Source organism: Ranitomeya imitator, chromosome 1 (genome assembly GCF_032444005.1).
Source record: "Ranitomeya imitator isolate aRanImi1 chromosome 1, aRanImi1.pri, whole genome shotgun sequence".
NCBI lineage: Eukaryota > Metazoa > Chordata > Amphibia > Anura > Dendrobatidae > Ranitomeya > Ranitomeya imitator.
Genome location: NC_091282.1, coordinates 646,112,079 through 646,184,167, shown reverse-complemented (window position 1 = coordinate 646,184,167; position 72,089 = coordinate 646,112,079). Strand labels below are relative to the sequence as shown.

The 72,089-nt window shown below is 42.6% G+C and overlaps 1 protein-coding gene across 1 annotated transcript; it reads right to left on the bottom strand.

Annotated features, from left to right (window-relative positions):
* Positions 1 to 13,496: 13,496 nt before the first annotated feature.
* INSRR (insulin receptor related receptor) lies at positions 13,497 to 60,671 on the bottom strand. The gene is made up of 22 exons (XM_069728228.1): positions 60,441 to 60,671; positions 55,323 to 55,865; positions 44,083 to 44,395; positions 43,521 to 43,663; positions 43,160 to 43,304; positions 42,699 to 42,913; positions 42,360 to 42,483; positions 39,682 to 39,920; positions 36,616 to 36,783; positions 30,968 to 31,148; positions 29,716 to 29,757; positions 27,266 to 27,540; positions 26,871 to 27,007; positions 26,163 to 26,331; positions 25,146 to 25,254; positions 17,326 to 17,396; positions 16,285 to 16,514; positions 16,013 to 16,123; positions 15,723 to 15,882; positions 15,078 to 15,207; positions 14,682 to 14,816; positions 13,497 to 14,211 (listed from the first exon to the last, which is right to left on the bottom strand). Exons 1-22 carry the CDS (start codon positions 60,532 to 60,534, stop codon positions 13,866 to 13,868), a joined length of 4,080 nt encoding a protein of 1,359 aa, XP_069584329.1. The 5' UTR covers positions 60,535 to 60,671; the 3' UTR covers positions 13,497 to 13,865.
* Between the last annotated feature and the right edge of the window lie 11,418 nt (positions 60,672 to 72,089).

Genomic DNA, 72,089 nt, shown 5'->3' with positions numbered 1-72,089 from the left:
CAATCTGCCCCATGGTCTCCAGTATTGCCCCAGTATGTCCAGCATTCTGCCCCATGGTCTCCAGTATTGCCCCAGTGTGTCCAGCATTCTGCCCCATGGTCTCCAGTATTGCCCCAGTGTGTCCAGCATTCTGCCCCATGGTCTCCAGTATTGCCCCAGTGTGTCCAGCATTCTGCCCCATGGTCTCCAGTATTGCCCCAGTGTGACCAGCAATCTGCCCCATAGTCTCCTGTATTGCCCCAGTGTGTCCAGCAATCTGCCCCATGGTCTCCTGTATTGCCCCAGTGTGTCCAGCAATCTGCCCCATGGTCTCCTGTATTGCCCCAGTGTGTCCAGCAATCTGCCCCATAGTCTCCTGTATTGCCCCAGTGTGTCCAGCAATCTGCCCCATGGTCTCCTGTATTGCCCCAGTGTGTCCAGCATTCTGCCCCATGGTCTCCAGTACTGCCCCAGTGTGTCCAGCAATCTGCCCCATGGTCTCCAGTATTGCCCCAGTGTGTCCAGCATTGCCCCAGCCCCAGACAGTCAGACATAAAGAAAAAAAAAAAAAAAGTAAAATCCTCACCTCTCCCGTTCCTAGCGTAGGTCCGGTGCAGTAGTCAGCGTCTCTCCGGCTCTGCGACGCTCAGGACAGAGAGGCAGAGCGGCGCGCACAGTAGTGACGTCATCGCGCCCTCTGCTCTGAGACGTCGCAGAGTCAGAGGACGCTGCAGCTGCCGGCGCCGCAGGAACCAGGAGAGGTGAGTATAGAGCGGGGGGCGGGACCCGGGGGTGGGGGGAGCTGGCCCTGGTCGTGGCGGCGGACGGCGCCGCCCGAAGATTTAAAGGGGCGTCTTTTTTTTTTTTTATCTTCTTCTCCTGCAGCGCCGGCCGCCCCCAGCATTGTGCCGCCCGGGGCGGACCGCCCCCCCCGCACCCCCCTTCCTACGCCACTGGAAAGAAGCTTCTCCCAGGCAAGACAAAGACCAGAAAGAAACTATAAGGCTATGTTCACACCTTGCGTCGGGTCCCTGCGGGTTCTCCCGCATCGGATTTGATAAATCTGCAGGGCAAAACAACTGCGGTTCTCCCTGCAGATTTATCGCGGTTTGTTCCGCGTTTTCCGCTGCGGGTTTCCGCCTATACTATTGATGCTGCATATGCAGCAATATGCAGCATCAATAGTAATGTTAAAAATAATAAAAATTGGTTATACTCACCCTCTGATGTCCGGATCTCCTGGGCGCTGCACCCGGCGGTCCGGTTCCTAAGATGCTGTGGGAGAAGGACCCTTCGTGACGTCACGGTCATGTGACCGCGACGTCACCGCAGGTCCTGGTCGCACAGCAACTCTGACCGGATGGCCGCGTGCAGCGCCCAGGAGCTCCGGACATCAGAGGGTGAGTATAACCAGATTTTTTATTTTTTAACCCCAAATATGGTTCCCAGGGCCTGGAGGAGAGTCTCCTCTCCTCCACCCCGGGTACCACCCGCACATTATCCGCTTACTTCCCGCAACGTGGGCACAGCCCCATGCGGGAAGTAAGCGGTTCAATGTATTCCTATGGGTGCAGAATCGCAGCGATTCTGCACAAAGAAGTGACATGCTGCGGGTTGTAAACCGCTGCGTTCCCGCGCGGTTTTTCCCGCAGCATGTGCACAGCGGTTTGCGGTTTCCATAGGGTTTACATGTTACTGTAAACGCTATGGAAACTGCTGCGGACCCGCAGCATCAAAATCGCGGCGGTTCCGCGGTAAAAACCGCTAAGTGTGAATATAGCCTAGGGAAGCAGAACCATATACCATTCTACCCTCGAACTTCGATAACACTATTGTGTGTCTCATAAGCAACAGAGAACTAGTCTGAACTGGTGCATAACCAAAAACAACTTACATAGCAAATATGTATTACACATTCCCTTGCTTTAGTACAATTGAGTGCTGGCATTTATCTATTTGCTATGTAAGTTGTTTTTGGTGATGCACCATTTCAGACTAGTTCTCTGTTCAGTAAGTTTACCATTACTTGCTATGTACTATTTTTTCTGACTTGAACACCCTGCCCTTCACCATGCTATGATTTTAATTACATCCAAACACATTTGGTTCCGACCTTCCTATAAATGCAGGCTTTACCATGATATTAGCCAGAGGTAAGTGTTCACACTAGGCAGTCAGGTCAGGGACCCATCTGATCCATGAGATTACCTTGACGTTGGTGAATGGGCTCACATTTTTTGGCCAAATTTTGTGCTAAGCATCTCATGTGTTTTTTTCATAGATTGCACAAGCTATTATGCTATACATTTCATGTATTACACATTCCCTTGCATTAGTACAATTGAGTACAGCCATTCATCTATTTGCTATGTAAGTTGTTTTTGGTTATGCACCAGTTCAGACTAGTTCTCTGTTCAGTAAGGTTACCATTAATAGCTAATTTTAATAACCAGGAGAGGGAAAGCTGACAGCTGAGGGCAGATGATAATATTCTGGGAACGAGCCAAGAGCCATAGAATCATAGAATGGTAGAGTTGGAAGGGACCTCCTGGGTCATCTGGTCCAATCCCCTGCCCAAATCATCCCAAACCGATGTCTGTCCAACCTCTGTTTGAAAACTTCCATGGAAGGAGAACACACCACCTCTCGTGCCAGCCTGTTCTACTCATTGATCACCTTAACTGTCAAAAAGTTTTTTCTAATATCTAATCTGTGTCTCCTCCCATTCAGTTTCATCCTATTGCTTCTAGTCTTTCCTTGAGCAAATGAGAATAAAGATGATCCTTATACAATGTGACAGCCATTGAGATATTTGTAGGCAGCCATTAAGTCTCCTCTCAGTCTTCTTTTTTGCAAGCTAAACATTCCCAAATCATGTAACCGTTCCTCATAGGCCATGGTTTGCAGAACGGTCACTCTTCTCTCAACTTGCTCCAGTTTGTTGATGTCTTTTTTAAAATGTGGAGCCCAAAACTGGACACAGTATTCCAGATGATGTCTGACCAAAGAGGAGTAGAGGGCAATAACTACTTTGCATGATCTAGACTGTATGCTTCTGTTAATACATCCCAGAATTGCATTTGCTCTTTTTACTGCTGCATCACACGGTTGACTCATGTTCAGTTTAGGATCAATTCGTATACCAAAGTCTTTTTCACATGTGCGGTTGCTAAGCCCTATTCCTCTCATTCTGTATATACCTTTTTCATTTTTATTGCCCAGGTTTAGTACTTTGCATTTTTCCTTGTTAAAAACCATTCTGTTAGTTGCTGCCCACTACTCCAGTTTATTTATATCTTTTTGAATCCTCTTCTCTAGTATTAGCTATCCCTCCTAGCTTTGTGTCATCAGCAAATTTAATCAGTGTACCCTCAGTTCCTTCATCTAAATCATTGATAAAGATGTTGAACAATACAGGGCCCAGGACAGAACCCTGTGGTACACCATTTGAGACATTCTTCCAACAGCCATTTACAACCACTCTTTGGGTCCGATCACTAAGCCAGTTATGAATCCATCTAACAGTTGCCTTGCCCATTCCATAGTCATTTTTTCAATAATGACATGAGATACTTTGTCAAATGCTTTGCTGAAGTCAAGATATAGTATATCTACAGCATTTCCCTGATCCACCCAGTCAGTGATTCTGTCATAGAAGGAAATTAAGTTAGTCTGTCATGACTTATTAGTTACAAACCCATGCTGACTCTGGTTAATCACTTCAGTCTTATCCAGGTAATTAAATACATGTTGTTTAATAATTTGTTCAAGGATCTTTCCTGGTATGGAAGTCAAATTCACCGGCCTATAGTTCCCTGTGTCCACTTTCTATCCCCTTTTTGAAGATAGGAACAACATTTGCTCTTCTCCAGTCTTCTGGGACTTCTCCTGTTCTCCAAGAATTTTCACAGATTGTGGAGAGTGGCTCAAAAATTTCTTCTGCTATCTCCATCAGTACTCTGGGGTGTAATTCATCTGGACCTGGAGACTTGAATTCATTTATGTTAGCTAAGTGTTTCCCATCTTTCTGTTTATAGATATCCTGGATTCTTCTATTCCTTTAATAGGACAGTGAAGATCAGTTGATGTTATATTTCCTTTTTGAGAGAAAACAGAACAAAGTTCGGCCTTCTCAACATCCTTTCTTACCATTTCATCATTTTCATCCTGTAAAAATCCTATAGCATCTTTGACTTTTCTTTTACTTTTGACATATCCCCAAAATCCTTTTTTATTGCTTTTGACATCTCTTGCAAGCCTTAATTCATTGTCAGCTTTAGATAATCTGATTCGTGCCCTGCAGGTTCTGCAGACAGCATTATATTCTTCTTTAGATAGCCCTCCCTCTTTCCATTTTATAAACATTTTTTTCTTCCTTTTTATTATGTGTTTAACCTTCGTCAGGCTGCATAATTTTACAACGTTAACAGGCTGCAGCGGTACAATTGTACCTTCATATATATTTTATTGAAATTTGGCCAATATATTCTGGACCAAAGCTGCAGAGATGTCACGAAATTTCAGCCCTCTACGGCTTTTCGAAAAAAAAAAGTTATTGCAATTTTAAAACGGAAGTTACAATTATACCTACTCAGCCGGACAAAGGTTAATCCATCCTGGTTTCCTTAAATGCTTCATAGTATTCCCTCTTTTTGTAATTGTTAATGATTGTGCTTTGATAATTTCATTTTTCAAGATTTCCCAACCTTCCAGGACATTTTTGTCCTTGAGGATATCCAGCCATTGGATCCCTCCGATCCTCCTTCGGAGTCCCTTAAAATCTGCCTTTGTGAAATCTAACCTTGAAGTCGGAGTCTTCACAGGTCTTCCTCCTCTAGTTATCCAAAATTCTAGAATAGCATGGTCGCCACCTCCTTGGGTCCCAGCCACTCTTACCTCCTCAACCATTTCCTCCCTGTTATAAGCATTAGATCCAAGGTAGCAGATCCCCTTGTTTTCTCCCCTACCTTTTGGAAGATAAAGTGGTCAGCAAGAGAGGATAAGAATTTGCTTGACCTGTTAGTTTTGCCTGAGAGAGATTCCCAACAAATGTCTGGATAGTTGAAATCTCCCATGACCACTATGTCATATTTTTTGGAGAACTTGGATATTTGATGCATAAAGAGTTCATCCATATCTTCAGCTTGCACAGGCGGCCGGTAGTAAGTGCCTACAATGGTGTCCTTTCCGTTCTCTCCTTGTATTCTTACCCAAATAGTTTCCACAGAACTCCCAGTCTCTGAAGCTTCAACCTCTTGCAGATATACCCTTTTCTAACATAAAATGCAACACCTTCTCCTTGTTTATCAAGTCTGTTTCTTGCAAATAAGTTGTATCCTTCTAGCCTTGTATTCCAATCATGCGTATCGTCACACCAAATTTCAGTGATTCCAACATCATATTTCTTCTACTGTGTTAGTAGTTCCAATTCTCCTTGCTTGTTGCCCATGCTTTGTGCATTTGTATAGAAACATTTTAGTTTGCGATTGGTTTCTCTTCCTCCAATATTTTTATCATTAAGATTTTTTTGTCTTTTTTCTTTCCACCTCTAGTAGCAGAGTTCTCAATAGTATTTGTCAGGTTTATGGCTTTTTCTGGCCTTTTGCTTTCCTTCCCACATTGATCTAGGATAAAGCTCTCCTGATGAGTGTAGCAAGGCAACTTTCAAATACATGTTTTCCAGTCTTCGTAAGGTGCACCCCATCTCTAGCAAGCAGTCCATCGTATAGGCAATTCACTCAGTGATCCAGAAATCCAAATCCTTGCTGATGGCACCATCAACGTAGCCAGTTGTTCATCTGCAGAATCATATTCCACCTCCTTGTTCCATTGCCATCCACTGGGAGGATGGAAGAGAAGCCCACCTGTGCTCCTAGTTCTTTCACTTTCTTACCTAAGTTTTCAAAGTCACTGCAGATGGTTTCCAGGTCCTTTCTTGCAGTGTCATTTGTCCCCGAATGTATTAGCAGGAATGGGTGGTCGTCTGTAGGTCTTAAGAGTCCTCCTGATAACCTGTCAAACACAGCTTTAAATTTTGCACCTGGATGACAGCACATTTCTCTTGAGGTTAAATCCGGTCTGCAGATAGTAGCCTCAGTTCCTCTCAACAGGGAATCCCCATAACAATAACTCTCCGTTTCTTCTTCACAACATTTTTCTTTCTCCATGTAGGAGGACACTGAGGGCGTACAAGGTTGTTCTTTGTGGGTAAAGTCTTATCTTGATGTATTTATTAATTGTTCTCCTAAGTGAGAGCCTGGTACTCGTTCCTGAGTAGGATGGGTGCTGACTTCCTACCGATCCTCCTGTTTCTCTGTCACATGCTTCCATTTCTCTGTTTCTTCAGGTTGCCAAAGACTCGCAGGCTATTAATATCAGCTCACAGCAGTTTGCTTAGCTTTTACTGGCTAGTTTACAGGGAAACCCCAGAAATTTTTTTTACATGGGTCCATCTATAAAATCGAACCAGCAAAGGTTGTGCAGACAGCTGCGGGCTGATATTAATAGCCTGGGAAGAGGCCATGGATATTGGCTTCCCCCAGGTAAAAACATCAGGTCTCAGCCATCCCAGAAATGGCTCATCTTATAGCAGTGGCAAGTGGGCATCATATTTGTGGGGTTGATGTCACCTATGTATTGTCAGGTGACATCAAGCCCACAGCTTAGTAAGGGAGAGGCGTCTATTAGACACCTATCCATTAATAATCCTATAGTTACATGGTAAATAAAGATACAGCCAGAATAAAGTTCTTTATTTGAAATAATCACACAGATTCCTATATTGAATCTAAATTTACCATACTTACTGAATGTCTAATCCCCGACGCCCTCGTCTCCTGCAAACAATCAAAATAATAAACATAATACTATCCTGTCCGACATTGTCCATTTAATACCGAGTGTCCTACTGCAATCTCACGTGTAGAACAGTTACATCGGGAGATGTGACCGCTCTACCCGGCCACCGACGATACACTGCGGGAGCAATCACCTCCTGTCAGTGTATCACTGAGCTGCCAGGTGCGGTGCTCTCACTTAGGCTACGTTCACATTAGCGTTGTGCGGTGCTGCGTCGGGCGCAGCCAAGGTGACGCATGCGTCATGCGCCCCTACATTTAACATGGGGGGCACATGGACATGCATTGTCTTGCATTTTGTGACGCATGCGTCATTTTGGCGCAAGCATCAGGGCGCAGAGGACGCTGCATAAATGCATTTTTTTCTGCGCCAAAAATCATGCAAAAATGAACGCATGCGTTGTGTCGCCGACGCAGCACCGCACAACGTAAATGTGAACTTAGCCTTACGGCACTACCGCTGTGCGAGAGCACCGGAGCTGATCAGCTGATGAACTCTGGTGAACACTCACGGCGGCTCAGTGATGCACTGCGGGAGCCATCACCTCCTGTCAGTGTATCGCCGGCAGCCGGGTGAGATCGATGTGGAACACTCGGTATTAAATGGACTACGGCTGAAAGGTGAGTATATGTTGGTTTATTATTTTTGATTGTTTGCAGGAGACGCGGGTATCAGGGATTAGGTGTTCAGCGAGTATGTATTGTGTATGTGAATATGTAAGGTTTTGATTTTTTTTCTTTTACAATTGAACACAGGCGCTGGATGATGAGACTATTCCCCCATCATCAGCTCATGCTGTTTCTGTTATATGTGTCAACACATAGCCGGATGGTAGTAGTAGTCCCATCAGACGACGCCGGGGTACACACGTCACAGGGGTACACAGACAGACACACGCACATATTCCCCGCCCACACACTTTCTCCTGACATTTCCCTTTGACAAATCGCAGCATTTTTGGCAGCAAATCTGCAGCAAATACGCAAATCTTTGCATACCTGTGTTTTTGCTGCAGATTTGACTGACTCAATTGAAGTCAATGAGTCAAAAACGCTGGAGAAGCGCAAAAAGAATTCACATGCTGCAGAAAATAAAACACTGCAAATACGGATGGAAATTTACGGCTCATGTGCACAACACTTAAGGATTGTCATTGAATTACCCTGTTTTAGTATTCCATTGCTTTTTTGGAGCATTTCCACTCATAAAAAAGAGCCATGAAAACGCATCGTGTGCACATTGGCAAATTAGTCTTCAGCACCCAGCACCAGCACGAACAGGTGCCGTTACTTGTCACAATGATGACACACAGATGTCACCTGTGTGTCATCCGTGTGCACGTGTGCGGTACATTTAGTGGCCCATGCTGCTGTTAAAAAAACAGGCAAGTCAGCGTCAAAAAATCAGAAGCACTATTTATTAATACCCCCAGGGAGGTCCAGGATGGCTTGGTATCTCAGTTTGGATTCACTAGGAAGGAACACTTCTTAACCTACCTTGGGATCAATCTCACGCCTCACAAATCATCCCTTTTTAAATGGAACTATTCCCCTTTAATCCGAAATTTTCAGGTTGATATAGCCAGATGGTCTTCTAGATGGTCTAATCTAAGCGCTGACACTCTCCCCATAATAGGGCATTCATAGGTGGACTGATGTCGATTTAGCAGCTACACCCTCAACAGAATGAACCTTCCTATGATTTAGAAGAACTTCCCTGTCTATTTGGTGTCCCCTGGATCTACGCCCCTCACAATTTTGTACAAAAACATTTGCTTAGATTACCGGATTGCCTGAGTGATGATCTCAATGTTAAAAAAAAAAAATCGCCTTCTAAATAGTAGCCACTGACTGTTCTGTTGACAGTACTGGTGCTCCTTACCCTGATGTTCTTACCCTTTGTACGCAATGTATTTGTATCTTTATATGTCTTGTCTAGTCCCTGTCAAGTTGAGCCTTCCATTTAGCAATTGTTATATCTTTTAATAATTCACCTTTTTCTTCTGTATGGAAGATTGTTTATGTCATGTTAAAAAATTTCAAATAAACATATTCGATGTGAATATTTTTCTGCCCAATGATGACAGAAGTATTCTAGGAGTGATACCTTTATTGGCTAATCAGAAAATAATATGTTTGCAAGCTTTCAGAGCACAGTGGCTCCTTCTTCAGGCAAGATTTCCAAGATTAGGTAATCTAGCCTGAAGAAGGAGCCACTGTGCTCTGAAAGCTTGTAAACATTATTTTCTGGTTAGCCAATAAAGGTATCACTCCTAAAATACTTCTGTCATCATTGGGCAGAAAAATATTCACATCGATTTTTCTGGCCAACACGGTCCCACATTACAATTTGTTATTGTACATCAAAATAAACATATTGAAACTAAAAAACAGACAGGTCAGAATGTTTTGCCCACAGACACAGTCCATGGAAACACACTGACATGTCCACAGACCCATTCTCTGGCATTGGTCTGTGTGTGTGTGTGTGTGTGTGTGTGTGTGTGTGTGTGTGTGTGAGTGAGTGTCTCCAGTACATGTGAAAACTCACCACACGAACCAGAAACACTGACGTTTTAAAGAGCCCTCAGTGGGTCGCTGGCTGCCCTTGAGAGCAGTCACATCAGTGATTGCACTCAAAGTCATCAGGATCGTCGTGGGGCATTATGGATTATATGTTCACTTTGGACGGGTGAGGAATATTGTTGTTTATTATTTTAATTCATTTACAGGAGACATTGGCTTCAGGGCACTGGGCAATGATGTGATTATGGTTTAATTTAGAATCAATAAAAGGAGTCTGTGTCATGTGTTCAAATAAAGGACTTTATTCTGTGTGTGTTTTTTTTTTTATACAATATCACTATGGGATTAATAATAGGGGTGTCTTATAGATGCCTCTCCATTATACCACTGGGCTTGATGGCACCTGACAATACATAAGTGCCATCAACCCCCCTCCCCCCAACTATCACCCCACTTGCCACTGCACCAGGGCAAGTTGGAAAAGTGACGCTAAGTGCCAGATTTGGTGCATCTTATGGATGCACCATTTCTGGTGTGGCTGAGAGCTGATGTTTTTTGTCTGGGATGGGGCCAACATGTGGCGTTCGGCGGGCACATCAAAACGCTGCACGGGGATGCAACCGCATACAAAGCATGACAACGCATGTCCCTACGTACACAATGTTAAAGATCGGTACGCAGGATGTATGCGGATCTATAGTTAAGAAGTACGCAGCCCTATGCTGCGTATACAAACCCTAGTGTGAACCTAGCCTTATTAAAAGTTATTTTTTAATTTTTTCACCATTACCTTGCTGCATATGGTGCATGGAGTTGAGCTTACTCCTCGCCTTTTGTTTGCCAAATGTGTTATATAGCCAGAATCTCCTATCAGTATAAACCAGAGCTACCTCCTATCGCTGCTGTTCAACACCATGAAAAACTCCAAAAGAAAGTGGAATTGGGGCCAAATTGTAGAAGATCACTATAATGTGTTAAATGTCCAACCGCATAATTTACATAGACAAATCCATAAATTGTTTTAATAACACAAAAAGTTAAAAAATAAACAGTTCTGGAAAGAACAAATTTTGGAGATTTACATGACAAACGCGATACTGTTACACATGCAGAACAATGAGCTACACTGTGTGGAGAGCAGGACTGTGTAGAGTCAGGAGGGTTCAGAGCCGCAGCTAGTGCTAGACTCATGATCCCACATCACATCACTTTCATGTCAGACCCCCTACAGATTCATAAACAGTGTGGGGTCTAGGGGTCTTCACTATAACCAACTGGAAAGGACAGGGTCCAACTGATATTTTAAGCATTTCTGCGTTCAATTGTTTGACTAAAAGAATCCTGCAGGCAAAATGGATAAGTGTTACATCTAGGCCTTGACCTCAGGCAGCATAGCTTGACCAGGATCCTCCCTAATGCCACATTCATACACCAGTGTGTCATGGTCAGAGCATAGTCTGTCTGCAGGTCTAATGGCCAGAACATAACAGTCTCAGCCATATACGAGGCTGTCGGGAGACCCGTGGACAGTCCATGCATCATGGTCAATGCTCAGACAGTGACATACAGTTGTGCGAATGTGTGATTAGTCATGAGACATCCCCCTCAGGGCCTGCACTAGTCCAAAGTGTGTTTCTTCAAAACATTACTCTTGAGTAGAGATGGAAGAATTGATTAGTAGGACTCTGATCCTCTGGACAGCTGGCCTATGAATCTCCTTACCTCCCGACATTCGCCTATTCCTTTTATTAGCCGGGCTGGCACTACGCCATGTGTCTGAATTACACCATAATGATGACGTTTCCTCAACCCAGCAAATCAAAGAAGAAGCTGGGAATGTCGGTAGGCAAGGAGATTTGTAGTCCTCCTGTCCAGCAGCCACAAAGTACTGGAAATAGATTCTGCAATCTCTTCTTTTCTAAGACATTGGTCCCAGCATCATCATGTTCTGCCAAATTTAAGGTCTGAGGGGGATGATGCTGACCCAGTCATGCTCAGCCGCTTTAGGCCCAGGCTTAGATATACCAATATATTTCAGTAATTTGACATATTGCTGATCCAAAGTGTTAGGATAGAAAGGGCCAGTGCTAGATTGCCCCTTGTAGTAGAGGAAGGGTAGCATGACACGTTTAGGTCTCCCCTTTGTAATTGCTACTGGATGCGGCTCCTGTCTTTATGATATGGAGCAAAGTCAATTTTAAAGGCAAGACGTAGGAATACAAAGAGTAAAATACTAATACAAACCATCAATAGTCTTGAAAAAGCTGTATGTTGAGCCTCTTTGGGCATATCATCGCTACTTTACTGGCTTGTATTATGATTAAAGTGCACAAAAAAACCTTCCACTTAGAGAGTGAAGAGGGCAAAGGGGGTTTCAAGAGTCTCCATCTTCTGGTAACAGTTGAAATCTCCTCAATAAGACAACTGGCTAATTTTTGATTATCCAAAACAATAGCCTAAAAATAAGGCACTTCCAAATTTCAACAAATATCAAACAATAGAACCACAGCGGAAGCTTAGATGCCAATAAAAAACTAAATTTTATTAATAGTACAAATTAAAAATTCTATTAGAGTCCAATTACAGTCAGTGGAGATACATGAGACAGAATTATACTGTCTGCTGAGGAAAATACATATAATACCTAATATAAATCATATGATCCCAAATAAATACATATAAAACCCACAAAAATCAATAAGGCATGAGTGTTACACAGTACATCTATATATAAAGGCCATAAGTGTGCCATAAAAGGAGAAATGCCTAAGGGATATGAGCTGGATTAATATGCCTACGAGAGCAATGGCTGCTGACAAATGTCACGGATACCAAGGGTTAAATCAAATGTATGTTGGCAGACAAAGCTAGCCTAACACATAAGGTATATAAACCTAAAAGATCCCTGAATGATACGGCTGTATCTATTCACATAGTAGCCAAAAAGTGCATGCTGTGCATGCAGCCCATATCCCCTTAGGCATTTCTTTTTCTATGGCACACTTATGGTCCTTATAATATAGATGTACTGTGTAACACTCATGCCTTATTGACTCCTGTGGATATATATTTGCACTTTAGCACAGCATACACTTTTTGGCTACTATGTGAATAGATACAGTCGTATCACTCAGGGATCTTTTAGGTTTATATACCTTATGTGTTAGGCTAGCTTTGTCTGCCAACATACATTTGATTTAACCCTTGGTATCCGTGACATTTGTCAGCAGCCATTGCTCTCGTAGGCATATTAATCCAGCTCATATCCCTTAGGCATTTCTCCTTTTATGGCACACTTATGGCCTTTATATATAGATATACTGTGTAACACTCATGCCTTGTTGATTCTTGTGGGTTTTATATGTATTTATTTGGGATCATATGATTTATATTAGGTATTATATGTATTTTCCTCAGCAGACAGTATAATTCTGTCTCATGTATCTCCACTGACTGTAATTGGACTCTAATAGAATTTTTAATTGTACTATTAATAAAATTTAGTTTTTTATTGGCATCTAAGCTTCCGCTGTGGTTCTATTGTTTGATATTGGCTAATTTTTGAGTTTGAAGGAAGCTCCATTAGTTTTTAAACTATTAGAAAAAAAAGTGGAAAGATTAAAAAAAAAAAAAAATCATGAGGGTCCCATGAGGGTCTCTTGATGGTCCATGAGATATATGTAAATGGTGGACCTGTGTGTAGAAAGCCTCAAGAACACCAGGCATCCTCATACTGTGAAGCCAAAAGCTCTTGGTGTGCCTCAAATTTGGGATAAATTTGACTTCAGACTAGATGCTTATTAGGATATCAGAAAAACCCTTAGGTTAACAAATCTTTACATTTTCAGCACTTAAAATAACATTTCTGTAAAATCATCCAACAAATACTTGTTAGGACATCAAGCTGCCTAAAGTGCCATTTCAAGAAGGTGGCCATCACCTTAGTCTTTGACATCCTTTCTAAACAAATTTGTAAAAACCATGCGCTAAAGTGACTGCATAATCAATCATCACACAAAAATCTTAAACTGTGTAATACAAAAATAGGGCATAAATAAAATGTGGGACATCCCTGAGATGCAACTAGAAAACACTGAGATGTGGTGGGGAGGAGAGATCAGACCAGATTCGGGACCAGGTGGACAAAACGTCGATCCTTTATCATCTAGAACTTTACAATAACATTTTTCAAGGTCTATTTTACATAAAAAGCATCTTCTGCCCAACCAAAGTCCACGAGATCACACCAATAAGTCTATAACAGTGGAATTGGCTGTACAAACACCGGGTAAAGACTCTGCTCGACCTTCAGAATCAGAAGAGGACTCTTCCCATGATTAAAAATGGATGTAATTTGAGTAATCAAATTCCATCTCTTGACTACATTGTTGACAGTTAGAAGACTGTCGAGATAATTGCACATCAGTCCAGGCATTTTTTTTTCAGTACTCCGGTAGAGTCTCACATGGGAATTTTGTAATGACCCTCAAAACTTTGAGACTTTCAGTGCTTTGCATTCCCATTCATGTGATAAATGTTCTTTTTGGCACTAGGACTTTTTTTGGCGTTTATGGCACTTAATGCATGGTCCTTCTCAACTTTGTACAAAGAAGCAAAGTTGGAGAATGAGGAGGCTGATGGTGGAGTGTTTTCTAAAAGGGTTTTCTGTGTCTGCTCTTGCTCAAGGTCGGACACTTCATTGGATTCCTTACGTTTGTGGTGGGTGTTGTAAAAAAAGGAGAGCTGCTGGAAACTGGGCTGTAACTCGTCTTTAATACTCTCCAAAATCTGAATGAACGATGGACGATTTTTTGGATTTTTTTGCCAGCACCAACGCATCAAGTCATGCCTGGAAAGAAAGCAAATATTAAACAAGACATATAAATTGTCCACAGAAAAAGAATAGTTGGCTTTAAAGGTCTATGTTAATTTTTTAAAAATTAGGAACAGGACACTTGACCAAGTAGAACAAGGAAAAAGAAGACTGACAGCACTCACTTATTGGGGCGCCAGGTCCACATCCAGGGAACCTTCCTGGATTGTCCACATAGTCCAAAGAAAAACAGAAGACCAGCGCTCCATCCGGGTGTATTGTTCCAAAGTGCAAACTTTATTGAGCCATGTAGCAGCAACGTTTCGACCCAGAGGTCTTTATCAAGCATGATAAAGACCTCTGGGTCGAAACGTTGCTGCTACATGGCTCAATAAAGTTTGCACTTTGGAACAATACACCCGGATGGAGCGCTGGTCTTCTGTTTTTCTTTGGACTCGACCAAGTAGAGTCTTCCTTTGCACAGGGAAGATCCCAAGAACACTTACAGTCGATCAGGACAATTCTCAGGTTTCTCCAAGATTCCGTTGTCCATGACATAGTGAAGGACCTGCTCATTGGCCATGCCTTGGTATGGCTGCTCTGCTAGGGTGGCGATTTCCCAAAGGACCACCCCAAAAGACCTGTAGAAAAAAAAAAAAAAGATCAAAGTGGTGTACCTCTTCTCAGAATGAGCTTAGAACCCAATATTCAGCAGCTTGGGCTAATAAATTCAACCATTATTGATCATGAAATATAGTTTTCAGCATTTTTAATACTTTATTTTCTCGAAAAATTATATATTTGATATATTCCATGTGAAATACAATAAAAAATACAAAGAATTATTTTAAAATATGGACAGTTTTTTTAGTGAGACAACTCATAAGCCAAAGGGGACATACCAGACGTCTGAGTACGGGGTAAAGATTCCATCTTTAAGAGATTCTGGTGACATCCATCGGACAGGAAGAAGGGACTTTCCGCCTTTTCGATAGTAGTCAGTTTCATAAATATCTCGGGTCATGCCAAAATCTGGATTGAAAGAGAAATATTATGTCTACCAAAGACAAATGTATAGTTACTGCTAATCGATAGTGGGCAAATGACCAACTGAGGGGTTTAGGACCTGACGACTATAAAGACTGAGTGCACACAGAACTATCCATATAACGGCTAGGATCCACAAAAAGCATTGTGCTAAAACAGTCAACGATTGGATATGGTCCTCTTGATAAAGAAGACCCAGCTCTGTTTGGTCCAAACATCCATGTTATAGGCTGGTGAGAACTTATTCCAGAAAGTCCAATACAGAGCAAATGGTCCATGGTAACAAAGCTTTCAACCATATTGGTTGTCCCAGTCTATTCCTTTTTTTTTGGCCCATTCTTTAAGCTCTACATCTACTGTATATCTACATATATCTCTTTCCATTGGTAATGATTCCCCCTTTATCAGTTTTGAATGACCATTAGCACAGTAGTACGAGTATAATGAGTCCAAAAAGTGTAACTTTCCTTTGGGCTTTTTTTGTAAAATCAATAACATACCTCCAATTTTTACAGTAAGGTCCTCCGAAACCATGCAGTTACGGGCTGCCAAATCTCGATGTACAAATTTTTTGGCATTCAAATAAGCCATACCATCAGCAATTTCACCTGCCATCTGAATCATTTCCTTTAATGATGGAGGAGTGGCGTTAACATTATTCTGTAAGGCAGAAAAATACTGGGATTATTTTCGAGAGAGGCAAGCGGGGCTTAACAGAGGAAAGCAGGGGCAGCAACAGGGGGCAAGAAAGGTAAAAGGGGGGCAAGAGAGAAGTGAGAGGCATCCGTACCTCATCATCTGCTCTAAGAGAACGTAGATAACTTTTTAGATCTCCTCTGGTCATGAGCTCCATAATAACCAATGCTGGTTGTCCTTGTGACACAACCCCTAGTAGACGAACCTGCCAATTAGAACATGTTTATAGAAAATACATTTAAAGGCTTGTAACAGGTCTTTAAAAACCGAATAGAAGACAGACCTTGTGTTAAATTTTTGGAAAAATCAAATGCGAGAACCAGACACAATCGTATTATGAATGCCCTGCTACAGAGCATCACTTACCACATGATGACAGATGAATGCTTTCATAACAGATGCCTCATTCAAGAAATCAATCCTCTCTCTCATGGTGGCCAACTCATTGACGGTCTTCAATGCCACTCTGGTCACAGTTTCTTCCTTTGCAATATTTCTGGCCTCTCCTTCATACACCATACCAAATGAGCCTTGGCCAAGCTCTTTAATGATGGTAATTTTCTCTCTTGGAAACTCCCACTCATCGGGAATGTACACTGTAATATAGAAATATTAAAATTGCTTTGAGGTCCACATAATTTTGCAGTGACAATAGTATGAGTGTGATGACAGCTTGGCCTTCATGAAGACTCTAGTGAGGACCTTGGTTTTCCCTACAGACCTGGTCTACTGGGTGCCCAAAAGTGTAAAGATCTTGCTCATCAAGCTTCTAGATAGCCTTACTATGTACATGGTCAACCATCAAAATATTGCTTTAATTGTTGTATTATTCCACCTGATTTCCATAAAGGCTTACTTGAAGCCCTGACCACCAAGTCCCAAAAACCTCCATTAAGACTTGGTCCATTGTCCATCCTTCACTGTACTGAAACTTGAAGATTGTTAGATCTTCTAAATAAAAGGAATTCACTATCATCTTTGATGCTGTGTGGTTATGATACTTCAGGTTAATGAAGAAGTCTTCATGGCAATACACATTCAATAGCTGTTGACCAAAAGTGTATTTGACAACAACTTTCCTTTCTGATCTTATTTTTGCTGAGCATACATGTCTTAAGTGTGAAGTAAGCCATTGTCTATGGTATAGCTTATATTCCTTGACGACAAAGGATGAGCCATGCTTAAAATTAACATGTCCAATCCTTTCTGTACCTTATTCTCCAATAGAGGTGCCAAAAATGAAACATCTGCCGAACTTGGCAATTACTTTAGTTGAATGTGTATGGCTGCTTTTAGCCCAGGGAACATTCTTGAACCATTATGAATACTCAAACAACTGAAAATTTCAATTTATGATATCTACACAGTCTCTCAAAAGTAAAAAAAAATTCCTAGCCATGTACTCACTTTCTGAAGCACTGAAATACTCTGGATTAACAGAGGCGTACAGCGCTCCGATGGGGTAGCCGTCATTCTTTCTAAAAAATGAAAGCAAAAAGAACCAAGTTACATCCCTCCACCTTTTATATGCAGCTTTTGCTTTCATTTCAAAATGCAACTCTTTTTCCTTCTAAAATAACCAACAGAACCAATTGTCATAAATATGGGGCCCATCTATCAGTTTGCATTTGTGTCCATCACAGAACCGAAACACAAAGGTGTATTCCTTTATTAGTTATCAAGCCCTGTCGTCCCTGCCCCATCATCATTAACTCGCTGTGATTTCTGGAAAGACCTTGGAGGTAGAACTAATAATAATTAATAATAATTTTATTTATATAGCGCCAACATATTCCGCAGAGCTTTACAAATTATAGAGGGGATTTCTACAGACAATAGACATTACAGCATAACAGAAATCACAGTTCAAAATAGATACCAAGAGGAGTGAGGGCCCTGCTCGCAAGCTTACAAACTATGAGGAAAAGGGGAGACACGAGAGGTGGATGGTAACAATTGCTTTAGTTATTCGGACCAGCCATAGTGTAAGGCTCGGGTGTTCATGTAAAGCTGAACCAGTTAACTGCCTAAGTATGTAACAGTACAGACACAGAGGGCTATTAACTGCATAAAGTGTATGAGAATATGATACGAGGAACCTGATTATGTTTGTTTTGTTTTTTTTGTTTGCTTTTTTTTAATGATAGGTCACACAGGGATCATTAGGTTAATGTGTTGAGGCGGTAGGCCAATCTGAACAAATGAGTTTTTAGGGCACGCTTAAAACTGTGAGGATTGGGGATTAATCGTATTAACCTAGGTAGTACATTCCAAAGAATCGGCGCAGCACGTGTAAAGTCTTGGAGACGGGAGTGGGAGGTTCTGATTATTGAGGATGCTAACCTGAGGTAATTAGCGGAGCGGACGGCACGGGTAGGGTGGTAGACTGAGACCAGAGAGGAGATGTAGGGTGGCGCTGAGCCATGGAGTGCTTTGTGGATGAGGATAGTAGTTTTGTACTGGATTCTGGAGAGGATGGTAGCCAGTGTAATGACTGGCACAAGGTAGAGGCATTGGTGTAACGGTTGGTGAGGAATATGATCCTGGCTGCAGCATTCAGCACAGATTGGAGCAGGGAGAGTTTGGCAAGAGGGAGGCCGATTAGTAGAGCGTTACAGTAGTCCAGACGAGAATTAATAATTGAAACAGTAAGAGTTTTTGCAGAGTCAAAAGTAAGAAAAGGGCGAATTCTAGAAATGTTTTTGAGGTGCAGATAAGAAGAGCGAGCCAGTGATCGGATGTGGGGGGGGGGGGGTTGAATGAAAGCTCGGAATCAAGGATGACCCCAAGGCAGCGGGCATGTTGCTTTGGAGTAATGGTGGAACCGCACACGGAGATGGCAATGTCAGGCAAAGGTAGGTTAGTAGAGGGAGAAAACACGAGGAGTTCAGTTTTTGACAGGTTCAGTTTCAGATAGAGGGAGGACATGATGTTAGAGAGACAGCGGAAATACAATCACTGGTGTTTTCTAAAAAGGTCGGCGTGATAACAGGAGAAGAGGTGTATAATTGGGTGTCGTCAGCATAGAGATGGTACTGGAAACCAAATCTACTGATTGTTTGTCCAATAGGGGCAGTATACAAAGAGAAGAGGAGGGGGCCTAGGACTGATCCTTGAGGAACCCCAACAGTAAGGGGAAGGTGAGAGGAGGAGGAACCAGCAAAACATACAGTGAAGGATCGGTCAGAGAGATAGGAGGAGAACCAGGAGAGAACGGTGTCCTTGAGACCGATGGAGCGGAGCATAGTGAGGAGGAGCTGATGATCCACAGTGTTGAATGCTGCGGAGAGATCAAAGAGAATTAGCATGGAGTAATGACCATTGGATTTAGCTGTTAGTAGGTCATTAGAGACTTTAGTGAGAGCAGTTTCAGTAGAGTGTAAAGAGCGGAAGCCAGATTGAAGAGGGTCGAGAAGAGAGTTATCTGAGAGATAGCGGGTAAGACGGGAGTGGACCAGGCGTTCGAGGAGTATAGAGATGAAGGGAAGATTAGAGACAGGTCTATAGCTAGCGGCACAGTTTTGGTCGAGGAATGGTTTTTTAAGTAATGGATGCATGATGGCATGCTTAAATGAGGAGGGAAAAATACCGGAAGTGAGAGAAAGGTTGAAAGTCTTTGTTAGGTGAGAGGTGACAGCCGGGGAAAGGGACTTGAGGACATGTGACGGAATGGGGTCACTGGTGCAAGTGGTCGGGCGAGAAGATGCAAGGAGCCTGATTACTTCTTCTTCTGTAACTGGTTCAAAGTCAGAGAGTGAACTAGATGCAGTGGGGGAGGGAGGACAGTGCATAGTATGAAGAGATTGGCAGATAATTTCCTGTCGAACGTGGTCAATTTTTTCTTTGAAGTAATTGGCCAGATCGTCAGCGCGGAGATCTGTGGTTGGGGCCTGCACTCTTGGGTTGAGTAGGGACTGGAAAGTGTCAAAGAGATGTTTAGGGTTATTTGACAGTGAGGTGATGAGGGTGTTGAAATAGGTTTGTTTGGAGAGGTGAAGGGCAGAATTGTATGTCTTTAGCATGAACTTATAATGGATGAAATCTTCGGGTAGATTGGATTTTCTCCACAGACGTTCGGCGCACCTGGAGCACCGCTGCAGGAAACGTGTTTGCAGTGTGTGCCACGGTTGTCGCCGTCTGTGCCGAGCTGTTCTATATATAGGAGGTGCAGTTTCATCCAGGGCACTTTGCAGGGTTTCATTGTAATGCTTCAGAGCAGAATCAGGACATGAGATGGAGGAGATTGGGGCCAATGAGGACTGCAAGTTCTTCATAAGTTTCTGGGTGTTAATGGCCTGTATGTTTCTATAAGTGTGGAAAGTTGAGGTGACCTGAGCGGGATGGCAGTTCTCGATAGAGAATGAAAGAAGGTTGTGGTCAGAGAGCGGGAGAGGAGAGTTTGTGAAATCATCCACTGAGCAAAGCCGGGAGAAGACCAAGTCAAGGGAGTTTCCATCTTCATGTGTTGGAGAGTTAGTATGCTGCGAGAGGCCGCAAGAGGAGGTTAGAGATAAAAGGTGAGAAGCAGATGGGGAGAGGGGAGAAGCAATGGGGATGTTGAAATCACCCATGATAAGGGAGGGGGTGTCACAGGAGAGAAAGTGTGGAAGCCAGGTGGCAAAGTGATCCAGGAACTGATGAGAGGGGCCGGGAGGCTGATACACCACCGCCACTCGCATAGAGAAGGGGACGTAGAGTCTGACAGCATGGACCTCAAAGGAAGGGAATACAAGTGAGGGTACTTGGGGGATAATTTAAAAGTTACATTTGGGTGAAAGGAGCAGACCAATGCCTCCACCTGCTCTGTTGTCTGATCTTGGGGTATGAGAAAAGTGTAGTCCACCATATGAAAGAGAAGCAGCAGCGGTGGTGTCTGACTGCTGGATCCAGGTTTCAGTAAGGGCCAGGAGATTAAGACAGTTAGAAAGGAAGAAGTCATGAATGAAGGAGAGTTTATTACATACAGAGCGAGAATTCCAAAGGGCACAATTGAAGGATACAGAAGGCATGCATGGAATATTATAAGGTTAGAGGGGTTTCTGAGTGTAGCAGTTGGGAGGATTGACTGGCTATAACATGGGGGTCCGGGGTTGGGAGAGATGTCTCCAGCAACTAGGAGGAGGATAGAAAGAGTGAGCAGATGGTTAAGTGATTTGTGAGAGCGTCTCTTGTGTTGGATGGTGGGACTGAATGGATCTGTGCTGTTAAGCAATGTGAACAGAGCATGAGTGCTATACATAGGAGATGGGAGGACAGAGGAGCCGATATGGATGGAGTGTAAAGAGTTTATGCAAGGGTGGTGAATGTGAGTGAATGCGGCAGTCAGGATATAGAATATACAAATACATATGATGAGTATTTGCTCTGTTTCAAATGAATAGTGAATATATTTAGTGAATATATTTATATGAACTTCGTTAATATATGGTATTTCTAAAAAATAAAAAGGTGGAAAAACAGAAAAAAGTGGGCTTGTTTTAATAGTCACAAGTAGATCCAATATCTGGGAGATAAACTTTCCACGACTTCCCGTACTTTGATTTATGGCATTGATGAAACATATTTACTGTATCTAATATCCACAAGGCAGACCTGTGATCAGCAGTTCCTGCAGAAATCAGACAAGAGTCACTGGATACAGCAGGTTTCTACTAGATTTTACTGAAAGCAAATAAAAATAAAGAAAGAATTTCTATCCTTTTTTTTCCTCAATCTGGCAGATAACTCGCTGGTATTTTCAGAGAAAATAATCCGATCTCAAGAATAAACATCCCCTGTTTATTGTTTGTGAGGAACGTAGAGGTAGATGTCAGAATGAGTCCGAACAGTCACGTACTCACTAACGTTTCTTTAGATGTTCCTCAAATAGATAGTCTTCCTTGAGACTTTTTGGACTGTGCAATATTTTGCCTCTCGTGAACAATTTTTGACAATGAATTTTGAGCAGATCTCTAGGACTTTGATTTGTGGTGGTTCCTTGCTTCCACTCACTTTTTGTAGTTTAAGAAACCCATGGAGAACTGAAAGTTAACACTTTATGGTGGGAAGAATATATGACTGGAGTTTCTGGAGATGTTCCATCTATAGTTATCAGTCTTTGAGACGTTTGAAAGCTCTGCTCATCGCTTTTGTCAAAAAAGTAAAACAAGAAGTTAAATGCAATTGGCTACAGGTGACAAATAGAACTCAAGCAGTCTCAAGCAAGTTTCTTCAGATATTGCTGCTATAGATATTCTACGTCGAGCCCTTTTTAAAGTTCTGCTCATCGCCTTTGGACTTCTGTCTTTTTCTTTTTTGCTTTTTTGGTTCAAGTTTTTTACAAAAACAATAAGTAGAATTTCAAATAGTCTCAAGTATAGTATCAGGTGTAGTTGTAGGAGCATGATTACCTGATGGTGAGCTGTCTAGATGTGGCATGTACCCTGACACACTTTTCGGACCTCGTCTTTCAAAGGTAACCATGCTCCTACCTACACCTTATACTACGGGTTATTGATTTTGCTTACGTGTGCAGTACTAAATGACATGCGACATGCTCCTACCATAATACTTGCATGATATCTTTCAGTCAATCTCCTCCATTTTTGGCATATACTTTCTCCTGTGATTCACTTCTCTACATGCCTTCAGCACTTTGCACTTTTTTTAATTTTTTTATTTTTTTAACACCAATGGTACATGTCCTTAACTTAATGACTCTGGGCTATTTACTCTTGATACACCTTGTGTAGTTTTGCTACTGACCCTATTCTCTAGCAAGGCTTGTCCATTTGGACACATATATTTGCCTTTACTGCTAACTTTCCATTATTAGCCTATATCTTGGTGTAACACTCTGCATGACATTTTGTTGTATATGCCTCTCTGGTTTATTGCCGTTTTATTCTCAATCCAATTGCTTTATTTTTTTTTTTTTCTGACTCCTCTTGACCTATATTCGGTTTCTTCTCTGTCGGTTTTTAGGTTTCAGGTTTCTTGTCGCATTAGAAACCTATGGTGATCTGAAATTTGACACTTATTGGTGGGACCAATTTGATGTTTCTTGAGATGTTCCTAAGATAGAGATCAGTCTTGCTTGAGACTATTTGAAATTCTACTTATCGCTTTTCTAAAAAACTTAAACCAAAAAGCAAAAAAAAAATAAGACAACTGACCAAAGGTGATGAGTAGAACTTAAAAAAAGGGCTCGACGTAGAGTGATATCTATAGAAGCAATATCTGAAGAAACTTGCTTGAGACTGTTTGAGACTTTTGGAAGCTCTGCTCATCGCTTTTGTCAAAGTAAAACCAGAAGTTAAATACAATTGGCTACCGGTGGCAAATAGAACTCAAAGACTGATATCTATAGATGGAACATCTCCAGAAACTCCAGTCATATATTGGTCCCACCATAAAGTGTCAACTTTCAGTTCTCCATGGGTTTCTAAAACTACAAAAAGTGTGCGGAACCAACGCAAATCTTTTTTGACTCCTCTTGACCTGTATTCGGTTTCTTCTCTGTTGGTATTATTGTACTTATCAGAATGGTCTGCCATTCCATTGTGTGAACATATATATTATTACTATCACTTATTACATGTTGATACTGTATATATGTATTGGTTTGGTTCAGCATGTCTGAACTACAAGAAACATGTAAAATCATAAGAACCACCACAAAACGCAGTCGTAGCATTTTGTTCAAAATTCATTGTCAAAAATTGAATGAACAGTGAAATGGGGCTTTTGGACTTTAATTTGAGGTAGTTCCTTGATTGGTAGGCACTGTACTGTTTAAGGAGGGTGCCTCTCCTCACTTCCATAAGGTTAGCTATTGGTGGGCAGTGTTTAAACTGTAGAGCCAATGAAAGGGGGGTAAATAATACTACAGCCCCTTCCTGGGGAATATAAATTGGCACTACATCTTCCTCTCCTCCTCTGTTTGGGTCCAGGAGGTGCTTGTACCTCCCTCCCACCCTGTTTAATGGTTTTCTGTTCATGTTGAATTTTGTTTATTTTCTAGAATTCAAGTCACAGCGGTAAAGAAAGAAAGGATACATAGGTACGGCTCGTCGGCTGACTTGCCTGTGAATATGTAACAGGGCATTGCGTGGCGAGCGTGGTTTAATTAAATTGAAGTGCCTTTCTAATGGCCGAATTAAAATAGTTTAATAAAGCTGTGACCGACCTTCACCCATCACTTGCTGCTAATTGTATTATTCCTTATGTATTAGTAGTGGGTTGGAGGGCATGCTGGTTGGATATTGTTGGGTCGCCGCAGTCCCTACATGTTTTATGTTTTTTGGAGATCTGAAATATGACACTCATTGTTAGGACCAATATTACTAAAGTTTCTTGAGATGTTAAACTGACACCTATAGCCAGAACTTGAGACCTTTGAAGCCCTACTCATTGCCTCATTTGACTCTTGGACAAGGCTCTTGGACAGTGTTTCTCAACTCCAGTCATCAAGACCCCACAACAGGTCATGTTTTCAGGATTTCCTTAGTATTGCATAGGCGATGGAATTAATGCTTGAGCAGGTGATGAAATTATCATCTGTGCAATACTAAGGAAATCTTGAAAACATGACCTGTTATGGGGTCTTGAGGACTGGAGTTGAGAAACACTGCTCTAGGACCTCAATTTGTGGTGGTTATTGGATTCTACATGGTTTTTTGTAGTGTTAGTTTTTGATGTGTTGTAATTTGTAAAGCTTGTGATTATTGAAGTAGAAACCGCTTCTTATTTGGGGTTTTTAGGAGAAACGTTTTTCCTTTCCTGAAGCAATAATAGATAAGTTTTTTTTATCATGTAACATTTTTTTCACAGTTCATTTTGGAGCAAATTTAATAAAGAGTCATTTCATAGAAGGGATGTGCATTTTTTTTCCCACCTGGTGTTTTTGAAAACCTCTTTAGGAATAAAATCTAAAAAAAAAAACCTCATGAAGAGCAAATTGGATTTCCTATTTGCAGATTTGAAGAGTTTTCTAAACAGAAGCAGGTTTGGGGAAGGATTTTGAAGAAAATCCACAAAAAAAACGAAAAACAAACAAACAAAAAAAACAACAACTTGACACTTCTTACACAGGTATCGAAGAAATAAATGAGTTGATGATTTACAAATGAGGCCTGCTGGGTGTCTCATTGAGTTTGGTCAATGATGTAAGTAAATGGGGTGATGAAGTTGCAGGACAAAAATACCCAGACAATCAAAGAAAAGCAATAACGCAAAAGTCAACCTACCCTTTCCTATTGTAGAAGAAGATGAACAGGGCCAAGCAGGCGATGATGAGCAACAGTAATATCGGCAGCACTTTGAGGATCAGGTAAAAGTTCTCAGACTGCGTCTCTTCTGCAGTAAGCAAATCATCCACACATTAAAAGGTTAATCCCAGATTTTTTTTCTAGAATTTTGTAGTATGGCTCCTGACCAAGTAAAGCAGCTATGTATTACAGAAATGGAGTATATCATATGGTTTATGCCAAATAAACTATCTTCAGCTCGATATAGGAGACTCTTAAAGGGTTGTCTCTTGGAAGATATTTATGGCATATTCATGAGGGTTTCGCCTCTGAAAGTGGCCTATCTAGCAAATGTAGAGAAAATCAAATTTGTACCATTATGTCCTTTAGTTGGCAAGTGCATAGAGGGTGGTCACAGCATTGGCAAGTGCTCCAGCTCTCGACTTTAAACTCACCGCACATGCACGATCTCACAGACAACACAATGGTGCAGAAGTTCATCAGGGCCAAGTAGGCAAAGTTAAGCAGAGTTTTACGTCAGGAACTTGGCAGTTCATTTACAGATTGGAACAAACTTAATGTTGTCAAAAATTTATAAATAGATTTGCAGTTGCACAGAGGTTTTGTTTCGTTTTTTTAAACCTATTCGGAGCTTTAGTAGATATAAGCCATCTGACAGACTCTCTTTATGACTAACAAGTAGGGTGCATGCATTCTAAATATTCTACATATACATGTGTCAATTCGTAAAAAAATTAATAAAGGATTTGCTCTCTGGGGTGCTTCTGTGCACACAGCCATGGGCGAGTGTCATTTTGTTCTGAAAAGATCTTTATATAGTGAGGAACATTTGTTATTTCCGTCAGCTTTTCAACCTATTCCAGTTTTATTCTAAGTATCAACCCACATCTCCTTTATGACCTTGACTTAGTACTGTCAATTTTATCAAAATCTTTTCTAAACATTAAATTTTACTATTTTCAGTGCAATTTTCTATAGATATCAAAGTTGTCTCACTTGGGCCAGGCACAAAGAAAACGATGGGCTCTGTCCATGATCCATTGCCTGCCAAAGACGTGACTCTGATGCGGGCGGAATAGTTCCCATGTTGGACCAGAGTGAGGTGGACACCTTTATATTTTTGGAATCTCTGGCGGGAGACACACACCACTGTTGAGGGTCCTTCCTGCAAGAGATATTTGGACATTAAAACTTGAAAATTAACCAATTTTAGTTGATCGGATATTTCCAGTTTTATGCATTTGACATTTTCATTTTGTTTGCTAGTCTTCAAGTCCTTGGCATACCAATAGGGTGCAACATTTGGAAGGGGCTAGAGATGAGGAGATCGATTTGTGGGACTCCGGTCAAGCATCCAGGTCAATGGTACCTGGCGGATAGACAGGAGGCCTGCAAATCTCTTACCTTCTGGCATCCATGGTGCGGCTTTAGACCAGCCAGGGCTGGCACAACGTCATCTGTGTATCACGTCATTCAGATGACAATGTCCCAGTCCTGACAAATCAAATGCAATGTCAGAGATGCAGGAAGGTAAGAGATTAGTGGTCCTCCAGTCCAGCTGCCATGTACCTTTGACCTCAACATTGGCCCGAAGTCTCACAAATCGATTCCCTCATCTCTAGCCCCTTCAAAATGTGGCACCCAATTTATATCTCTCTGGAAAAAATGTAAACAATCGATCCTCTTCCAGTTGTAGACTCTTACCTCATGCTCCCGCTTGTACTTGATTTCATACTTTAAGATTAAACCATTAGGATTCTCTGGCTCTTCCCATTTCATGAGGATGGCATTCTGTCCAGTGGACATCCAGGTAATGTTACCTGCTATATTATCGGCGTGTGCTAAAAGGAAAAAAAATATATAATAATAAAATAAATAAATAAATAAATAAATAAATAAATAATAATAATAATAATAATAATAATAATAATAATAATAATAATAATAATAATAATAATAATAATAATAATAATAATATATATATATATATATTATTTATTTAAATCATTGATAGCCAGGGAGTATCCTTAACTACCCATAACTTAGGATTTAACCCGTGCACTTGTTTTTTTAACATTGTGTTTAACGAAAGAACTTACGATTCGGCATAGTTCTGGCAAATACAAAGGTTGCTGCACTACATCCGACAATATCGGCAGCGTGGTTACAAGCATGGATGTCAATCCTGTACTCTGTGAAGTGTCTCAGGTTGGATATAACCATTCTGTCTCGGTAGATCTTGTCCTTGTAGGTAAAAGGTTTGGATTCCACGGCAGTGTTGTTGATGGTATGACTTGAAGTCCCCTCTACTATGGATATGTTCCCTTGAGCTTCTCCAATTATTCCAGACACATCCCTTTTTTTAATTCGAGATCTGAGAAGATTCCAAAAGTTAAAAAGGGAAGCCATCTATCAGTAGTTATGGCCAAAAAGAAAAGTCGACATTTCAGAAATCAAGGCAGCCGTTAAAAACAAAAACATTTTGTCAATAAAATTAAAAAAATAAAAAAAGCAACATGTCACCCGACAGAGTAAAAGCTTGGAACAAAGCACAGCAGCTCAGAAGCCAGGCATGATCACAACTGACACCTCAAGTCTCTTTCTTCTGGGTTTGGTCACAGCAGGAATCCATCCCAAATACCCATAATGGAGAAATAAATTATTTTTTTTGGTCCAAAATCAAAGCCTTCTGGCAATTTTAGCTTAAAAAAAAAAAAAAAAAAAAAAAAACTCACCAATTGCAGGACACATTCTTTCAGGAAACATTAGGTTCCCCTAATCGAGGATTTTACAGCGATGCCTTAATTTGACCACTTTAGGTGTCAATATACCTTAGTTTCTCATCATTTTTCAAAAGTTTTTCTATACTAATAGTTGACTTTCCACTAAGCTGGAATTCAAGAATACAACTAAATCTCTTTCAACCCATTTACTGACCTCCCAGCTTTCTTATACGTCCAATGTATGAGATTTTTAGAAAACAGGTTATTTATTAGACTTTTTTATTTTTGAAAGCTTGAGATTTGAGACGGTCTTTCCTCAAGGACCACACACACACACACACAAAAAAAAAGTGATTGTGGATGCAGTCTATCACAAGCCCTCTTCAAATGCTACAAACAAACCCTTCCCCCCACTGAATGCCACAACAAGGATTGAGGATAGGTGGCTTCCCTTTGTCAAAGAGAGATAAAACGACTTGCTCTGAGCTTCAAACTCAGTGTCAACCAAGAGTCACAGTCAACTGTGTGTCATGTCAGGCCATTAATCTCTAGATTATTATCAGTCTTAAATGATCTGAGGGAGTATTTTTTATCCTAATAGAGACTGCCAGCTGAGGTGTGGAGACTTAGGGTACCGTCACACTATACGATTTACCTACGATCACGACCAGCGATATGACCTGGCCGTGATCGTAGGCAAATTGTAGTGTGGTCGCTGGGGAGCTGTCACACAGACAGCTCTCCAGCGACCAACGATGCCGAGGTCCCTGGGTAACCAGGGTAAACATCGGGTAACTAAGCGCAGAACCGCGCTTAGTTACCCGATGTTTACCCTGGTTACAAGCGTTAAACTAAAAAAAAACAAACAGCACATACTTACATTCTGGTGTCCGTCAGGTCCCTTGCCGTCTGCTTCCCGCACTCAGTGACTGCCGGCCGTAAAGTGAAAGTGAAAGCACAGCCGCTGTGCTCTGCTTTCACTTTACGGCCGGCAGTCACAGTGCGGGAAGCAGACGGCAAGGGACCTGACGGACACCAGAATGTAAGTATGTGCTGTTTTTTTTTTTTTAGTTTAACGCTTGTAACCAGGGTAAACATCGGGTAACTAAGCGCGGTCCTGCGCTTAGTTACCCGATGTTTACCCTGGTTACAAGCGAACGCATCGCTGGATCGCATCGCTAGATCGCTAGATCGGTGTCACACACACCGATCTAGCGATAACAGCGGGAGATCCAGCGATGAAAGAAAGTTCTAAACGATCTGCTACGACGTACGATTCTCAGCAGGATCCCTGATCGCTGCTGCGTGTCAGACACAGCGATATCGTAACGATATCGCTGGAACGTCACGAATCGTACCGTCGTAGCGATCGAAATGGTATAGTGTGACGGTACCCTTAATAATTCAAGGTTGGAATAAAGTAGGGTATGGAGGCATGCAAAGCCACCTACATGCACGGGAAGCCAGCAAATTAGAAAGCAGAGGTCTAGAGTGGAAGCGTTCTTGTTGGATCAAGGATGATAACCATTTCAGAAGTGGCCAAGTTGCTGACCGGCAAATTACAAGTCCACCAAGAGGGTAGTCTTATCCAGATATAGAACCATTAACGATATTAACTGATACCATTGTGGATTTTTGGTTTTACAAAAATGGTTGTAGTCGGCAAACTTAGGGGATATTAAAGAATTCATGCTCAGAACCAGGAACATGTATGATCCCAAAACATAAGGTGGACCATCACAGAGACCAGTACTGTAAAAGTCTACATAGACTGAACTTATAACGACTGAAGGAGTTATCATTAAGTTGTTGGCAATCTAGCTCACCTCTGATTATTCTTGTTGATTAAAGTCACTTTCCATGGAGGCCTACAAATAAAGCCATGTATTACAAGTGAACCATCCCATATCTTGCAAAATTCAGGAGATTGGAGACACAGCAAGAGATATCGATGAATATACATGCATAGCAATATTTTGAGTGGATCCATGGACCAATCAAAAGCCAGATTACCACATGTCGAGTAAAGGTTGATTACAGACTTTGACAAGGACTCTTCCTAATGTTGAACCCAAAGATCTTCAAAGTGACCAAACCAACACTGGACCAGATTAATCAAGACTGGAGTTTTGTACTCAGTCTTGATGAAGATTGTAGGGGAGTAAGATACACCTCACAGTGAATTTGGCTCATCTTTCTGCTGCCGCTTTTTTGGTGTAATTGCTGATGAATTTGACAATCATCACACCGCCTCCTTGCAAAGTTTTGCCCAATTTTTCAAGTACCGTAGTTGCAATATTTTTACGCACATTTCAGGCACTTTTACACCAGAATACTGGTGACAACAGCTTGATAAATTAGGGTTTAGTTTGACTTCCCCATTTTGGTTTCTTGTTCTTTCATCTATCTGCTGACCATGGACATGGGGATCAAGAACACTCTGATTTAAGTATTGTACTGATAAGTATGTGTGAAGAGATTTCTGAAAGTCTCTTGCTCTCCAGCAATTGTCAACTGAGGATTCCTGCAGGAGAGCCTTGTTTTAAGAATAAAAAAAGATATCTCAAGGCTGACATACTAAATAAAACCATATGAAAGATAAAAGTTGTCCGTAATGGCAGATTCTAACTATAGCGAACAATCGTTTACAGTTTCAGTGGAACAAACTATGGGTTATTTTGACCAATGCCCAAACAAAGGAAGGAGTGAGGATCGCTACTGTTCAAAACATCGAGCAGAAATGTTGGAATATTTTGGCCAATGATAAGCACTGGCTGTATAATCAGCCGAAAAAAAATCTGACACATCTAATGGTCCAAGATGTTATTTTCCTCGAGACCAACGATTGTTCTTTGGCCAATTTTTGTCTTATGTGCATGAACCTTTATATTAAATTACCTGTGTTTTTACAGAATATTTTGAGGACAGTGGAAGACTTAACACTATAGTATGTAACTTTCCTTGTGACGGCTTCATTTGCAACTTTTTGAAAAATGTTTCCCCCCCCCAATATAAAAAAACTCTCTTGCTGACCTGGCTTGGTTAGTCTATAGAAGAACAATAAAACTTAGCTCTTACTTTGGTATGAAGATAGTGTGCCTCAAAAAGTTCTCAAACTTCTTCTGAAAGGACTCTTCATGCATGTCCAGGGGCTGGCCACCGTTTTTTTGACAGGGGCAGCACTTATCTTCGGCGTCTAGACTGTCGTCTTCATCGTTATCAAACCTGGTATCAGCACTGCTGGTGGGAAGCTTCAGACCTGCAGAAAAACAATGGGTTTTGGAGGACTATTGCAAGTGGAAATTAGACCTACGGAAATGTGAAGGCTAAAGGCTAAAGGTACCGTTACACTAAACGACTTAAGGTACCTTCACACATAACGATATCGTTATCAATATCGTTGCTTTTTGTGACGTAGCAACGATATCGTTAAGGAAATCGTTCTGTGTGACAGCGACCAACGATCAGGCCCCTGCTGGGAGATCGTTGGTCGCTGAGGAAAGTTTATTTCGTCGCTGGACTTCCCGCTGACATCGCTGGATCGGCGTGTGTGACACCGATCCAGCGATGTCTTCACTGGTAACCAGGGTAAACATCGGGTTACTAAGCGCAGGGCCGCGCTTAGTAACCCGATGTTTACCCTGGTTACCAGCGTAAAAGTAAAAAAAACAAACACTACATACTTACCTACCGCTGTCTGTCCCCGGCGCTCTGCTTCTCTGCACTCCTCCTGCACTGGCTGTGAGCGTCGGTCAGCCGGAAAGCAGAGCGGTGACGTCACCGCTCTGCTTTCCGGCCGCTGTGCTCACAGCCAGTGCAGGAGGAGTGCAGAGAAGCTGAGCGCCGGGGACAGACAGCGGTAGGTAAGTATGTAGTGTTTGTTTTTTTTACTTTTACGCTGGTAACCAGGGTAAACATCTGGTTACTAAGCGCGGCCCTGCGCTTAGTAACCCGATGTTTACCCTGGTTACCCGGGGACCTCGGGATCGTTGGTCGCTGGAGAGCTGTCTGTGTGACAGCTCTCCAGCGACCAAACAGCGACGCTGCAGCGTTCGACATAGTTGTCGGTATCGCTGCAGCGTCGCTGAGTGTGAAGGTACCTTTACCAAAGATCACGACCAGCGATACGACCTGGCCGTGATCGTTGGTAAGTCGTTGTGTGGTCGCTGGGGAGCTGTCACACAGACAGCTCTCTCCAGCGACCAACGATCCGGGGAAAGACTTCAGCATCATTGAAACTGTCTTCAACGATGCCGAAGTCCCCGGGTAACCAGGGTAAACATCGGGTTACTAAGTGCAGGGCCACGCTTAGTAACCCGATATTTACCCTGGTTACCACTGTAAAAGTAAAAAAAAAACAACAAAAAAAAAACACTACATACTTACATTCCGATGTCTGTCACGTCCCCCGGCGTCAGCTTCCCTGCACTGACTGTGTCAGCGGCGCCGGCCGTAAAGCAGAGCACAGCGGTGACGACATCGGAATGTAAGTATGTAGTGTTTTTTTTTTTTTTTTTTTTTACTTTTACAATGGTAACCAGGGTAAATATCGGGTTACTAAGCGCGGCCCTGCACTTAGTAACCCGATGTTTACCCTGGTTACAGGTGAACACATCGCTGGATCGGCGTCACACACGCCGATCCAGCGATGACAGCGGGTGATCAGCGACCAAAAAAAGGTCCTGATCATTCCCCACGACCAACGATCTCCCAGCAGGGGCCTGATCTTTGGTCGCAGTCACACATAAGGAGATCATTAGCGAGATCGTTGCTACGTGACAAAAAAGCGTGACGCTGCAACGATATCGTTAACGATATCGTTATGTGTGAAGGTACCTTAAGTAGGCATCTGCTTAGGTCATGTTTTATTGACTTTCAGGAGTCCATATAATCATACCATGACTGAGTTGGCATAATGCCTGGTGCAAGTTTGGCACAGAGGAACATTCTGTTGGTGTCTGATGAAATAACTATGCAATTATACATGTTCATCCTCTTGACAATGCGATACATTCTCTTCGTGGAAAACGCGGACCACGTATCTAACCAGATTTGTTGATGATAACCTTATTTTGGAAACAAGCAGAGTTCTCCGCTCCAATGGCTAAGAAGTTTATGCCGGGCTGGGTTTTTTTATGGTTGTTTTTTGAAACTACAATCCTGTGTAAGCTCCGGCCGGAAAGCAGAGCACAGTGGTGACGTCACCGCTGTGCTTTCCGGCTGGCGCTCACAGTCAGTGCAGAGAAGCACAGCGCCGGGGGACAGACACCGGAATGTAAGTATGTAGTGTTTGGTTTTTTTTCACGTTTACGCTGGTAACCAGGGTAAACATCGAGTTACTAAGCGCGGCCCTGCGCTTAGTAACCCGATGTGTGACAGCTCTCCAGCGACCACACAGCGACGCTGCAGCGATCGGGATCGTTGTCTAGATCGCTGCAGCATCGCTAAATGTGACGGTACCTTTAGGGTTGTGGTTATGGTTGAGATTAGGTTTAGGGGAGTGTTAGGGTTAGGTTTGTGGTTAGGATTAGGGTTAGAGATGGGATTAGGGTTAAGGGTGTGTTGAAGTTAGGGTTGGAGTTAGAATTGGGGGGGGGGTTCCACTGTTTAGGTACATCAGGGGGTCTCCAAAAGCGACATGGCGCCACCATTGATTCCAGCCAATTTTGTATTCAAAAAGTCAAACGTTGCTCCCTCCGTTCTGAGCCCTGCCATGCACCCAACAGTGGCTTTCCCCTAGTTACGGCATATTGGCGCACTCAGGAGAAATTGCACATCAAATTTTGTGGTCCATTTTCTCCTGATACCCTTGTGAAAATTAAAAAAAAATTGGTTCCAATGAAATTTTTGTGTGAAAAAAGTAAAATGTTCATGCTTTCATTCCACATCGCTTTAGTTCTCGCGAAGCACCTGAAGGGTTAATAAACTTCTTGAATGTGGTTTTGCGCACCTTAAGGGGTGCAGTTTTTAGAATGGTGTCACTTTTGGGTATTTTATGTTATACAGACCCCCCCAAACTCACTTCAAATGTGAGGTGGTCCCTAAAAAAAATGGCTTGTAAGTTTTGTTGGAAAAATGAGGTATCCAAAATTGTGCTGATGTAAAGTAGACATGTGGGAAATGTTATTTATTAACTATTTTATGTGACACCACTCTAAGTGTACAAAAATTAAAAGTTTGAAAATTGCAAAACTTCACAATTTTTGCCACATTTCTGTTTTTTTTTCCATGAATAAACGCAAGTTACAATATATCGAAAAAAAAATTGCCACTAACATGAAGTACAATATGTCACAAAAAAAAAAAACAGTCTCAGAATCAGTGGGATACATTGAAGCGTTCCAGAGTTATAACCACATAAAGTGACAGTGGTCAAAATTGTAAAAATTGGCTTGGTCATTAAGTACCAAGTCAGTAAGGGATTAAATGAAGGTCTTTATTAAGGGAAAAAGAAATCCAAATCTCCAGGGATCTGTGTGAAAAAGTGATTGCCCCGCCCCCAAAACATAAGCCACAGTTAATTTATCACATCTTTGGGAAGTGGAGTTTAATATCCCTAGGCCTGAATACTGCCACACCTGTTCTCAATCAAGAAATCACTTACATACTGTAGAACCTGCCTGACAAAGTGAAGTAAATCAATGAATCCTCAAAAGCTAGAGACATCATGCCACAACCCAAAGAAATTCTGCAACAAATTAGAAACAAAGTAGATAAGATCTATTAGTCTGGAAAAAGTTATGGAGCCATTTTGAAAGGACTCCAGAAAACCACAGTGAGAACCTTTCCAGCAGTGGCCAGCTGACCAAAATTACCCCAAGAGGGCAGTGACGAGTCATTAAAGAGGTCATACAACAAGACCTAAAGAACTGAAGCCTCACTTGCATCAGTTAAGGTCAGTGTTCATGACTCCACCATAAGAAAGAGACTGGGCAAAAATGGCCTGCATGGAACAGTTCAAGACTACAACCACAGCTGAGTAATAAGAACATAAACATCTCAGTTTTGCCACAAAGCATATTGATGATACCCAAGACTTTTGGGAGAATACTCGGGGGGAGTGACTGTTATGATCTGGTAATTCAGTACCACAATGGACATAAAAGTCAGAGCACATACAGTGACCTGACAATAACCCAAAAACATAGAACGAGCTCTGAGACGTGGGAACTCTGCTGACCGCCGTGGATTGCGCCTAACGCTCCCTATGCAACTCGGCACAGCCTGAGAAACTAGCTATCCTGAAGATAGAAAATAAGCCTACCTTGCCTCAGAGAAATACCCCAAAGGAAAAGGCAGCCCCCACATATAATGACTGTGAGTTAAGATGAAAAAACAAACGTAGAGATGAAATAGATTTAGCAAAGTGAGGCCCGACTTTCTGAACAGAGCGAGGATAGGAAAGGTAACTTTGCGGTCAACACAAAACCCTACAAACAACCACGCAAAGGGGGCAAAAAGACCCTCCGTACCGAACTAACGGCACGGAGGTACACCCTCTGTGTCCCAGAGCTTCCAGCAAGCAAGAAAAAAAACAAATAAGCAAGCTGGACAGAAAAAAACAGCAAACAAATAGCAAAAGCAGAACTTAGCTATGCAGAGCAGCAGGCCACAGGAACGATCCAGGAGGAAACCGGTCCAATACTAGAACATTGACTGGAGGCCAGGATCAAAGCACTAGGTGGAGTTAAATAGAGCAGCACCTAACGACTTCACCACATCACCCGAGGAAGGAAACTCAGAAGCCGCAGTACCACTCTCCTCCACCAACGGAAGCTCACAGAGAGAATCAGCCGAAGTACCACTTGTGACCACAGGAGGGAACTCTGCCACAGAATTCACAACAAGTGACAAAACAAATTTGAACTTTTTGGAAGGTGCATGTTCCATTATATTATTATGTTATTATAGAACATAGCATTTCAGAAAAGGAACATCATACCAACAGTAAAATATGGTGGTGGTAGTGTGATAGTCTGGGGCTGTTTTGATGCATCAGGACTCGGAAGACATGCTGTGTTAAATGGAACCATGAATTCTGCAGAGTACCAAAAAATCCTGAAGGAGAAGGTCTGTCCATCTGTTCATGACCTCAAGCTGAAGTGCCCTTGGGTTATTCAGCAGGACAATGTTCCAAAACACACCAGCAAGTTCACCTCTGAATAGCTTAAGAAATGCAAAATTAAGACTTTGGAGTGGCCTAGTCAAAGTTCTGACTTTAAATCACATTGAGATGCTGTGGCTGGATCTTAAAAAAAGAGGTTCAAGCTCGAAAACCTCCCAATATGGCTGAATTACAGTAATTCTGCAAGGATGAGTGGGCAAAAAATTCTTCCAAAGCATTGTAAAAAATTCATTGCAGGTTATCGCATACACTTGATTGCAGTTGTTGCTGCTAAGGTTGGCCAATCAGTAATTAGATTTAGGGGCAATCACGGTTTCACACAGGGCCTTGTAGGTTTGGATTTCTTTTTCCCTTAATAAGAAAAACCTTCATTTCTAAACTGCATTTTGTTATTACTTGTGTTATCTTTGTCTAATATTTACATTTGTTTGATGATCAGAAACATTTGTGTGTGATAAACACGCAAAAAGAATAGGAAATCAGGAAGGGGCTAACACTTTTTCACACAACTGTACATATTACTATCTAATCCTAAACCATGGTCAGAGCCAACACATAGCTTGAGATCTTCCTCTGGTCTGTAAGCAGATGACATACTAACCTTTCGTACAGTAATCGTTGGTGTACAGCTCCTGATTTTCTACCATCTGCTGCCAAAGCACGAGGTAGTAGCTGATGTTCCCATTGCGTTGTGTTGGAGGCTTCCATCGAACAATTAGATGTGAAGAAGAGTTGGACATGATCATAACGTCTTGAGGAACAGTGGGTGCTGCAGATGTGAGAAGAAAAAAAACATGTAAAAAGAATAAGTTGAATAATTTAAACCTATCCCGTTTCACCAGCAAACAAAATGTAAAGCCATGCATCCAACCATTTTCACAGTAAAAAATAAATAAAAAAAAAAAATATATATATATACCGTATATACTCGAGTATAAGCCGAGATTTTCAGCCCAAATTTTTGGGCTGAAAGTGCCCCCCTCGGCTTATACTCGAGTCACGGTAGCGGTGGGGTCGGCAGGTGAGGGGGTGAGGGCGCTGGGGTATACTTACCTAGTCCCAGCGATCCTCGCGCTGTCCCTGCCGTCCCACGGTCTTCGGCGCTGCAGTTTCTTCCTCTCTTCAGCGGTCACGTGGGACCGCTCATTACAGAAATGAATAAGCGGCTCCACCTCCCATAGGGGCGGAGCTGCTTATTCATTTCTCTAATCAGCGGTGCCGGTGACCGCTGATAGAGAAAGAAGCTGCGGCACCGAAGACAGGAGGGGACAGCGCGAGGATCGCCAGGACTAGGTGAGTATGTTATATTCACCTGTCCTCGTTCCAGCCGCCGGGCGCCGATCCATCTTCCCGGCCGGCGCCTCCATCTTCCCGGCGTCTCTGCTCTCTGACTGTTCAGGCAGAGGGCGCGATGACGCATACAGTGTGCGCGGCGCCCTCTGCCTGATCAGTCAGAGCAGAGACGCCGGGAAGATGGAGGCGCCGGAACGAGACGCCGGGAGCTGCAATCAAGGGAGGTGAGTATGTGTTTTTTTTTCTTTATTGCGGCAGCGGCGGCACAAATTTATGTGGAACATCTATGGGGCACAGTGAACGGTGCAGAGCACCGTATATGGCACAGCACAGCTATGGGGCACAGTGAACGGTGCAGAGCACCGTATATGGCACAGCACAGCTATGGGGCACAGTGAACGGTGCAGAGCACCGTATATGGCACAGCACAGCTATGGGGCACAGTGAACGGTGCAGAGCACCGTATATGGCACAGCACAGCTATAGGGCACAGTGAACGGTGCAGAGCACCGTATATGGCACAGCACAGCTATGTATGGGGCACAGTGAACGGTGCAGAGCACCGTATATGGCACAGCACAGCTATGTATGGGGCACAGTGAACGGTGCAGAGCACCGTATATGGCACAGCACAGCTATGTATGGGGCACAGTGAACGGTGCAGAGCACCGTATATGGCACAGCACAGCTATGTATGGGGCACAGTGAACGGTGCAGAGCACCGTATATGGCACAGCACAGCTATGGGGCACAGTGAACGGTGCAGAGCACCGTTTATGGCACAGCTATGGGGCACAGTGAACGGTGCAGAGCACCGTATATGGCACATCTATGGGGCACAATGAACGGTGCAGAGCACCGTATATGGCACAGCTAGGGGGCACAATGAACGGTGCAGAGCACTATATGGTTCACACCTATGGGGAAATATGAACGGTGCAGAGCACTATATGGCACAGCTATGGGGAAATAATGATCTATTTTTATTTTTGAAATTCACCGGTAAATGCTGCATTTCCACCCTAGGCTTATACTCGAGTCAATAAGTTTACCCAGTTTTTTGTGGCAAAATTAGGGGGGTCGGCTTATACTCGGGTCGGCTTATACTCGAGTATATACGGTATATATATATATATATATATATATATATATATATAGCAATTATCCCATACTTTTAGGAAGAGTTTTCAGCAGTTTTCTTGTAATCCTGCCTCCTGATTATAATGGCTGACCATACATACACCATCCTTCAATCACTATAGGTAATGTTACAACCCCACCTACTTTCACAATAATCTTTGCACATGCTCATTGTATGCTTTATGCTTCAATAAAAAAAAGATAGAGGAAAACGTATGTTCATTGCTACTAAATGTAGATCAATATTTTTAATAAAGAAAGTGATAAGGGCAAAAAAATGTTTTAAAAAATGCATTTCAGCAAAAACCTGAACAGTAGAAGGTTAGATGGAAGAAATAACACATTATATAGTAAAATTCGGTTCAGGAGACCGGCCACAGTCCATGATTTGTGAATTTGGCCTCAGACCGGGCTCACTAAGGTGTAACTGGTTTAAACTGAAGACACCCAGCAGGTGAATGGAGGCTTAGGCTTCTTTCACACTTGCATTGTGTGACGTCCGTCGTAATCCGTCGTTTTGGGAACAAAACGGATCCTGCAAATGTGCCCGCAAGATGCGTTTCTTTCCCATAGACTTGTATTGCCGACGGATCGCGACGTATGGCCATACGTCACGTCCGTCGTGCACTGGATGCGTCGTGTTTTGGCAGATCGTCGGCACGAAAACACGTTCAAGGGAACGTTTTTTCGTACGTCGCATCGTCCATTTCCTACTGCGCATGTGCGGCTGGAACTCTGCCCCCTCCTCCCCGGACTTTAGAATGGGCAGCGCATGCGTTGAAAAACTGCATCCGCTGCCCACGTTGTGCCACATTTTCAAAACGTGCGTCGGTACGTCGCGCCGACGCTTAGCGACGGACCCGTACCGACGCAAGTGTGAAAGAAGCCTTAGTCAAATCAACCAGTACCCGACTGTATGCTGATGAGAGGCAAGAAGCTAGAAGCAGCCGTCTACAGATGGACTTCTATTTCTTTGGAGGCATCTATTTTGGCCGATATAATTCCTCAACAATAAGGAAGAAAACTAAATTTGCGCATTTTTCCCCATGGGACATTGCCAAAAATCTCAAATCTTTGAGGCCTGATAAAAAAAAAGTTTAATTAATCATATATAAAAGCAGATATATTAAGCTCATGACACATAAGGGTGGCATCAATCTAAGGGAAAAAATTCTTACTCTGGATCAACAGCATTGAGTTGGTATTTATTTTATCCACATTGAGGTGATCCTACCTGCTGGTTTAGTCCGAATATAAACCACATCACTCTGCGCTCCAAAGCTCTCGCCTTCCTCCGCTGTGGTCAGAGTGATGGCTCGGACATATATCGCGTACTGCGTCCAAGGTTTAAGGTTTAGCAAAGTGATACTCGGTTCTTGTTCGGTGTTCAAAGGCAGCTCTACATCAACAACGTTCCAGCTGTTGGCCCCACAGGTGTCTTGTCCAAGGTACTCCGATATATTCTGGAAAGGTCTGGAGAGCAGAACAAGGTGGAAGATTTTTGAAGACATGAGAACATGAAATGGTGATGCCTACAAAACTCCTTATAGAGAAATTATATACAATTGTGTTTCATTGCGAAATTTAAGAAAAAGGTGACATTCAATGTTGACTATGCAAACTAGAGCACAGTCATCCAAACCTGACAATTTTGGTAGGATTGGCTTTCCGTGTAAATGATGACAGCTAAAATAAGGATCAGGCCAAAATCATTTGTCAATATCCGATCCTTTTGGCTCTAGGTGGACGGGGGCTTGGAGGATAAGCCTACATCTCTTCCTACTGAAAAACAGGCATGCTCTTCTAAAACAAGTGCATATGCATATTGTCACGATATTGTATGAAATATAATGTGATGCTGTAGCTTTGCCCTTCAGCCCATGCTGGGGGCTAAAGTCCCCCCCCCCCCCTTCTCTCTCTGGTTCTCTTTGCTTCTTTGTGTCGGAATGTATGGTAGAAGAGGGTTTTATTGCCCTGGCCATAAATTCCAGGCTAGGAGCAACTTACTCACCCCTCCCATCTGTACTAGCTGAAACTGGTATAGAAGTTCTTTTATAACAGAGGCTCTTTGTTCTAATATGATAAGATTCTGGGCCAACGACTTGGGCTGAGAGAATAATAAATACATATTGCTGACGTCCATCGGCGCATCTATCCATCACTGTAAGCAGGAGTCTCCAAGTCCAACCGGGCCGAGTATGGATTTCTCTGAAATGGAGTGTCCCTACTAGCCTGAATTTAGTATCTATAGAGAGCAAATCCTAATACAAGATGAATGCTGGGTGTGTTATGATTCTGACATGTTCTGGACAGAAAATACACAAATTATAAGAATTGTTGGAGAAAACTAGAAGGCTGAAGATAGAGGAGGATCTGGGTAAGCCAGCCCTGTTGGTGATGTCACGGGCTGCGGTTTATACGTTTCTGACAGACCCCAGCAGTTAGTTTTTTCACCTGAGGAGCCTGACTGCCAGTCCTAATGCATTGGGACATATGGGAACTAGCCTCGTTGCCTGCAATGTCCTGAACACATGTAAGTGTTAATTTCTCATTTAACCCCTGTTATTTTTATAATTACCTTGTGCATATTTTCAATTGTCTCATATTGTAACATCTTTATATAACTTTATAAACTCTGCCTTAAACCTTTGATGAAGTATAATATTTAATACTAGATTCGTTCTTCTGCTCTAAAACGTACCCCAAGTCTTCTGAAGGGAATTACGCTACTGTTTTGGGTTAGCTTCGGACCCGTTTAATTGAAGCTGGTGGCAGCATACCGTGTGCTGTGCCTTTGGGAGTCGTTGTAGCGACTGCGACGTTGATATTGTTCCTGCCTGAGTGGGACTAGTTAATCGCGTCGCTGCAGCGTGCCCAATAGCCAGTACATAGCAGGCAGCCTTTCTGGCGACTAATTACCCCAGGTGTAGTACCCAATCTGACCTGAGAGTAAGGGGGGTGCCAGAGAGCTGCAAGTTTTAAGTGGAACTGTTAGGGCTGTTTTCCACTTGCGAGATACACGTCCGTGTCTCACATGTGTAAACCAAGCTCTGGCGCCGGCACTCCAGAGCGGAGCGTGCAGCCGCATAGCAACACATGGAGCCGCACGCTCCGCTCCAAAGTGCCGGCGCCAGAGCTTGGTTTCCACATGCGAGACACGGACGTGTATCTCGCAAGTGGAAAACAGCCCTAAGCGGGATATACATAAATCCCTGCAGCTCGTGGTATATTGAAGAGCAGTGGGATACCTAAAAGAAGCCCCTGCGGTAAACTAAGAGGTCAATAGCCTTGTGTGTGTTTTTTCATCACATTGTAGCAGTAGAGGGATAACTAAGATATGCCTCCTGCACATGTGATAGCCGTCTGTTGGCCTAAGGTCACCCCGATCTGTGACGTGGGGGTGACAGTCTTGGTGTGAATCGTGACACATATGGTGGGGATGCTGAAAAAAAAAATAATTCAGCTGAAAGCACTATAGCTATTGAAAGTATTTGGGCAGCTTAAGGGATCCTCAAAGTCAACCAGCAGACAGCCATCCAACAACTCATGTCTCCATGAGTTGGCGCCTGGATAGGAAGCCAATGGTCGACCCAGAAATTAGTCCAACAGGAGCCAACATGGCTCAGACAACTACTTTCTGCCCCATAAACTAAATGTAGAATTTTTAAATGCAAATGAAAGGCTCCCCATTTCCTAAATATGCACCTTGACACTGGTGCTCCATCAAAATTTGAAGCATCCTAGCGTCATGCATAGGAAACCTTCTGAAGCATTTCAGGAGGCTTTTGTTGTACCAGAGGTTTGGGAGGTCTAAGCTTTTTCTGGTAGATTCCCAGATGTTCTGGGAGAATTTGTAATTATGCTATTTATATTCTATCTGAAGCATGGCTAACATTATTCATTTCCACTTACGATTCTTTATAGTGGACAACAAAGCTTAGGATATCCGTATTGTCCGGCTTGTATTGCTGCCATTTCAGGAAGATCCGGTCGGATTCAGTCATATTGGTTACAAATCTTAGAGTTTCGGTCTTGCCTGTGACAAAAATACAATTTTTGTCAAAGTGAATGCAACCATGGTAGGGATATATTGGGCTAAATGAAGATAGATCAGAACAAGGAGACCCATGAAAAGGCCTTAGTGACGTCACCATAAATGGATCATGTTACCCTTTGCAAAATCGTATTAATTGAGATATTGTTTTAAGACAGATTTTCTTAATAAAACAAAAAAACAAACAAATATCTCACATGAGGCCCGATCTCCATTAGTGCGAGGGTTGATGTCGGCTTTGTTTTGTCTCCCCTTCGTCCCGCTTAAGTCCTCCGTGTGGTAGATTTCTGACAAGCAAAGTTTGGGGTTGAAAGCAAAGTATAATTTTCCAATGGGTATAGTGAGGCTTTCATGGTTTTGATCCCATAGTTGTTGTAAGTTCTGATTGTCCAAGACGTACAATGTATAGTTCCTGGAAGACGTGAAACAGAACAAACTTTTAGAGATGGAACCAAGGTCATAGCCCGATGTTTCACATGTGACATGAGATTTATTGTTTCTGAGGGACAAATATCAAATTGAGACCAGGAAACTTGACTAAAATCAGACCATGCCAACCCCAAAAATTACCCATTACCTATCATTTTGATGATATTGATGTCTACCAAAACCTCACCTCCTAGATGTTTCGACATGGAATTTCTAGTCAGTCTCTTACCCATCCACCATGGCATCTCCTCTGATCAACTTCAGGTTTTTGAAAAAAGACAAAGACACCAGAGCAAAGGAATGCTTGATTTTTAGGAAGCCAGTAATGGTCTCAATAAGACCCAAACTTCTCTGGAGCTCCAAAGCCAGGTTATCTAGATAAAAAAGTCAACAGAAACTTTAAGAGTGGAACATTAAGTCCCAACTAAGTCATGGACCTATACAGGAATAAAAATAACCATAGAGAAAGATATGAGGTCACGCCCACATTCCCAAATGCAAGGTCATTAGACTACTGAACACTGGGATGGATTCAACACTGAACCCCATTAATATAGATCAAATATTTATTAAAAGTATGAGATACGCACTTCCCCGGCGGATGTTGAAGATCAAGTTTCCTTCGATAAACGTGCACCCGGTCAATTCTTTTGCAGTCTGTATGGAGTCGATGGATTTCGTTCCAACCTTGCAGACCTTTGGACAATGGCCTTCACACTTGTGGCAGACAATACTGTGATAGAAATCATTATGAATACTTTTGAGTTCATTTAGAATACTTTTGAGTTCCTTGAATTCATCAACGGTTCTTCTTCACTATTTTACAGGCAACATCTAAAATGGACCTGGATCTGTTTTCCTAAATCAGGGCCATTTTTGTCATTAGGCTTTTGGATGATATTGCAATTCAGCTTTAATGACTTGGAAGAGGTGCCATTTGTAAAATATAAAATTATCTCATGTGTGCTAAAATTCTTGGGTAGCCTCAAATAAGTTTACTCAAAAACTTTCCTGGACTTCTTAGTTGTAAGTCTGGAAATACTGGAGCTGTGGGTGAAGGCCACAACACCGAGAAGGATCATATTGACTGATAGCGGGGCAGTTAGGAGGGTAGAGCTTTTCATTACCTCGCTTATTCAGACAAATACCAACCTGCTCTCATTCCTGGTGTATCCCGATGGACACTCGGACAGACAGCGGTTCTCATAGATGACAAACTTGGAAGACTCTCTTGGGTTCTCGGAGACTTTGACCAGGCTAGCACAATACTCCGCGGTGAGACATCTCCAGCCCTCATACTCATAGGTGTTTGCTGGGCAGGACGGCAAGCACTTGTCATTAAAGAAGAAATTACGACATGCCACACAGGCCCCACGATCTCCAGGAGAACTGCAACCGCCCAGGCACTCAGGGTGACAGCAATCTCCATGACTTGTACAGGACGTGTCTGCGCCACAGTTACACACTGAAAACAGGAAGTGAGAATGATTAACAACAGGGGCAGATCAGATGCATCAACATATACAAAACAGATCAGTAATATGGACGAGGCCTTAAATCAGTTGTACGCTATTTTACGACTCTTCTTAAATGCCCCATAAGTGGAAAAAATTAAAATATCAGGTTCGTGAGTTGGAACCACAGCTGGCGACAAGGAATTGGGGGAAACCGCATTATTAACCAACTACAAGATGTCTTTCTTGTATGGATAGCATATGGACATTAGAGTCCAGACACAACCAATCACTTTTCAACCAGACCCATCCTCAATCACTGATTTAGCATTGCTGCAATTGTACATAAAAATTATACGGGCACCATTTATAGCCATTTTGTCCGCTCACCACCAGTTTGTGTCTTTATGTCGATTCCTCTAAGAATGTACTTAAGCAATGCCCATTAGTTAAAAAAAAGGTGTCTCCAAAGAGGTAAAATATTCATGGGGACCTGTCACAATGTCAAAAATGCACAGTTTTTTTCTCTTGATTTATACCCCCCGTTCCCCATCAGAACTCAGTTTTGTATATTCTTAAAGTCCACCATTCAGTTCCAGAGATGTGTGCCTTTTATTTAGCATTGATTTTTAAGGTCTTGTCAAGGGGGCGTGGCTCACAGGATCCTTTGGGGAGTGTCTTTAGGCTGTTCTGCATTATTACCCTGAGAGCAACACCCCCTTTTCACCCATATCTCTGGAACCGTATGGTGAATTAAAAAAACAAAAACAAACATACTCAGAGGAGCAGTGGGAATAAAATAAGAATAAGGGTACCGTCACACAGTGGCATTTTGATCGCTATGACGGCACGATTTGTGACGTTCCAGCGATATATCCGTGACGTTCCAGCGATCTCGCTGTGTGACACGCTCCTGCGATCAGGGACCCCGCTGAGAATCGTATGTCGTAGCAGATCGTTTGAAACTTTCTTTCGTCGTCTAGTGTCCCGCTGTGGCGGCATGATCGCATGGTGTAACAAAGGTGTGCACGATATTGTATACGATGTGCGCATAATAACCAACGGCTTCTACATCGCACATACGTCATGAAATTATCCCTCCAGCATCGTACATTGCAAAGTGTGACAGCAGTCTACGACGCTGGAGCGATATTGTTACGATGCTGGAGCGTCACGGATCGTGCCGTCGTAGCGATCAAAATGCCACTGTGTGACGGTAACATAAGAATTGGCCAATTTTTAACCAGTGACAGGTCCCTTTAAAATGGCAGTTGCCAGAACAAACCTTATTTCATTCTTGAAAGAATTAGATTTAGGTGTTTAAACATTGACTCAAGGTGAGCAAACGAAAACGTGCTGTGCAGCAAGACGGGAGGAAATAAGCACATTCCTCGGTTTCCTTGACGGAGCTGGCGATCCAGATACCAAGACAAAGATTCACACGGAGGACTGGGCACAGGTGGCAGCGGCTCCCGATTTTGCCCCAGGTACTGGCTGTCCCCAACGCTGTTTATAAGCCAAACATGCAATAAAACAATCTTTGTACAAGACAACGGCTGCCAAAAAAAAAAAAAAACTTGTTGCATTTGTATCCCAAAACTAAGGACAATTGCACAAGATCTTGTTGTGGTTTGAAACTTTGCTGGGTAAAGTGCCAACACGGGAACATGCCACGCGTCTGGGTACCTTTACTCTACTTTTTCTGTGAAGAGTATTAAAGTGACACACACCTTATTAATAGCAATGCCTTCCATTATACACCGGAAAATTGTTTAAATAACGCTTACATAAATGAATTTCTACTGTGCTAGAAAAATGGCTTGTCAAGCAGAACATCTTTCTACCTGATGCTGTTTTTTTTCTCCAATTATGAGCCACTTCTTCTCCCTCCTGAACTCATCATTCATTCTGAAATAGTATTAAATTAAGTCTTGGTAAAGAGGGACTTCCAGCTCACTGAATGATCAGATTACAGCTGCTGATTAAAGTGTATAGAAAGGAGAAGTGGGGGAGAAGGAGCAAAGAGGTACAAATACACACATAGATGCTATGGCTTTACAAGAACAAGAGATGAATTTACAGCTATACTCTTCAATAGTGTTGTATAATGTCCTTCATTCAGGTGCTTTACAATATTTTAACTTTCCATAGAGTTGGATTCACAGCTATACTGCTCAGCACTTTTGTATAATGTATTCCTTACTGCTGATATCTAATATTTTATCTATACCCAGAGCTGCATTCACAGCTATACTGCTCAGTACTGATGAATAGTGTACTTTTTGCTGCTGCTTTATAATATTTTATCTTCACCTAGAGCTAGAATCACAGCTATACTTATCAGTAGCGTAGCTACCGGGGGGCAGGGGGGCCATCGCCCCGGGCCCCATGCTCTAAGGGGGCCCACACGGAGCTACTCTACTGCACGCTGCGCGTGCTAATGCAGTTACATTCTGCAGCAGAGCAGGGAGAATCGATCTCGCTGCTCTGCCACCTAGCCGCTATAGGGCCCATGAGCAGGCGGGGAGTCTGGTGCCAGCAGTGTGCCCCACACCTGTCATCGGGGTACAGCTGTATCGGCTACATGACTATACAGCTGACCGCATTGATGAGAGAGGGAGTGTTAATCTCCCATCATCCCGCTGTCAGCATCTGACGTCACCGACGCCGACACTGACAGCGGGCGCTCGGAGCAGCAGAGGAGCCAGGAATAAGAGAGGTGAGTATTTCTTTTTATGGAGGGCTGCCTTATACTACAGAGTCTGCCTATGGGGGAGCTGGCTTATACTACTGAGTCTACCTATGGGGGGCTGCCTAATTACAGAGTCTGCCTATGGGGGGCTGCCTTATACTACAAAGTCTGCCTATGGGGGGCTGCTTTATTACAGGGTCTGCCTATGGGGGGCTGCCTTATTACAGAGTCTGCCTATGGGGGGCTGCCTTATTACAAGGTCTGCCTATTGGGGGCTGTCTTATGCTATAGAGTCTGCCTATGGGGGCTGCCTTATGCTATACAGTAGGCCTATGGGGAGTGAATTATACTATATGAAGGCCTATGAGGAGTGCATTATACTATATTGAGGACTATCTGGTGCATTATACTATATGGAGGCTATCTAGGGGGCCATTATACCGTGTGGAGATTACAGTAAGGGGGTCATCATACAGTGTTGGAGTCATCAAACAGTTTGGGGGCTACTGAGGGCTCAGTATACTGCGTGGGTGGTGCTATACAGTGAGGGGGCATTATACTATATATAAGAGAGCATCATGCTGTGTATAGGGGAGCTGTAAGGGGGGAGACTGGGGACATTATTAAATGTAAAGTGGGCACTTATTTTTATAGGGGAACTCCGGTTACTGTGACTATCAAAGGGGCACACAGAGAGCAATATTACTTTCTAGGGGGCAAAATATGGGCACTGTTTTCTAGGACACTTGCACCCAGTATAGAGGGTTGCTTTAGAATTTAGAGGGCACAAAGAACCACACAGCAGGTGCAGTAATAGGGACACATACCGCAGCAGCGGCTCAGTATTGGGGTATCAGGGGCAGTAATAGGGACACATACGGCAGCAGCGGCTCAGTATTGGGGTATCAGGGGCAGTAATAGGGACACATACGGCAGCAGTGGCCAGTATTGGGGAATCAGGCGCAGTAATAGGGACACATATGGCAGCAGCGGCTCAGTATTGGGGAATCAGGTGCAGTAATAGGGACACATACGGCAGCAGCGGCTCAGTACTGGGGTATCAGCAATATGAGGAGTTTGTGCAGGTTGGGAATAGATGGTGATGGGGCTGGAATATGAGAAGTGAAACGTGTCTGTTGTTTTCTCTGCAGACGAGTCCTAGCTGGAAGAAGTTGTCATGTCGGTCTGGGCCAAATGGAAAAGATGGGAAAAATTAACAATTCCATCAGAAAGAACGTCAGTGGTAAGTCATTATCTGTAACTGCGCAGTAATCACTTATATGTTCTGTAGGGCTGGTATCTACCACGGACCATATGGCGGTAATATCCATGTAGCTCTTTATATAGAGATTATTTTCAGTAATAAACACTGTCATCTGCTGAGGTTCTCCTCCACTATTAGGGAGCGTCACCAAGTTGTAATCAAGGTTACCTGGTTAGGGGTCCACTCAGAAGCTTCCCCCCCCCCCCCGAACCAAAACCTTTGCTATGCCTCTGCAAGCTCATTACTACTGTATAATGTCCTCCTTGCTGCTGCTTTTGAACATGTGCCACAAAGCTACGTTCACATTTGCGTTGTGCGGTGCTGCGTCGGCGACGCAACGCACACCGCAAACAAGAACGCATGCAAAACGCATTGTTTTGTGACGCATGCGTCCTTTTTTGGCATGATTTTGGACGCAAAAAAAAATGCAACATACTGCGTCCTCTGCGCCCTGACGCTTGCGCCAAAAATGACGCATGCGTCACAAAACGCAAGACAACGCATGTCCATGCGCCCCCATGTTAAATATAGGGGCTCATGACGCATGCGTCGCCGAACCTGCGCCCGACGCAACGCAAATGTGAACGTAGGAAAGAGTGGAGAGGAGGAATCCATCATGTCTGTGTGCACTGTGCATGGGAGAACACCCCCAGCAACTTTTTAACATAAGATTGAAGCATGAAAGGCTGGTTGCTAGTAACAGTCTGCTTGACAACGCCTTTGAAAAGACTGGTTGTGTTAGTATTTGTCTCTAGCAACCAGTCTTTACAAAGGTGTTGTCAACTAGACTGTCCCTAGCAACCAGCCTCTTCTGATCACTGTGGTTTCAGCACAATTGTCAAATACAACAGCCCTTTTGGCTTCTCCCTAATATTGGGCCACGCAGATCAGACAAGTCCCAGCTATCTAGGACCATGCTAATAAAACAAGGATAGCTCCAGACCGGATATGTTCCCCAGCACATACATAGAGAGCAGGATGACCTTCTATAGCTGCCGGGATTAAACTTTAATTCCCCTTATTGCTAGACTGAGTAGTGAAGGTCAGCCATAGGACGAATGCTCCCAGCCACCATTAATTATTACGTGCCTAACATTAAAAAGATCCCAAGCAGCAACCGGCCGTGGGGAGTGAAAACTTTCCTGGAGACATTGAAAGTGACCTGTATGTCTCCGGGAATTCAACGTGAATGCACAGGTGACATAATGCTTAAAAAGGGATGAAATGTTAACCAGCAGCGCAGAGTATTTAAGGAGGGGAAAGGTGGTGACATTGTGGGAGGCAGTGACCTGCCCACTTATCATGATGCTAGCGGGAAAGGGCCTTTGTCATAAAGGGAGGAGAATAATGGAGATAAGAGAAAGAAGCAGGGTCCCTTAACAGCACAAAGTATTTCAGCAGAGGAGTGTGCTATACCACAGGAGATTAGGATACAGATGGTATCTTGTGAGCAGAATGTAGATTAATGGCAGGTGGGAAGATGCGGGTGTACTTCAGCAGGGCAGAGCATTTCAGCAATGGCAGGGATGAGACATCCTAAGGAGCGTGGAGCAACGTAGAAAGAAGTGAAGTATACCAGCAGCACAGTGTATTTCAGGAGAAGAATGTGTGCTATACTACAGGCATGACAGGGGAGAGGAAACTGGAAAATGCAGGGTACAGGCTATCCCAGCAGCACAGAGCATTTCAGGAAAGGCGTGGGCTTCGGAGAAGGTCAGAACAGGAATGCTATATGCAAGGGCAGTATCCTATGTTTTGATAGACGGATGTTGGACCAGATGATCCTGGAGGTTCCTTCCAACTCTACATCTCCCATACAAGAAAACAAACGTGATACCGACTAAGAAAATATCTCAGTAAAAAAAAAAAAAAAAAAAAAAAAAAAAAGAAGTTCCAATTGGTTATTAGTCCCAAACTCACACCCACACCACTATTTTATGCCACTGCAGCTTTTATACAGGTCCTTCTCAAAAAATTAGCATATAGTGTTAAATTTCATTATTTACCATAATGTAATGATTACAATTAAACTTTCATATATTATAGATTCATTATCGACCAACTGAAATTTGTCAGGTCTTTTATTGTTTTAATACTGATGATTTTGGCATACAACTCCTGATAACCCAAAAAACCTGTCTCAATAAATTAGCATATTTCACCCATCCAATCAAATAAAAGTGTTTTTTAATAACAAACAAAAAAACCAACAAATAATAATGTTCAGTTATGCACTCAATACTTGGTCGGGAATCCTTTGGCAGAAATGACTGCTTCAATGCGGCGTGGCATGGAGGCAATCAGCCTGTGACACTGCTGAGATGTTATGGAGGCCCAGGATGCTTCAATAGCGGCCTTAAGCTCATCCAGAGTGTTGGGTCTTGCGTCTCTCAACTTTCTCTTCACAATATCCCACAGATTCTCTATGGGGTTCAGGTCAGGAGAGTTGGCAGGCCAATTGAGCACAGTAATACCATGGTCAGTAAACCATTTACCAGTGGTTTTGGCACTGTGAGCAGGTGCCAGGTCGTGCTGAAAAATGAAATCTTCATCTCCATAAAGCATTTCAGCCGATGGAAGCATGAAGTGCTCCAAAATCTCCTGATAGCTAGCTGCATTGACCCTGCCCTTGATGAAACACAGTGGACCAACACCAGCAGCTGACATGGCACCCCACACCATCACTGACTGTGGGTACTTGACACTGGACTTCAGGCATTTTGGCATTTCCTTCTCCCCAGTCTTCCTCCAGACTCTGGCACCTTGATTTCCGAATGACATGCAAAATTTGCTTTCATCAGAAAAAAGTACTTGGGACCACTTAGCAACAGTCCAGTGCTGCTTCTCTGTAGCCCAGGTCAGGCGCCTCTGCCGCTGTTTATGGTTCAAAAGTGGCTTTACCTGGGGAATGCGGCACCTGTAGCCCATTTCCTGCACACGCCTGTGCACGGTGGCTCTGGATGTTTCCACACCAGACTCAGTCCACTGCTTCCTCAGGTTCCCCAAGGTCTGGAATCGGTCCTTCTCCACAATCTTCCTCAGGGTCCGGTCTCCTCTTCTCGTTGTACAGCGTTTTCTGCCACATTGTTTCCTTCCAACAGACTTACCATTGAGGTGCCTTGATACAGCACTCTGGGAACAGCCTATTTGTTGAGAAATTTCTTTCTGGGTCTTACCCTCTTGCTTGAGGGTGTCAATGATGGCCTTCTTGACATCTGTCAGGTCGCTAGTCTTACCCATGATGGGGGTTTTGAGTAATGAACCAGGCAGGGAGTTTATAAAAGCCTCAGGTATCTTTTGCATGTGTTTAGAGTTAATTAGTTGATTCAGAAGATTAGGGTAATAGGTCGTTTAGAGAACCTTTTCTTGATATGCTAATTTATTGAGACAGGTTTTTTGGGTTATCAGGAGTTGTATGCCAAAATCATCAGTATTAAAACAATAAAAGACCTGACAAATTTCAGTTGGTGGATAATGAATCTATAATATATGAAAGTTTAATTGTAATCATTACATTATGGTAAATAATGAAATTTAACACTATATGCTAATTTTTTGAGAAGGACCTGTATATGGTTGTCAAGGAGCATGTTCCTAGTAACTAGACAACTCAGGTTTTAAAGGACTTTATCAGGATTAGAAAAACCATGGCCACTTTCTTAAGAAAAAAAAAAAAAAAGCCAATTTGAAAGTATGGCCCGTTTTCAGGAATAAAGCCAAACGTCATCTGTTATGAAAGAGAACCCAAAAATCATGGTTTTATTTGTTAAAATAAAACAAACAAACCTGAAAGCAAGACTTTCTTTGCTGTCCATAACAACCAGTCACAGCACAGCTTTCAGATCATGCGCTAAAAAAATCAAACCTGAGCTCTGATTGTTTGCAGTGTGTGACCAAGGTGGACAATTTAGGCCTCAATTACCAAAACAGTAAGACTGATCCACCTTCCCCCAGCGACCAATTAAAGCTCAGCTTTCATTTTTCCAGAGCAGTTCAGAAAATGAAAGCTGGGCTCTGATTGGCTGCCATTGTTAGTTTGAAACCTATGGCAAAATAATACCACACACAACCTGTGGACAGAGGTGGCACAGTTTTCCTGAAGAAAGCAGCCATGTTTTTCTCGTTCAAGTCCATTAACCAGATAATATGTTACTTTTGTGGCAGCCTGTATATATGGAAGGACGTCAGTCATTGCTTACTGTAAACACAGGAGACTACCTGCAGCACGTGTACGGGGAGCATTACCTAAGCCCACAGGGCAAGAACCAGCTCAACTTACACCAAAGTTCACTCCTGCCCTCCCCACAGCTATGAAGGAGCTCATTAACCCTTTCCTTACCAAAGATTGTGCAGCCGATCCAATATGTATCTAATCATCAGATTTGATCCTGTCTGCTGAGACTGTATCTAAGCCACTCAGATGTGAGACGATATGCAAAGCCAGTCTACCTTATCCACTAGTTTCTGAAATTGCACATGCTCAGCCGGTATGTCTAAGCCCATAGTGTGAAAAATGGCTTCTGCTGAGACAGCATATCTAAGCTCAGCGTCTGAAAAATGGCTTCTGCTGAGCCAGCGTATCCAAGTCCATCGTTTGAAAAATGGCATCTGCCACTCCACCGAAACTGCCCTGACAAAAATTACTAATGACTTACTCACAGCCAAAGCTAACAGACAGTTCTCCATCCTCCTCCTTCTTGACCCGTCCTCTGCTTTCGACACAGTCGATCACTGCCTACTGCTACAGATTCTCTCTTCCCTTTGCATCAAAGACCTTACCCTGTCCTGGATTGCCTCATACCTATCCAACCGCACATTTAGCGTTTCCCACTCCCACACCACCTCCTCATCCCGCCCTCTCTCTGTTGGAGTCCCTCAGGGCTCTGTCCTAGGGCCCCTACTTTTTTCCATCTATACCCTTGGCCTAGGACAACTCATAAAGTCCCATGGCTTCCAGTACCAACTGCTGTATGCAGATGACACTCAGATCTACCTCTCTGGCCCAGATATCACCTCCCTGCTATCCAGAATCCCGAAGTGTCTGTCAGCCATATCCTCCTTCACCTCTCGCTTCCTTAAACTCAATGTAGAAAAAAACAAATTCATCATCTTTACCCCACCTCACGTATCCCCCCTACCTTATCTATCTATTATGGTAAACGGCATCACGCTCTCTCCCGCACCTGAAATCCACTGCCTCGGGGTAACTCTCGACTCTGCCCTGTCCTTCAAACCTCACGTCCAAGCTCTTGCCACCTCCTGTCGCCTCCAACTCAAAAATATTGCCAGAATCCGTTCCTTCCTCAGCCCACAATCTACCAAAATTCTTGTGCATGCTCTCATCATCTCCCGCCTCAATTACTGCAACACCCTCCTCTGTGGCCTCCCCGCTAGTTCTCTTGCACCACTCCAGTCTGTCCTCAACTCTGCTGCCCGCATAATCCACCTGTCTCCTCGCTACTCCCCTGCTTCTCCCCTCTGCAAATCCCTCCACTGGCTCCCAATTCCCCAACGAATCCAGTTCAAACTACTAACACTGATCTAACAAAGCCATCCACAACCTGTCCCCTCCCTATATCTCTGAACTAATCTCCCACTATCTTCCCTCACGTGATCTTCGATCCTCCTACTCTCCTCCACACTTATTCGTTCCTCACACAACCGCCTCCAAGATTTCTCCCGAATATCCCCCATCCTCTGGAATTCCACACCTCAACACATCCGACTATCCACCACCCTCGGATCCTTCAGACGGAACCTGAAAACCCATCTCTTCAGGAAAGCCTACAATAACCGAGCCGCCACCGCCTCACCGCCAGAGCCGCTGCTTCACCCCTACCTTCTGTCTCTTCCCCACTATCCCATAGAATGTAAGTCCGCAAGGACAGGGTCCTCTCCCCTTTGTACCAGTCTGTCACTTTAAACCTGTTTACTGTAAACAATATCTATAACTCTGTATGTAACCTCTTTCTCATGTACAGGACCATGGAATTAATGGTGCTATATAAATAAATAATAATAATCTGCTGAGACAGGGTATCTAAGCCCGTCGTGTGAAAAATGGCATCTGCTGAGATGGCATATCTAATCTTATTATGTGTAAGATGCCTACAGGTGAGCTAGCATATCTAATCTTAAACATATCATTTGAAAAAAGTGGCCTACTGAGCTGGAGTATCTAGCTCCATCATGGGCAAAATGCCTTCTGCTAAGCAAGTGTATCCAAGCCTTTCACATAGGATATCATCTGCTGAGGCTGGCATATCCATCATGTTGCCTTCTGCTGAGCCGGTGTAGCTAAAGGTACCTTCACACTGAGCAACTTTCCAACGAGAACGACAACGATCCGTGACGTTGCAGCGTCCTAGATAGCAATCTCGTGTTTGACACGCAGCAGCGATCAGGATCCCGCTGTGACATCGCTGGTCGTCGCTAGAAGTCCAGAACTTTATTTGGTCGTCAGGTCGGCCTGATTCGTCATGTTTGACAGCAAAAGCAACGATGCCTGCAATGTTTTTACATGGAGCTAACAACCAGCGAGAACGATAAGTACGTCACTGGATCGCTCCTGCATCGTTCTGCTGTTGCCGGTGTTCGACATCTCTATAGTGACCTAAACAGCGACGCTGCAGCGATCGGCTCCTTGTCTATATCGCTGCAGCATCGCTTAATGTGACGATACCTTAAGCCTCTTGTATAATCCTGTTTGCTGAGCCAGAGTATATGTTATCCTGTTAGAGCTGATGTATCTAAGCTAATAATGAGTGATCCTGTCTGTTTACTCGGTGTAGCTAAGACTAATCTAACACAAGTTTTATAGATCCTAAAATCCTAGTTGCTTTTCGTCTGCTACCTGACATTGAGTACTGCTGCTTATCTTACTTGGAAGCAGGTCCTTCTTGCATTCCCCAAATGGAGTGCCCCTTAAATTCAGAATTTGGAGAAATAATGGAGTTAACATGGGAAACAAGTGGATTCTTACCTTTCTGGCAGTGACGAGACGTCCAGCACCGAGGTTCCTGCACGCCACTTATCACGGTCTTCACGCATGAAGACTGTGATAAGCCTGGACAGACATCTGCACATTCCTCTAACGGCTTGTTTCCGACCATATAGTGGCTTTCCACTGTGTCCGACATGAGCGACCAGTCTATGGTGGAGACGTGACAGAGTTCCTGGTTCCGCTCAATGCGGACAGCTCCCCGTAATATGTTTGTGAGACTGAGAAGTCCTATGTCACGTAAATGAGGCATCTCAAAGATAACCAGGGAGTAGTGGAAAAACAAGTCAGTACCACGGATCACCGAAAGGTTGGGAAAAAGTTCATGAAGGCTTTCTAAACCATACACACGAAACAGCAGAAGATACTCAGTGATCATGGTCAAACGAGGGAAACTCAGGCCTCGAAAATCCTCAGGCTTGGTTCCAAACATGAGCAGGATCTGTAGGTTGCCTTGGATGACGGTACAGTTTTCCAATCTGTGGAGTTGGCTCACGTCACTCCGGATGTCCATGCTGCCGCAAACTGGAAGACAACGGGAAAAATGGATTACGAGTTGGAAATATGGAGATTGACGTATGGACCCAGAACACGTCATCTGCTGAAGTCTGAGGAGCTAACACTACAACCTAAAGCCAAAGATTTCCAATGAAGTTATTTACTGTAGACCTTATAAATTCACCACCAAAAATAGCATGCACCTTCAGATGCCCTGTTATGGCGACATCCCCATGAGCAATTTTTTTTTTTCTTAAAGGACACCTAGGTTAGAACTTTCCGTTAGGCAGCAGATAATGAAGCCTTGTTTATGGAAACAAGTGTTATCTCATTGTAACAAGTAGGACGTGCAGATGGACGTCAGTCCGGGGCACGGTGATTCGATTGATGAAATACTTGTCATCATGGCAGGTGAGAATGTTTGCTTTCCTCTAAAAATTCCCATAAAACATCTGGCACATCCCGTGCATCAGTGAATAAGTCACTCAATTGGCTAGAAGTAGTAACCACCATTATAGAGGCTTTTGAGACATGAGAGTTCACCATGGCATAGAAGTTGGATTGTCTCCAACCAGCCCCAGATATACAAAATGAATTTCAATCACAAAAAAAAGGATTTTGCTCTCATTTAGGACAATGAAAGTCATCTCCTTCCACCCCTATGTCCAGTGTGGATCACAGGCTAAAATTTGAGACATTTATTCTAACCTCCTGTCTTGGAAATGGAAATTCTGACCCAACAGAGTAGGTCTTGACTAATTTTCCAATTTTTGGAAAACAAAACAAACTCCTAATATTAATTCACAATGACAAATTTGCTAAGTGAGGGATGGGTGGCGATTATCATTCATATATGTGAGGGCCACAGAAACTACGGGAATGAAGGACAAAATTTTAGTTTCTCCCGTCCTTTTGAGATTAAACCCAAAAACTTTAAAATAGCCTTTTTAAACCAATAACAGATTATAGTACGAAGCTCCACGAAACTGTTGACTTTTCAATTACATTTACAGCAAATAGAAACCTAAATTTACCTTCAGCCCTCTAGAGAGACAAATCCCCTGCTGCGGAACAGTTTTGTAAAAATCCAAAAGGGGTTAAATCCCACCCAAAATTAGCCTCTCTGTCAGATTTAAAGGGTTTTCCTAAACTGGTACCGTTTTATGAAACCTAGAATCACATCACAACCTTTGGCCCACCAGTAAATCCATATCAAGAATAATTTCCTGGTGGGCCTAGGTTGTGATCTGATTGTAGGTTTCTTACAATTGGGTCAATTTAGACAAACCCTCTAAATCTGACAGAGAGGGTAAGTTTTTGTTGGGTTCGAGACAATCTCTGCTGCATTGTGGTTGTCGCTTTTTCAGTCCCTCCAGTCATTCACCTGCAGATTGCGTTTCAGTCATACTGAAATATACTCAGGGGTGCTGCTATCATGAATCAAGTTGAATACTTTGCCTCAGGCGGCACAGCATCCTTAAAGACAGGGGGCGGCAGAGCAGCAGTCAGAACACGTGGTGCCAACTCTCCCTGTAATCCCTGCTCTGACACTTGGTGACAGTGCAGTGTCACAACAACCTAATATGCGGCGTGCCCGGCAGGTGACTGTTACTTACCCGGGCTGAGGTGCAGAGGTGCCCAGTCTCCTGACCTGCTGGGACACACACATTGCTGGGAGTCGGACTTGTACTGATTTTACTACGTGGGGGGGCGCCGTTTTGCAGTTCGCCTCAGGCAGCAGAGAGGCTAGGTTCACCCCTGAATATACTGGGCAATTTATAATTCTAGGACTGTTCAACAACAGGATTAATAGTCCAGCTGAAGTCGATCCCTCTAAATTTGAAGAAGACGGTTTCCTGGACAGTTTCTGATCCTATTTTATTCCCTTTGCTCCTGTGAGTATTCTGTTTTTGTTTTTATATTATTTTTTAATCCACTATATGATTCCAGAGATATGGACTTTTTTTTTACCTAGTGCTCTTGCCTTTATCAAAGGGTGTCACTCATATGTTCCTCTGGGGCGTGTCTTTTTGTTGCTCTGCACAATGGACTCATAAGTATCACCCCCTTGACGTGCATAAACATGAGCGCTAAATAAAAATTCCCATATCTCTGAAACCCTATGGTGAATTTTTTTAAAAAGGGAATACTAAGGGGATCAATGGGAATACAATAAAAGCAAAAACTGACCACTTTTACCTGGTGACAGGGCCCCTTAAAGGGGCATTTCCATCTTGTAACATCATTGCATATTGTATTACTTTCTGGTCAGCAGGGAACTGACCTATGGGTTCTCATCGATCCTAGGAACAAAGGGGCCACAAATTTGATTTAACACTCTACCACTTTAAGGGTATGTGCACACGTAGAATGGACCTCTGCGGATTTTTCTGCAGGGGATTTTAGAAATCCGCAGGTAAAAATCACTGTGTTTTACCTGCGGATTTACCGCGTTTTTTGTGCGGATTCCACCTGCGGTTTTACACCTGCGGATTCCTATTGTGGACATCCATTGTGCAGGAAAATTAGCAAAGTGCCCATTCAGAGATGGTAGGGTCTGTGAGCTCTGACATCCAAAACTGGCGTCTGTCAAGCTTTCGCCAATGGTACCTTGTTGGGACTCATTAAAAAAAAAAAAAAATCAAGTATCTAAAAGGGCAAGTCCAGCCAAAAGTGAAGTAAAAAAGTAATTATTTGTCTGAGCTTGTATTAACGTGGAATGAAGAAGTTTTGTGTTTATAGACCGAATCGATAACAGCATTTCCACATTCCTTCTAAAGCATCGATGCTCCGCGCATTCCTCTGGCAGATCAGGGGTTAATGATGGCATTATCGACTCCTGGAAATGCAGGTTGCGCGGCTTCTTCACCAGCAAACATAGCCACCTGCTGTTTTGGGAAAAATATTGAAACAACAAAAATAACATCTTTTTGGCCCGGTCTCCGGAGCGGCGCACTCAGTGTGTACAGTAAACATATGTGTCGTACACTATGTTGACTGATCACTTCTTATGTAGCAACTTTTTTTGGGCTGACCGGGGCATTGAAAATTATAGCCACCAACAATAAAATTTGCGCATCGGAAAAACATCACATTATTTCTTGTCAGTCTGGGTTTTTTTACGCAATTGCAAGAAACCTGTCCCTTTAAATATAAGAAAAAACTAACCCTGAAAGCAAAATCTTCCTACTAAACAATACTCAGGACCCCCCTTCTATTATTCAGGGCTGTATTTGCACTGGAGGACCCACCCATGTAATACTACAGCTCTCCTGCAGAGGCCACTGTAGAAGAAGTGTATGGCTGGACACGGCTAGTTAATCAATATCAATCAATCAAGCTTCCAGCCAGCTTTAATTTAAAAATAAAGGCATTGTCAGGCTGTCACTACCCTTTTAATGAGGGGATAGGTTGTAAAATGATAATATAGGGCTGGAGGCTAAAACACTGAGAAGTTTAGGATAATTCTGCCATTTGATTGCCCGATTTTCAAGCATATCCTTATATTAGGATTTCATTGGCGGAGACCACAATTCTAAAAAATGGGGGGCCTGCTCGCTAAGCAGCCCCCAACCTGTTCAACTAATGGATATGATGCTATATTTTTGGGGAAAATAAGTGGAAGTCTTGATTAGGCCGGTTTCATATTTAAGACTTTCACAGTCCAAGTACGGACTGCAATATCCAGGCCGGCCATGGGCCCCCTGATTCAAACTCAACAGCCTAAGGCTATGGGCACACGTAGGAAAAGAGGTGCAAGGGCCCCGCTCCGGGGGTCATTTATGACCCAAACTAGGGCAGCTTTATGAACCACTCTAAAACAAACTGCTGCTTTCACTGGCAACCAATCACAGCACAGCTTTCATCTTATATTGTGCCCCTGAAAAATGAAATCTGCGCCGTGATTGGTTACTATGGGAAATGAGGACAGTTAAATAAATCTGGACTTCTGTGTTTAGAAGATATTGGAGATATCTATAAAAATAAAAGCTAAGAGCAGGACAACCCCTTTAAGTAGGCCTCAGCATTAAAAAGGGGAAGACTTATCAATTTTGTTTCCTCCATTCAGCAAAAAAAAAAAAAAAAACTGGATATTTTGGATAGTCAGATAATCGTTGCAGAAAAAAGTGACTCCAGTAACAAAGGAGATGTCCATGATTAGAATTAAAGGTCTAGTGATTTTTTTTATTTCCCAAAAAGCGCCACTCTTCTCGGCAGGTCATAGCTGGAATTGCGGCTCATTTGTTTGCTAAATGGAGCAGAGCTGTAATACCAGATACCGTCCATGGACAAGGGTGGCATTGTTCCTGTAAAAAAAAAAAAGCCTGGACATCCCCTTGAATTGATTGTCATAGGCAAGGTCTCCATGATTCCTGAACGCTAGGCTTCCATATTGAAAATAACTAATTGATAGTGACAAATACCAATCACGACCCTAGAGGGGCGGCCATTGGAAGCATCCCCCCAAAATCCTCTATTAATCTGCGATTTAAAAGCTAAAGAAGGAGGAAGCCCCCGAAGACCCTCATAATCTGAACAGGTGGGGGGGGGACTTGATATAAAAACACACATATACAGCAAATGTAATACTGGGAAACTTACAGTCTGTGGTGTCCACGCTTGCGACAAACACGAGGCCTACGAGCAGCACCATCGTGAGGGGTATCACACACGCCTGGGGGGGAGTCCTCCCCATGTTCTCCAATTTTTAAAAAATCTGGTAAAATATTGAAAACTAAAAAAAAAAGAAGGAAAAACATGTAAAAAGCAAATGTCAGAAGTCCATGTGGCTGACAGAGCGGTGGCGCGTCATGGCATGTGGGGATGATGGGGGAGTAGTGGATGCTGTGCAGTGTGAGCACCTGTGTACTGGAGGGGTGTGACAGCAGGTGTAGCCGCAGCGTGCCACAATGACAGCCCCACTCTGCTGATCATTGGCCGCCATGGCCTCACCCACACCCCTACATTGCAATCACCCAGCCCACCTCTACCTGCTGCACAGAGAAGGTGCAGAAATTCAGATGGAGCATTGAAGGGGTTAACGAAAATAGATCCCAGGGGATGTCAGAGATCTGCAGCTCTCACCTTCTGTGGAAAATAGGAAAATTCTGCCTCGTAGCAGGGTTTCACTTTAAAAGTGGCTGTGTAAGATCAGAACAGCGCCACTCACATCCACATGTCATATGTGGTATTACACATCAGCCCCTTTCCTGGAAGAAGGCAGCAATGTGTTCCTAATCAAACACGTTTGGTTGGGGGTTTTTTTTGTTTGTTTGTTTTTTTTGGGCAGTTTTCTGAAATAAAAGCAGTGTTTTTACCATGATTTCTAAAAATGTGGCAATTTAAAAAGAATCGAGTTTTACTGCAAAAATAAAAGTTATGAAAACACAGCATAAATTAGATTAAAAAAAAAAGCTGCTGCCAAAATCTTTGCTTGGGGGCAATAATTATTTATTTTTTCTAATGTTGAATTTTTTTATTTACCTTTTTTTTTTCTCCTTGCTTTCTCCAGACTTTCAGCATTTTTTTCTGCAGCCAAAACCTGCTCTATTGGACGTAAAAAAAAAAATGCTGCATTCAAAACACCTATCTTCCAGCGTTTTGGCGGCATTTATGACACCGTTCTTTGGCTGCCGTCACACTAGCAGTATTTGGTCAGTATTTTACCTCAGTATTTGTAGCCAAAACCAGGAGTGGGTGATAAATACAGAAGTGGTGCATATGTTTCTATTATACTTTTCCTCTATTTGTTCCACTCCTGGTTTTGGCTACAAATACTGATGTAAAATACTGACCAAATACTGATAGTGTGACCGCAGCCTTTGGGTGGGGATTACGTCTGCTTTATCTACACTGCATGTTTAATAAAGTTTCTTTTATTCACCAAAATGTTGCAAAAATACCTTTATTTGCAGAGATTTTTCACTTTTTTATTGCTTTTGATAGGCGAAAAAATGCTGCATGTGAATATAGCCTTAGAGACATACATGAGGCTGCTGAGTTTGGGTCCAGACATTGCAGTGCTTACAAAATCATGAATGTTGGACTTGTGATACTAGCCCTAATGTGTTATGTTGTGGGTTTTTGGGGGGAAAATGGGTTAATTTAGAAAGAAAAAAAAACAAAAAAAAGTTAAAAACACTGGACCAAAAACTGCAGCCTTAATATGTTCACACAATGTATCAGTGGCTCAGTGCTTTTTAACAGCTATAGCAGAAAATTGCGGCAAATAAATGCAAAGCGATCACATCATATGTACTAGCTAGCTCATAGGATGTGTTCACAAAATGCGTTCCCGATCCATGATTTTTCAATTTTACGCATTTTTACTGCATTTTTTGGAAAATTTTAGTAAAATCTGAATTGCAAGTGCATTGTGTGAACAGTCTGACAATGGTGTTCAATTTTGCAATTTTTTTTTTCAAAAAAGCATGGCATTTTTTCATAATATGACTCTGTAGGACACGATAAAGAGCATGGAAAAAATGTGTAAACCCAAAAAAAGCACTGAAAATAATCCCATTTTCTGAAAGTTCTACACCAAAAAAGTGGGGGGAAAAAGTGTGCAATGTCGTACATGACAATCAGGTGGACTGATCTAGAAGAAATTTCTTGGAAGACGTAGCTGTGCTTTCCACCTCCTGGAATATTTTGGTGACATTTTTCTCTTTCCTTTGTTTTGGGTCATCCAGCACTAAATATTTACCCTGAAAACTGACTGTAACAAATGAGAGTAAGAACTTCGAATAACAGGAGAGGAGCAGATTTTAACTGTTCCATTCCCGGACACAGTCACAAGAAAACAATAGACATCTGTACTGTTTATATATGTACTGTACTGTACCTCTGTGTCATACAGTGTGTACTGTCCTGTACATGTATAATGTACTGTACCTGTGTGTCATACAGTGTGTACTGTCCTGTACATGTATAATGTACTGTACCTGTGTGTCATACAGTGTGTACTGTCCTGTACATGTATAATGTACTGTACCTCTGTGTCATACAGTGTGTACTGTCCTGTACATGTATAATGTACTGTACCTCTGTGTCATACAGTGTGTACTGTCCTGTACATGTATAATGTACTGTACCTCTGTGTCATACAGTGTGTACTGTCCTGCACATGTATAATGTACTGTACCTGCGTGTCATACAGTGTGTACTGTCCTGTACATGTATAATGTACTGTACCTGCGTGTCATACAGTGTGTACTGTCCTGTACATGTATAATGTACTGTACCTCTGTGTCATACAGTGTGTACTGTCCTGTACATGTATAATGTACTGTACCTCTGTGTCATACAGTGTGTACTGTCCTGTACATGTATAATGTACTGTACCTCTGTGTCATACAGTGTGTACTGTCCTGTACATGTATAATGTACTGTACCTCTGTGTCATACAGTGTGTACTGTCCTGTACATGTATAATGTACTGTACCTCTGTGTCATACAGTGTGTACTGTCCTGTACATGTATAATGTACTGTACCTCTGTGTCATACAGTGTGTACTGTAATGTACATGTATAACGTACTGTACCTGTGTGTCATACAGTGTGTACTGTCCTGTACATGTATAATGTACTGTACCTCTGTGTCATACAGTGTGTACTGTCCTGTACATGTATAATGTACTGTACCTGCGTGTCATACAGTGTGTACTGTCCTGTACATGTATAATGTACTGTACCTGCGTGTCATACAGTGTGTACTGTCCTGTACATGTATAATGTACTGTACCTGTGTGTCATACAGTGTGTACTGTCCTGTACATGTATAATGTACTGTACCTCTGTGTCATACAGTGTGTACTGTCCTGTACATGTATAATGTACTGTACCTCTGTGTCATACAGTGTGTACTGTCCTGTACATGTATAATGTACTGTACCTCTGTGTCATACAGTGTGTACTGTCCTGTACATGTATAATGTACTGTACCTCTGTGTCATACAGTGTGTACTGTCCTGTACATGTATAATGTACTGTAGCTCTGTGTCATACAGTGTGTACTGTCCTGTACATGTATAATGTACTGTACCTCTGTGTCATACAGTGTGTACTGTCCTGTACATGTATAATGTACTGTACCTCTGTGTCATACAGTGTGTACTGTCCTGTACATGTATAACGCACTGTACCTGTGTGTCATACAGTGTGTACTGTCCTGTACATGTATAATGTACTGTACCTCTGTGTCATACAGTGTGTACTGTCCTGTACATGTATAATGTACTGTACCTCTGTGTCATACAGTGTGTACTGTCCTGTACATGTATAATGTACTGTACCTCTGTGTCATACAGTGTGTACTGTCCTGTACATGTATAACGTACTGTACCTGCGTGTCATACAGTGTGCACTGTCCTGTACATGTATAATGTACTGTACCTGCGTGTCATACAGTGTGTACTGTCCTGTACATGTATAATGTACTGTACCTGCGTGTCATACAGTGTGTACTGTCCTGTACATGTATAATGTACTGTACCTCTGTGTCATACAGTGTGTACTGTCCTGTACATGTATAACGTACTGTACCTCTGTGTCATACAGTGTGTACTGTCCTGTACATGTATAACGTACTGTACCTCTGTGTCATACAGTGTGTACTGTCCTGTACATGTATAATGTACTGTACCTGCGTGTCATACAGTGTGTACTATCCTGTACATGTATAATGTACTGTACCTGCGTGTCATACAGTGTGTACTGTCCTGTACATGTATAATGTACTGTACCTGCGTGTCATACAGTGTGTACTGTCCTGTACATGTATAATGTACTGTACCTCTGTGTCATACAGTGTGTACTGTCCTGTACAAGTATAATGTACTGTACCTCTGTGTCATACAGTGTGTACTGTCCTGTACATGTATAATGTACTGTACCTCTGTGTCATACAGTGTGTACTGTCCTGTACATGTATAATGTACTGTACCTGCGTGTCATACAGTGTGTACTGTCCTGTTCATGTATAATGTACTGTACCTGCGTGTCATACAGTGTGTACTGTCCTGTACATGTATAACGTACTGTACCTGCGTGTCATACAGTGTGTACTGTCCTGTTCATATATAATGTACTGTACCTGCGTGTCATACAGTGTGTACTGTCCTGTACATGTATAACGTACTGTACCTGCGTGTCATACAGTGTGTACTGTCCTGTTCATGTATAATGTACTGTACCTGCGTGTCATACAGTGTGTACTGTCCTGTTCATGTATAATGTACTGTACCTGCGTGTCATACAGTGTGTACTGTCTTGTACATGTATAATGTACTGTACCTCTGTGTCATACAGTGTGTACTGTCCTGTACATGTATAACGTACTGTACCTGCGTGTCATACAGTGTGTACTGTCCTGTACATGTATAACGTACTGTACCTGCGTGTCATACAGTGTGTACTGTCCTGTTCATGTATAATGTACTGTACCTCTGTGTCATACAGTGTGTACTGTCCTGTACATGTATAATGTACTGTACCTGTGTGTCATACAGTGTGTACTGTCTTGTACATGTATAATGTACTGTACCTCTGTGTCATACAGTGTGTACTGTCCTGTACATGTATAATGTACTGTACCTCTGTGTCATACAGTGTGTACTGTCCTGTACATGTATAATGTACTGTACCTCTGTGTCATACAGTGTGTACTGTCCTGTACATGTATAATGTACTGTACCTCTGTGTCATACAGTGTGTACTGTCCTGTACATGTATAATGTACTGTACCTCTGTGTCATACAGTGTGTACTGTCCTGTACATGTATAATGTACTGTACCTCTGTGTCATACAGTGTGTACTGTAATGTACATGTATAACGCACTGTACCTGTGTGTCATACAGTGTGTACTGTCCTGTACATGTATAATGTACTGTACCTCTGTGTCATACAGTGTGTACTGTCCTGTACATGTATAATGTACTGTACCTGCGTGTCATACAGTGTGTACTGTCCTGTACATGTATAATGTACTGTACCTGCGTGTCATACAGTGTGTACTGTCCTGTACATGTATAATGTACTGTACCTCTGTGTCATACAGTGTGTACTGTCCTGTACATGTATAATGTACTGTACCTCTGTGTCATACAGTGTGTACTGTCCTGTACATGTATAATGTACTGTACCTGCGTGTCATACAGTGTGTACTGTCCTGTACATGTATAATGTACTGTACCTGCGTGTCATACAGTGTGTACTATCCTGTACATGTATAATGTACTGTACCTCTGTGTCATACAGTGTGTACTGTCCTGTACATGTATAATGTACTGTACCTCTGTGTCATACAGTGTGTACTGTCCTGTACATGTATAATGTACTGTACCTGCGTGTCATACAGTGTGTACTATCCTGTACATGTATAATGTACTGCACCTCTGTGTCATACAGTGTGTACTGTCCTGTTCATGTATAATGTACTGTACCTGTGTGTCATACAGTGTGTACTGTCCTGTACATGTATAATGTACTGTACCTCTGTGTCATACAGTGTGTACTGTCCTGTACATGTATAATGTACTGTACCTCTGTGTCATACAGTGTGTACTGTCCTGTACAAGTATAATGTACTGTACCTCTGTGTCATACAGTGTGTACTGTCCTGTACATGTATAATGTACTGTACCTCTGTGTCATACAGTGTGTACTGTCCTGTACATGTATAATGTACTGTACCTGCGTGTCATACAGTGTGTACTGTCCTGTTCATGTATAATGTACTGTACCTGCGTGTCATACAGTGTGTACTGTCCTGTACATGTATAACGTACTGTACCTGCGTGTCATACAGTGTGTACTGTCCTGTTCATATATAATGTACTGTACCTGCGTGTCATACAGTGTGTACTGTCCTGTACATGTATAACGTACTGTACCTGCGTGTCATACAGTGTGTACTGTCCTGTTCATGTATAATGTACTGTACCTGCGTGTCATACAGTGTGTACTGTCTTGTACATGTATAATGTACTGTACCTCTGTGTCATACAGTGTGTACTGTCCTGTACATGTATAACGTACTGTACCTGCGTGTCATACAGTGTGTACTGTCCTGTACATGTATAACGTACTGTACCTGCGTGTCATACAGTGTGTACTGTCCTGTTCATGTATAATGTACTGTACCTCTGTGTCATACAGTGTGTACTGTCCTGTACATGTATAATGTACTGTACCTGTGTGTCATACAGTGTGTACTGTCTTGTACATGTATAATGTACTGTACCTCTGTGTCATACAGTGTGTACTGTCCTGTACATGTATAATGTACTGTACCTCTGTGTCATACAGTGTGTACTGTCCTGTACATGTATAATGTACTGTACCTCTGTGTCATACAGTGTGTACTGTCCTGTACATGTATAATGTACTGTACCTGCGTGTCAAACAGTGTGTACTGTCCTGTACATGTATAATGTACTGTACCTCTGTGTCATACAGTGTGTACTGTCCTGTACATGTATAACGTACTGTACCTGTGTGTCATACAGTGTGTACTGTAATGTACATGTATAATGTACTGTACCTCTGTGTCATACAGTGTGTACTGTCCTGTACATGTATAATGTACTGTACCTCTGTGTCATACAGTGTGTACTGTCCTGTACATGTATAACGTACTGTACCGCTGTGTCATACAGTGTGTACTGTCCTGTACATGTATAACGTACTGTACCTGCGTGTCATACAGTGTGCACTGTCCTGTACATGTATAATGTACTGTACCTCTGTGTCATACAGTGTGTACTGTCCTGTACATGTATAATGTACTGTACCTCTGTGTCATACAGTGTGTACTGTCCTGTACATGTATGACGTACTGTACCTGCGTGTCATACAGTGTGCACTGTCCTGTACATGTATAATGTACTGTACCTCTGTGTCATACAGTGTGTACTGTCCTGTACATGTATAATGTACTGTACCTCTGTGTCATACAGTGTGTACTGTCCTGTACAAGTATAATGTACTGTACCTCTGTGTCATACAGTGTGCACTGTCCTGTACATGTATAATGTACTGTACCTGCGTGTCATACAGTGTGTACTGTCCTGTACATGTATAATGTACTGTACCTGCGTGTCATACAGTGTGTACTGTCCTGTACATGTATAATGTACTGTACCTCTGTGTCATACAGTGTGTACTGTCCTGTACATGTATAATGTACTGTACCTCTGTGTCATACAGTGTGTACTGTCCTGTACATGTATAATGTACTGTACCTCTGTGTCATACAGTGTGTACTGTCCTGTACATGTATAATGTACTGTACCTCTGTGTCATACAGTGTGTACTGTCCTGTACATGTATAATGTACTGTACCTCTGTGTCATACAGTGTGTACTGTCCTGTACATGTATAATGTACTGTACCTCTGTGTCATACAGTGTGTACTGTAATGTACATGTATAACGTACTGTACCTGTGTGTCATACAGTGTGTACTGTCCTGTACATGTATAATGTACTGTACCTCTGTGTCATACAGTGTGTACTGTCCTGTACATGTATAATGTACTGTACCTGCGTGTCATACAGTGTGTACTGTCCTGTACATGTATAATGTACTGTACCTGCGTGTCATACAGTGTGTACTGTCCTGTACATGTATAATGTACTGTACCTCTGTGTCATACAGTGTGTACTGTCCTGTACATGTATAACGTACTGTACCTCTGTGTCATACAGTGTGTACTGTCCTGTACATGTATAATGTACTGTACCTCTGTGTCATACAGTGTGTACTGTCCTGTACATGTATAATGTACTGTACCTCTGTGTCATACAGTGTGTACTGTCCTGTACATGTATAATGTACTGTAGCTCTGTGTCATACAGTGTGTACTGTCCTGTACATGTATAATGTACTGTACCTCTGTGTCATACAGTGTGTACTGTCCTGTACATGTATAATGTACTGTACCTCTGTGTCATACAGTGTGTACTGTCCTGTACATGTATAACGCACTGTACCTGTGTGTCATACAGTGTGTACTGTCCTGTACATGTATAATGTACTGTACCTCTGTGTCATACAGTGTGTACTGTCCTGTACATGTATAATGTACTGTACCTCTGTGTCATACAGTGTGTACTGTCCTGTACATGTATAACGTACTGTACCTGCGTGTCATACAGTGTGCACTGTCCTGTACATGTATAATGTACTGTACCTGCGTGTCATACAGTGTGTACTGTCCTGTACATGTATAATGTACTGTACCTGCGTGTCATACAGTGTGTACTGTCCTGTACATGTATAATGTACTGTACCTCTGTGTCATACAGTGTGTACTGTCCTGTACATGTATAACGTACTGTACCTCTGTGTCATACAGTGTGCACTGTCCTGTACATGTATAACGCACTGTACCTCTGTGTCATACAGTGTGTACTGTCCTGTACATGTATAATGTACTGTACCTCTGTGTCATACAGTGTGTACTGTAATGTACATGTATAATGTACTGTACCTCTGTGTCATACAGTGTGTACTGCCCTGTACATGTATAATGTACTGTACCTGCGTGTCATACAGTGTGTACTATCCTGTACATGTATAATGTACTGTACCTGCGTGTCATACAGTGTGTACTGTCCTGTACATGTATAATGTACTGTACCTGCGTGTCATACAGTGTGTACTGTCCTGTACATGTATAATGTACTGTACCTCTGTGTCATACAGTGTGTACTGTCCTGTACAAGTATAATGTACTGTACCTCTGTGTCATACAGTGTGTACTGTCCTGTACATGTATAATGTACTGTACCTCTGTGTCATACAGTGTGTACTGTCCTGTACATGTATAATGTACTGTACCTGCGTGTCATACAGTGTGTACTGTCCTGTTCATGTATAATGTACTGTACCTGCGTGTCATACAGTGTGTACTGTCCTGTACATGTATAACGTACTGTACCTGCGTGTCATACAGTGTGTACTGTCCTGTTCATATATAATGTACTGTACCTGCGTGTCATACAGTGTGTACTGTCCTGTACATGTATAACGTACTGTACCTGCGTGTCATACAGTGTGTACTGTCCTGTTCATGTATAATGTACTGTACCTGCGTGTCATACAGTGTGTACTGTCCTGTTCATGTATAATGTACTGTACCTGCGTGTCATACAGTGTGTACTGTCTTGTACATGTATAATGTACTGTACCTCTGTGTCATACAGTGTGTACTGTCCTGTACATGTATAACGTACTGTACCTGCGTGTCATACAGTGTGTACTGTCCTGTACATGTATAACGTACTGTACCTGCGTGTCATACAGTGTGTACTGTCCTGTTCATGTATAATGTACTGTACCTCTGTGTCATACAGTGTGTACTGTCCTGTACATGTATAATGTACTGTACCTGTGTGTCATACAGTGTGTACTGTCTTGTACATGTATAATGTACTGTACCTCTGTGTCATACAGTGTGTACTGTCCTGTACATGTATAATGTACTGTACCTCTGTGTCATACAGTGTGTACTGTCCTGTACATGTATAATGTACTGTACCTCTGTGTCATACAGTGTGTACTGTCCTGTACATGTATAATGTACTGTACCTCTGTGTCATACAGTGTGTACTGTCCTGTACATGTATAATGTACTGTACCTCTGTGTCATACAGTGTGTACTGTCCTGTACATGTATAATGTACTGTACCTCTGTGTCATACAGTGTGTACTGTAATGTACATGTATAACGCACTGTACCTGTGTGTCATACAGTGTGTACTGTCCTGTACATGTATAATGTACTGTACCTCTGTGTCATACAGTGTGTACTGTCCTGTACATGTATAATGTACTGTACCTGCGTGTCATACAGTGTGTACTGTCCTGTACATGTATAATGTACTGTACCTGCGTGTCATACAGTGTGTACTGTCCTGTACATGTATAATGTACTGTACCTCTGTGTCATACAGTGTGTACTGTCCTGTACATGTATAATGTACTGTACCTCTGTGTCATACAGTGTGTACTGTCCTGTACATGTATAATGTACTGTACCTGCGTGTCATACAGTGTGTACTGTCCTGTACATGTATAATGTACTGTACCTGCGTGTCATACAGTGTGTACTATCCTGTACATGTATAATGTACTGTACCTCTGTGTCATACAGTGTGTACTGTCCTGTACATGTATAATGTACTGTACCTCTGTGTCATACAGTGTGTACTGTCCTGTACATGTATAATGTACTGTACCTGCGTGTCATACAGTGTGTACTATCCTGTACATGTATAATGTACTGCACCTCTGTGTCATACAGTGTGTACTGTCCTGTTCATGTATAATGTACTGTACCTGTGTGTCATACAGTGTGTACTGTCCTGTACATGTATAATGTACTGTACCTCTGTGTCATACAGTGTGTACTGTCCTGTACATGTATAATGTACTGTACCTCTGTGTCATACAGTGTGTACTGTCCTGTACAAGTATAATGTACTGTACCTCTGTGTCATACAGTGTGTACTGTCCTGTACATGTATAATGTACTGTACCTCTGTGTCATACAGTGTGTACTGTCCTGTACATGTATAATGTACTGTACCTGCGTGTCATACAGTGTGTACTGTCCTGTTCATGTATAATGTACTGTACCTGCGTGTCATACAGTGTGTACTGTCCTGTACATGTATAACGTACTGTACCTGCGTGTCATACAGTGTGTACTGTCCTGTTCATATATAATGTACTGTACCTGCGTGTCATACAGTGTGTACTGTCCTGTACATGTATAACGTACTGTACCTGCGTGTCATACAGTGTGTACTGTCCTGTTCATGTATAATGTACTGTACCTGCGTGTCATACAGTGTGTACTGTCTTGTACATGTATAATGTACTGTACCTCTGTGTCATACAGTGTGTACTGTCCTGTACATGTATAACGTACTGTACCTGCGTGTCATACAGTGTGTACTGTCCTGTACATGTATAACGTACTGTACCTGCGTGTCATACAGTGTGTACTGTCCTGTTCATGTATAATGTACTGTACCTCTGTGTCATACAGTGTGTACTGTCCTGTACATGTATAATGTACTGTACCTGTGTGTCATACAGTGTGTACTGTCTTGTACATGTATAATGTACTGTACCTCTGTGTCATACAGTGTGTACTGTCCTGTACATGTATAATGTACTGTACCTCTGTGTCATACAGTGTGTACTGTCCTGTACATGTATAATGTACTGTACCTCTGTG

What these genes read in the sequence shown, in the direction of transcription:
- INSRR (XM_069728228.1), bottom strand. Translation starts at nt 60,534, where the DNA reads ATGGGGAGGACTCCCCCCCAGGCGTGTGTGATACCCCTCACGATGGTG. An exon ending in CACACTATCTTCATACCAAA is followed by an intron (nt 29,758 to 30,967) that starts GTAAGAGCTAAG and finishes CTTTATTTGTAG; the next exon opens with GCCTCCATGGAAAGTGACTT. An exon ending in GTATTTCAGTGCTTCAGAAA is followed by an intron (nt 16,515 to 17,325) that starts GTGAGTACATGG and finishes TCTATATTACAG; the next exon opens with TGTACATTCCCGATGAGTGG.